This window comes from Haliotis rubra, unplaced genomic scaffold (genome assembly GCF_003918875.1).
Source record: "Haliotis rubra isolate DU_JTF1 unplaced genomic scaffold, ASM391887v1 Scf113, whole genome shotgun sequence".
NCBI lineage: Eukaryota > Metazoa > Mollusca > Gastropoda > Lepetellida > Haliotidae > Haliotis > Haliotis rubra.
This window is the reverse complement of record NW_025765037.1, coordinates 2,046,699-2,105,501: the sequence shown is the minus strand read 5'-3', so window position 1 is coordinate 2,105,501 and position 58,803 is coordinate 2,046,699. Positions and strand designations below refer to the sequence as shown.

The 58,803-nt window shown below is 40.7% G+C and overlaps 2 protein-coding genes across 2 annotated transcripts; both read right to left on the bottom strand.

Moving 5' to 3' along the window:
- Positions 1-10,931: 10,931 nt before the first annotated feature.
- Positions 10,932-25,689, bottom strand: LOC124291544 (band 7 protein AGAP004871-like). Its single transcript, XM_046728564.1, has 8 exons — positions 25,136-25,689; positions 24,531-24,637; positions 18,028-18,100; positions 16,798-16,880; positions 15,967-16,170; positions 14,458-14,513; positions 13,683-13,761; positions 10,932-13,097 (listed from the first exon to the last, which is right to left on the bottom strand). Exons 1-8 carry the CDS (start codon positions 25,317-25,319, stop codon positions 12,909-12,911), a joined length of 975 nt encoding a protein of 324 aa, XP_046584520.1. The 5' UTR covers positions 25,320-25,689; the 3' UTR covers positions 10,932-12,908.
- Positions 25,690-43,630: 17,941 nt separating this feature from the next.
- Positions 43,631-58,049, bottom strand: LOC124291539 (src kinase-associated phosphoprotein 2-A-like). Its single transcript, XM_046728553.1, has 7 exons — positions 57,903-58,049; positions 51,672-51,824; positions 50,357-50,440; positions 49,255-49,371; positions 46,269-46,363; positions 45,911-46,010; positions 43,631-45,341 (listed from the first exon to the last, which is right to left on the bottom strand). Exons 1-7 carry the CDS (start codon positions 57,940-57,942, stop codon positions 44,755-44,757), a joined length of 1,176 nt encoding a protein of 391 aa, XP_046584509.1. The 5' UTR covers positions 57,943-58,049; the 3' UTR covers positions 43,631-44,754.
- Positions 58,050-58,803: the final 754 nt, after the last annotated feature.

Genomic DNA, 58,803 nt, shown 5'->3' with positions numbered 1-58,803 from the left:
AGATATAATCATGAAGGCGTCGTTAAATGATTAACACACAGATTCAAGAGTACACTCGAATGTTTAGTGTTTTACTGTAATACAGTTCAACCATGTTAAGTCGGACGCAATGCGATGACCAGATTGTATTGCCCAATACCTCTGTGTGTGTGATAAGAGGGGTCGTATCAAAGTGAAAGATTCGATTTTGATATTGATTCACACTATACTGTTCAATGCGAAATCTCACTAACAACACAGTTACTAATGCTGCGTGTAGACCACTGGTTTCTTCATAGGCGATACTGCCAGTATCCGTCAGAAGGTGGATACTGCCAGTATATGTCAGAATGTGGATACTCCCAGTATCCGTCAGAATGTGGATATCCTGGATAACTTCGGCTGACTGACTGAGTTTGGTTTTACGCCGCTTTTAGCAATATTCCAGCAACATCACGGCGGGGGACACCAGAAATGGGCTTCACACATTGTGCCCATGTGGGGATTCGAACCCGGGTCTTCGGCGTGACGAGCCAACGCTTTAACCACTAGGCTACCCCACCGCCCCAAACATCTGAAGCCTTGTGCTGGGAAATCTTACCATCTCTGTCATTTGTTGTTGTTGGGGCAAGAGCTGGGTAGTCCTCCCTCAACTTCTTCAGCAACTCTGTCACCTTGTCCCTGTTACTTTTGTAACTTCTTCGACAACTTTTCATTTTTCAGAGCTTCCAGAAATTTGTCAAATTCTGCATCAAGAAAGAAATTAAACCACATTTATTATTATATCAAAAAATATAAGAACAGTCTCTGATCACTATATTTATGCAACAAACACCATTTGATTTTGAAAATATTTTTATCATTAAAGTTTAAGGTGTTTCAAGAGTGCAACAGATTATATAATATCATGCAGCATATAATAATATGATATCAGGTACTCGATGTCGTCGAACAAACATTATTGACTCAGAAGACCAATAACGAATTGTTCAGCAATGAGAAAATGCTTATCAATTATCGTTACTGATCAGCTAGAGGTTTCCTGAGATTTCTCACAGTGACTTTCACCGGTGATGATCAGATGTTGATAATTACATGCATATTCTCAATAAAACATAAAGATTATACTCGCTCTGCCCTTATATATTTTATTGCCGGCATTATCTGTTTACTTTGCGGTACCCATTCTGAGCCTTCAACAAATTGTTTACAACTTTCGTCTCAGTACAGGACATTCTTTCGTGAGTTAGTTACTTGGTGAGATCGAGTGAAAGATGGAGATTTTCCTCACCTGATAAACTATTGCGAATGCTCTCGTGAAACTGCGCCATCTTTTACAATATACGCTCTCCGAAAACTTCAAAACTACCAATAAAGGTTTGACAGCTCATATCCCTCAAAGTTCGTAATTCTCTTCCGGGTCCAGCTTTTGACTTCCTGCTTGAGATAAGGTCAGGGGTCATATCATATACGCCATTTCATTGGCTGGCTGACGAAACGTTTGGCTGTGCCGTTCTCCTCCCTTGCCATGCCGTCTTACGTATCACCCGGGATTTTATTCAAGCATATGCACTTGACATGTGCTCGAAATTATATATGTTTTAAATGGTGATTGAAAAATGACACCTATGAATCAAATGAAAGTGTTTGAGCTATGCTTCCTCCCCCAAAATGCAATTAAATCTAGCTGTATTTGGTAATTATCCCCCGCAACAACGAAGTTGTTTTTTGTTTTGTTGTTTTTTTGTGTGTTTTTTGGGGGGGAGGGATTGCTTCTCAAATAAAATCAACATCATCCCACCCATCACACCCAAGCAATTTGGTTAAAAAATGAATATATGAATCTTGGTAACTATGGGGTGGGGCCAGACAAAACAGTGCTTGGTCTTTATGAACAAAGTCACGCACCCAACGATGAGGGATAAGGAACCAAATCACATAATGTAAATCTAGATGACTTGTGCCGGAACGACACGAGTTGGTCACGAATGGGTCGAAATCAGATCTTTACTCCGAGTCCGACACTATACATTGTCACGAAAAGCTCTGTACTATCGGGGTTAAAGATCTTACTGACAATGTATCCAAGCCTGATCAATCGATCGCTGAAGTGGCAACGCAATACGATCAATCGATCGCTGAAGTGGCAACGCAATACGTACATGAGGCCTTGCATGCTTGGGACCAATTTTACCCCTCTTTCCCAAAGGGGAGGGTAGTGATATTGCCAGCTAATGTTGCGAAAACGAATTGGAATCGTCACTTTGTGTTGATTTGTTTTAAACTTAAAGGTCACATGCAACCAAAAAATCAAACATAATTAAAACACAATTATCACTTATTCATGACATATAATATACATTGCTGGTTATGAAAAAACATATAAACAAAATTATAAGCGTACAATCGCAAATCAAAAGTGCAAAATTGTGTACTTCGGTTTACTTCCCAAGAAACGAAGCAGCCGGGATACCGAACCCAGTCAGAGCGGGTGGGTGTGCACTCAAGTGTAACGGCTGGTTCATTTGCAGATGCCCTCACAGCTCATTGTGTGTGTATATATAGAGATGTTGGGTTTTGTAAATACATGCTCATTTTTTGTGTATAACATTTTGCAATCAACAGACATCATAACATGTCATGTGTTCAAAGTATCACACCTGCCTGTCTGTGTAATTACATAATGTGACAGAGACCGAACTCGGGCCATAAATCAATGCATTTTGTTTATGGTGTATAGCCTGATTGGTGTTAAGTTCAAATTGCATGTGGTCCGTGATAGCAGCTGTGTATTGAATATTGTCATTAGCAGACAGGCAGGCAGACACACAGGTGTCAATAACACAAGACATTGAGTTTTGTCTGTGACAACGACATATCTATATCACAGTTAGAAAGTCTGTCAAAGCTAAATAATGACACTGCTTTTAAGTATCTAACTGAGAAAGTGTCTCGGTATACGAAGAACGTGTGGTGAAATAGACAAATGAAATTATATAAACAGTTAATTTACTGTCATAACATATAAAAAGCTCGCGCCTGTGAGATATCAACAAAACATTAGAAAAATAGTTCACACCAAAGCCTCCACCGAGTATTCACCCGACAACCCGCTTCCAAGCTGTGCGAACCTATTTCACTTGCGCACGTGCTATGAGCGCAGCCCAGCTATTGAAACCCGTTTTCCCCCCAGAAAGTCGGGGAAAATTAGTGAAAACGTTTGAACTCGATTTCGCGCGGTTTTTCATCGCGTTATTTTTTAACTTTTATAAGTTGAATTTGCATTTTGACGAATCTGCAAAGTTGTGTTTTACGTTGCATGTGACCTTTAAAGGTCACACGGCATCGCAAACATAACTTTGCAGATTCTAATACCTCGGTATGGACTTACCGAAACAAAGCGTCAAAATGCAAATTCAACTATAAAGAAAAATAACGCGATAAAAAAACGCTGAAATCGGAGTTCAAACGTTTCACTAATTTTCCCAGACTCTTCTGGGGAATACGGGTTTCCACAGCTGGCTGCGCTCGCATGCGCAGTTAATAGGTTCGCGCAACTTGGAAGCGGGCTTATCCGGTGAATACTCGGTAGGCTTTGGTGTAACCATTTTATAATGTTTTGTTGATATCTCACAGGCGCGAACTTATATGTTATGACAGTAAATAAACTGTTTATATAATTTATCGTATCTATTCACCACGCGTCTTCTTACCGAATCACTTTCTCTCAGTTAGATACTTAAAGCAATGTCATTATTTAGCTTTTAATTTCTAACTGTGATATAGGATATGTCGCTGTCTGGAACAAACTCAGAGGTCTTGTTTTATTGACACCGTGTGTCTACTGCCTGTCTGCTAATGACAATAATCAATACACAACTTCTGACCATTTACCACATGCAATTTGAACTTAACACCAATCAGGCTATACACCATAAACAAAACGCATTGATTTATGGCCCAGGAGTTTGGTCTCTGTCACATTATCGTAATTACACAGACAGGCAGGTGTATACTTTAACATGACATGTTATGATGTCTGTTGATTACAAAATGTTATACACAAAAATGAATATTTACAAAACCCAACATCTATCATATATATACGCACACAATGAGCTATTAAAGGCGGCATCTGCTAATGAACCAGCCGTTACACTTGAGCACACCCACCTGCTCTGACTGGGTTCGGTATCCCAACTGCCTTGCTCGAGGGAGAGGTAAACCCAGCGCAAAATATTGCACTTTTGATTTGCGATTATACGCTTATAATTTTGTTTATTTGTTTTTTCATAATCAGCAATGCATATTATATGTCATGAAGAAGTGATAATTGTGTTTTAATAATGTTTGATTTTTTGGTTGCATGTGACCTTTAAGTAATTTGTTTTCTTGTTTTACCTTGAAATGTTGTTGATTACGTTCATAGTATTCTGAATATACAAAACATACATTCTGCGAGCTTAACGTATATCTAATGTACATGTATATTAAAATATATTACAAAATAACATGGCTAATGAGTTTTGAATTTTTTTTATATTTATTGCTTTAAAGGGGCCAACAAGCCAAATAATTCCTTTCAATTCAATTCTAAATTCTAAATATAAAGTAATATGTAGCAAAAAATTCAAAATGAGAATGTGAATTGTATTAAGCTTACTTGAAGCTCTACTACCAAACATACCTGCACTACCAAATCCAGGCATAAACACAAAAATCAATTTTAATTAAATCAGGAAATTGATAATGTTATGGTATGGACATTGGCATTAATTGGGTATCCTCCCAAAACTTCCACATCCCACAACTTCCACAGCTTATAACAACAACATTTCTGGTTGGTTGACTGCAGGCACTATAGCATACTGATAACCCCAGTCTGTAATGGTTTAACCCATTAACCAGCAGAGAACCACTAAACTTTGTTTTGTTACTCTTTTAACCATTACATATGAAGATTTGTGGTTAGTCTTATGCGGAACACCAAATTTATTCTTTAAAACTTGTGGTTAATTAATACCGAGCGATTAAAAGTGGCCAAAAGTCGCCTGCTTCCCTCTCGCCCGCCAACGAAACCACAGACAGGTTACGTAACTCTGTCGCCAGAGCACTGCAGTGACGTCATATGAGGAACGATTTTCAGTTAGTTGTATAGAAAGTGTGTAGCACGCTCATCATTTTGATGATTTCTCGACATCAACGACGACATGCCGAATCGTTGCTTTGTCGTCAATTGCTCCTAGGGGTCGGGTGATGGTGTCACCATGCACAGATTTCCACAGGACCCGCAGTTCGTGCTAAATGGGTTATGTTTGTGAGTGCGAAGCGAGCGTTGTGGAAGCCTGAAACGATATCTTACTTGTGTTCAGATCGCTTCACGGAAGTTAAAGAATCAAAACTACTTACTAGTTATAGTAAAATATGTATATGATTGATGACCATAAAGATTTTCCATAACACAACTTGTAACATAACGATTTCTTCCTCGGAAGTGAGGTTGTGGTCGAAGTAACAATAATATTGTAAAGTAGTATTATATTGACACCCACCTCGCTGCCAGGAGAGAAATTGTTATGTTATACGCTATGTCATGCAAAATCCTATTGGCCATCAATAAAATACATATTTTACTACCAGTAGAAAGTAGTTTTGATTTTGTAACTCGGTGAAAACAAACCTAAATAGCATTTATCCACAGACTGGCGGATGTTCCCGACAGAGTCGCCGCCATTTTTGAAAATCGTAAAGTCTGTTAGAATTAATGAGATTATAGTTTGTTTTCATCAAGTTAGAAAATCAAAACTACTTTCTACTCGTAGTTAAATATGTATTGGAATCATAACCAAAGGATTTTGCATGACACAACTTATAACATAACGATTTCTTCCACGGAAGCGAGGTGGGGGTCGAAGTCACAATACTGCGCGATAAATTTCTTGCTACATTCACATGGTTAATGTCCACTCACCAGTATGTAGATACTAGTCAATGTGCGTCTTTATATTTGGTCTTATAATCCTAATTAGTTTATTATCATACTTTTATGCATTTTTGAAACTAAATAAAAGCTGACGATCTGCTGATACTTATAGTGAATTTATAACAGAACTGTAATATCTAGACATTTTATAGTTTGCCAATGTGAATCATAATTCGCACACACACCCTAGTGTATGTTGTCTGTCTCATTACACTTCACGGCGAAAACAATGATTCTGTTGAATGCTACGACAAATGAATAAAAAACAAAATGCAAATATTAAAATTAAAACAGATTAAAGTTATAGGAACAATATCAGGCCATTACCTTGTTTGAGGAATGTATCCATCAATATCCACAAAACTGTTCCAAATGATGTGTCTTTTAACAGTTTAATATACGAAAAAAGTGATAAATCTTTTCAGGTATTGGTGTATAGTCTCATTGGTCACCCAAGATAGCACACCTGGCAACTAATTGCATAATGTCCGCCTTTCATTAAAAACAGTAATTTAGTTAGCCAATAATGGGCAATCAATCAATGTATTGCCGGTTAATCCTTTGAAAGAAGGACGTTGTTTTTACGCAGACACCGACACGGCAGAGTGTATTCAGTATAGATTAGTAAATCTACATACATAAACACTACCTTTTGACAAATCCGCTGTGTAAGATAAAGTAATTAATCAATCAGCGTGTTATCGGTTAATCCTTTGATCGATGTTTATAATGTTGAATATTTACTCCAGACACAAGAAATGCCAAATGGGAACCTTTGTCGGGTAATCTAAGTGTGTTACCACTAATTATACCTGTTATAAATTCATTAACTGACCATCAAGTGAATGATGACAAATAACATGTGTAGGTTTATACCACCTAACACGGGTTACAACAAGGGAGTATTAATTGCTGTATTGCATGTGAAAACTTATGGGCCGACACTGTTTTGAAGAATACAAACAGATTTTTACATGACATGATTAAATATCGAGGTAAAAAAACACAGAAATGGGATCAATTTGGATCAGTCATTATACAAATAGGGCCTAACGACACCAATCAATTGTGACAGAAGCGTCTATGAAAACAAGTTGTAACTCGGAAACTAGGCAAAGCAGGAGACAAAATTAAATGCCAGTAGATTGTGAGAACATATAGCTTTCATTTTTCCACAACAATTGTCACGATTTCAGGTTTATACAAGCCTGTAAACAAGATAATTTACCCCCTGAAATGTAGATGAATTCTGCATCGGCCCTCAAAGCTATTCCTCATATGACGTCACAGAGTCGCGCCGCTCTGATTGGTTGAAATTTCGTTCGCGGGTGAGAATTGTGCACTGTTGTCAAAAAAGGTCGATTTAAGTCAATTAAAGGTCGAAATGAGTAGTTTTAATGACGGGGTTTCATTTATAAGGATGCCAGTTAGTGATTTATGTATTTTTACTCCCTAGGGTTTATGTGACCTTTAAAGTAAACATATAAAACTGGTTACTATTAAAAATGTCACTACCGTTATTGTGTCACTACCATAACAATTAATGGGTTATATCCCCAAACTTCCACATCCCAATACTACCACACATTGTTTAAACAACAACTCCTCATCACCCCTTTTTAGGTAATAGGATAGCCCAGGAAGTGCACTGAACAATATGTAACTAGGAAAGATATGTATTTTTTGTTAATAACCCTGCCTTAATAAAATATATAATATATGTATTCACTGCTGATTAATGGGTTAAACCATTACAGACTGGGGTAATCAGTATGCTATAGCGTGTGCAATCAACCAGAAATTTTGTGGTTAAAGTTGTGGAAGTTTTGGGAGGATACCATCCCAAATGGTGGATCTTTGCTCATGATGTCAGTCACTGGATTGTCTGGTCCAGACTCGATTATTTACAGACCGCCGTCATATAGCTGGAATTATGCAGCGTTAAACAACAGACCAAAAGCAACTAAAGCATCAGGAAGTGGCACATTCTGTGTGCGAAGACGTTCACTTCCTCCGTGAACCCAACACGGTATTGTGGCATAAACCAAGGAGTATAATCTGACAAAATCCTGGCGCCGAAGACCACCTGGTGTTCACGCTTAATTTCAAATACCGATGGGATATATTTTCGATTATTTCAGTATTATCATTAAGAGTATGTTAGTTTAGTTTCAGTGAGTTTAATTTTACGCTGCACTCGTTAAGAGTATTTACATGATTTGGCATATAAACTGCATGTTCATTAAACTTACCCAGAATTGAGATTTCAGGTAGCATCTCTCTTTAGGAAAAAGTACTTCAGAGTAAATCTTTAAATATTCCATTGCTGAAAACGTACTTTTGAAGTAAACGGGTATTGTTTAGTGCCGATATCAGCCATATCATGAAGGACATCGGTTATGGGCATTGTATCCATTTGGAGAATCGAGCCCAGGTTTACGGCATGACGCCACCTTGGCTACCCACCACCTCTCGTAAGATCATCCTCTTGGCGTAAATTCTGTGTTTATTGTTATAAACGTTTTAACCATTCCTCGTTGTTGCCTCTGAAAATGAATGTTGAAGGGTGTGACGTGTCTGATTACCTATCGTTATCTATATCGACATGGGTTGGCTCATGCTATCAACCATTGATTTGACAGGCCAAGAATTGATTTTTTACATGTTTCAGGATTTCAGGAGCGTCATGACACACTTACTGTGTTTGATCAAGGTTACAACGTTCAAGGCCTCAGTAAAACTTTCAAGACGTTTTATGGTAGACATGTGGAGGAAATGTCCAAATTTGAAGCATCAGTGACAAAAATGATGTCCGATGCAATTCCCTAATTTGACTTATACCATGCCTTCCCGAATTATTTCAGGTGAACAAATGACTATATTTTGCATATGTTTATGACGGATGCCACCGGTGGGGCAGGATACGCTCGCCTTTTCGCGAACACCTGGTATCATCAATATTTCATAGTGATTCATAAACACATGCTCTGTCATGATGACAACCACTGGGTTGTCTGGTTCAGACCCGATTTGTTTACAAACAACATCGCACAGCTGTAATACTGCTGAAACAAATATCTGTTCATGATAAAGTACCAACTGTACAATCGACTCTGCTTTTGGCAGAGATTTCTTATGTATGTGGAAAGGGTTTTGTCGCTTACATGACATATACTGGCTGTATATATCATTAGTGACAGTGTAAAATTATTTTCTCCCCGCGTTCATGCTGGAAACATAGGTACTGTAAATCCCCATGATCCAGAGTAAGGTGGTCTGTAGCCTGGTTTGAAATGATAGGACTGGATCTGTTGTATATCGGTGTTCCTAATTTTTATCAGGGTAGTTTTATGTTAATATTGTGATAAACCTTAGGATTTTACTACCGTTTATTGAGACATTGTAAAATAAACACCTTATTCCATCGCTGCAAACTTTCAAGTCAATCACTGGTTTATGACAGCCAAAGTCCTGGAAACCGTTAGGGTGAGTATCATTGATTTAACATTAGTATCTGCAATACTAAGGCAGGGAACACCAGGAATGAGCCGTTCAGTTAAAAACTCATGCATGACCTTAACCACTGCATAGGCGGATCCAGAGGTGCAGGGGCGTGCGCACGCACAAGCGCGCGCACGCGCACACGCACCCACACACCTATTCCTGAAAGTTCATTTAAACATAGGCGAGACAATTTGGTCTCTACTTCTTGTAGATCACGGAAAGAGGCGAGTATTTTTGAATGAGTTTATGTTTATTGCTTCTTTAAGGCCAGATTATGCACACCTGTACCTGTAACAGCTCTAAATGGCTTAGTTTGTTTGTTTTCTTAAAAATAGAACGTTACTATAAATGTGAATGGGAAAATATTTGGTTTTGTGTAACCTACTATATACGCTTCTGTGCAGTATATACCGTAATGAAGAGTTATGTCCCTTTGTTGTCCCATTGCGCATATGCTAACTGTCCCTCCTTTGAAGATGTCTTGTTTATTACAGGGCACAGCCAGAACGTAATCCTTAAGCTTAATATGTTCAATAATATTATCATTAATCATGTATTTTCAGTGTGTCGGTAAAATGTGAAGTTTCATAGCACTGTAAAATCACAAAGAAATAAAATAAATAATATTTGAGATATAATCATGAAGGCGTCGTTAAATGATTAACACACAGATTCAAGAGTACCCGCGAATGTTTAGTGTTTTACTGTAATACAGTTCAACCATGTTAAGTCGGACGCAATGCGATGACCAGATTGTATTGCCCAATACCTCTGTGTGTGTGATAAGAGGGGTCGTATCAAAGTGAAAGATTCGATTTTGATATTAATTCACACTATACTGTTCAATGCGAAATCTCACTAACAACACAGTTACTAATGCTGCGTGTAGACCAGTGGTTTCTTCATAGGCGATACTGCCAGTGTCCGTCAGAAGGTGGATATCCTGGATAACTTCGGCTGCGTATATGACTGACTGACGGCGGGGGACACCAGAAATGGGCTTCACACATTGTGCCCATGTGGGGATTCGAACCCGGGTCTTCGGCGTGACGAGCCAACGCTTTAACCACTAGGCTACCCCACCGCCCGGCTGCGTATATGAACTTAAATGATTTCCACATATATACTCAACCAAAAAAGTAAGGACCACCCCAATATTCAATATTTAAGTATTATGTGGATCATAATATGAGCTATTAAATACTTTAATATTGAAAATTGAGGTGGTCCTTAACTTCCTTTTTTGAGTATACATTTATGGCCGCTAGGGGGCTACATTTGTGTCATTGTGCTGCTTGTCGTGTTCAGTCACGGATTCAGATTCGCGAGTAGTAGTCGGGTCTCGTCATTATCACGAGAACCGGAGTGCTAGGTCACGCCTGATAGTCAAACATACCCCTCGAAAGAGGCGTCACAAAAGCTTCTGCTGCTCACGGCGTGCGTCAACGGAGATATGACCGAGAGATAACATAGATAAATAGTTTATTTCTGTCTCTCGCAATATACATGTACTTACAATACATAAAAATACGAACTACTGATAAGAGAGTGATGGTAATCTGGCTCATGAAGGCATATGTACAATTTAAATACGATTGTGAGTTAGTATAGTGAGCAATCATTCAGCAATATCACACTAGAAATCGGCGTCGCATATTGTACCCATTTGGGGAATCAAACCCGGGTCTCGGCGTGGCGAGCGAACGCTTTAACCACCAGGCTACCCCGACGCTCCTTCTAATTTGATGATGAGTAAATACTATGTACACACAATTAAATAGCTAAACAAAGCAAAAGCTAAACGGGTTTGTAAAGCATAAGAAAACATTGAAACCAGCTTTGAAGTAATGCCACATAAATAAAAACTACCCTTTGTTAATTTTGAACTGTTGATTTGTATAGAAAAAACAGTCCAGTGAGAAGAGAAGCATATTCCTGAACTTATATTGAAAGATCAGATTAATCGCACCTATCTACCGTCTGTACTACGCCCTATCATAAATCAGTGCGTTGTCCTTGACCTTTCTTTGGGTCAACTGAAGGCGCTCAAGTCTCGGAATCGTTTTCGAAGGTCTCTCACCGATGACAATCCAAGCTCTGAAACTGCAATACTCCCTGCTCTTTCCGTGACACCCTAGTCTGTCGTAAAGACCCTGAAGCAAATATATCCAAGAAAGCCCACGCAAGTCTAGAAAATGTGGTAAGTCTAGATTTCCTCAGCTTCTGGAAAGTCTCAGGGCTCCTTTTCAATATTTTTTTTTACTATGAACTTTTTCTCAGTAAAATATGTTCATTTCAGAGACTAGTTGTTAGTCTAGTGACATCCCTGTGACCTGGTTTCTGAAGCACGTTTCTTTAAAATCGGCCTTGTTTTTGTCACTATCCAGGCAACACAAAAGAGTTTCATTCACAAAGTAGCATCTTGCATGGCATCCAAGGAAATATGTTCGTGAATATTTACTTCGAGATAACAGTGTTTTTTAACCTGTTTCTAATGCAATCTTCTCCTCATGGGGATCGTAATTTCAACATTTCTGTACCTCGGGGCGTTATGCTTGTTTAGTGGAACACATAGATAGGGCATATATATGGTGAAAGTAACAATGCAAGCTTATCTTGATTTTGGGGCATTCATATAAGCAGCAAAACTAGAAATACAAACGAAACAAGGACCCCAAAACATTCCCACTTTTCATTGATTAATATCCCATGGTATGCAAGACAAAACGAAATAACAAACGAGTGGAAAAGGTTAACATCTGATTTATATATCCTTTCAACACAACTGTGCGTGTACTGAAAGTGACAAAGAGACATTATTGTTGTTAATTTCATCATCATCATCATCAGCAGCAGCAGCAGCAGCAGCAGCTGTATCAATCACCATCATCATGTTGAAGGCGAAACGTGACTCGAACAACAAAGCAAGTATAATGAACAGATACGTTTCTTTGATACATGTGAAGGTTATGTAGAATCGTAGAATAAATGAGTTTAGTTTTACTCCGCTTTTAGCAATATTCCAGCAATATCACGGCGGGTGACACCAGAAATGGGGCTCTCAATTGTACCCAGAATCGCAGAGACAGCGTGTAAGGCAGAAAGAATCTGTATAAATAATTATATGTCAGCTTATATAATATACAATGCAATGTACAAAACTGGCCTCAATACTGATTATATCACCCATAGGTTATGCGTTGTTGATACAACAGTAATCAATAAGCGTAAAAAGGTCAACTATTTACACAATAACCATGAAACCAGCCATCAGGATCCACAGCAAACAACCAATGCATATATACAAGTTCAACAGGTATAAAAATGATTAACCCCCCATCCACCCACCCATTAATTTCTCAGACGTGCGTATGTGACACACAAGAAATCATCTTCTATTATGCTTGTTTGCTGCAACCTAAAATGGCGCTGGCTTCCCTAACTACTTCTTCATAAACGCTTGCATAAGGTCAATGGGCAGCGGGAAAATGATGGTGGAATTCTTCTCTGCCGAGATGGAATTTAGGGTCTGCAGATAACGCAACTGGAGAGCCGCGGGAGATTCGGTGATGATATCAGCGGCTTCTTTCAGAGCCCGAGAAGCCTTTTGTTCACCTTCAGCGGCAATGACCTGAAACACGGAAGGTCAAGGTCTGTTACAAAGACGTTCGCTTCAGCGTATATATTTCTTTCAGTATACAATTTTCGTTAAGAATGTTTTCTTTTGGCATAAAGGTATAACGATATAATTGTTTGTTATCTTGCACCTAGACGAAATACTTATACAACATGTTATTTTTGGGATTACACTTTCGGCGTTGATACCATGTTGTCTATGAGTGAGTGAGTGAGTTTAGTTTTACGCCGTTTTTAACAATATTCTAGCAATATCAAGGTGGTGGACACAAGAAACGGGCTTCACACATTGTATAGATGTAGGTAATAGAATCGGTCTTCAACGTGTGGAGCGAACGCTTTAACCACTAGACTACCCCGACACCCCTTCAAGCTTTGAAAGTTGGCTATAATACGTATCTCTTCTTAAAATCGCACAGCCCTGGATTAAAATGTTTTCATTGGCACGTTCCTTAAATGATAGGATGAATAAATCTTCACCAACATTATTTGAACAAAGAAAATTCTTTGTTCTGACCCGATGCATAATCACAGGAGAATCTCACAGGAGGCGAGCATATGCGATGAAAGAGTTACCTACCTTTGCCCGTGCATCACGTGTTGCTTCCGCCTCGGCAGCCATTGCTCTCTGGAGTTGGAGTGGCAGTCGCACGTCCTTACTGGAAAATGGAAAGAAGCGGTAAATACGAGTTACGGAGCCATCTTGGAATTAATTAGCTTTCTTTTGGAATATCGTCTGACAAATTCAGAAATATTCGTACACACATGAAACTGTTATCTGTAAGCATTTCTTATCGAAGAACATGAAGGGACACCTGAAATGGGCTTTGTACCCATGTTGGGAATCGAACCCGGGTCTTCAGCGTGACGAGCGAACGCTTAAACCACTAGGATACATAACCGCCCCTTTAAAATTCAGTCACATGACAAAACCACAAAACATTCTCACTGGGTGGCTGTCACTATAATTTTGCAGATGACACGAAAAGAAAACGCGACTATTTCTGAGTTAAAGTCACTTGAGCATATTCCGCAAGACGTCGGCTTGAGGAACACGGGGCTGTCACATTATTTCATCATCATCATTGCGTTTCGTAAATTATACAACTTGGCCCCGTGAAGATCCGGCTAAAGATTGGTTTTCAGCAATCCCTGTTTGCTTGAAACAGGTTCGCACCGGGGTTGATGCATTTCATCGTATTCCAATGGTCTAGAATCAATTTTCATTATATAAATCACTGGTCTGACTCGATAGTTTACAGACCTCCGTCACACACCTGGGATTACAGTAACAAATCATTATAGATAGTAAGCAGCACACAGTGTTTGTGTGGTATCTACTGCATGCTACTTACACTTCGACTCTCTCCACCTTCACACCCCATGGGTCTGTTGCTTCATCGAGGGAAGACTGTGGAAAGAACAGATGATAACAACTGAGAATGTCACACATCATGCTTATATGAGGTGAGGTGAGGTGTAATTGGGTTTTACGTCGTGCCTGAGAATATTTCGCTCATATGACGACGTGCATGCGTGTGTATGTGTATGTGCGGCTGCTTGTACTAGCCCAGCCCAGACTGAAGTTGGTTTTATAGTGCTAGCCCACTGAGATACCATGCCGCAGTGAAGCATGAATACCCCACTCAGACACATTATACTGACTCCGAGCTGACCAGTCCTTGTTGTACCCCTTAATGCCGAGCGCCAGGCAGTGACCAACAAGTACCATATTTTAACGTCTTTTGGTATGACGCGGTCGGGGATCGAACCCGCGACCTTCCGCTCTCCGGGCTGACGCTCTAACCACTACACCACGGAGGCGGTCTTCATGCTTATATGAAGTTAAAAGAGTGAGTGAATGTAGTTTTACGCCGCTTTTAGCAATATTCCAGCAACATCAAATCGCTCGTTCCAAAAACCAATTTTACAGTTACGACTGTCGTAAGTCTACGTTAAACAACGGGTGTCGGGCCAGGACCTCACGTCATATCATTATTTGCAGGCGTGAGTTGGTCTTCAAACCGCTTTTAGCAATATTCCAGCAACATCAAGGCAGGGAACATCAGAAATGGGCTTCACGCATTGTAGTTATGTGGGAAATGGAACCCGGGTCTTCAGCAATACAAGCGAAGGCTTTAACCATTAGGCTACCCCACCGCCCCTGAAGTTAAAAGATGGTACATCTTGTTTCCCTGCCTGTCAACCGGCTTTAAGGGGATATAACAACGATTGGTCAGCTGGGAGCCAGGAAACTGTGTAGGCTAGCCCTATAAAACTGGCATTAGCCCGAACACGCACAATATAACTACAATTATATTATACGCAAGTTAAACGCCATTTGACTTCACCTCAAACAATATCCACAGGTAATGGTACAAAACATCTGAGTATTTACAAATCAGTGTGAGTGAGTTAACATTTAACGTTACATCGCGATATTTCAGCCATATCGCGACACAAACCAGTAAACTGTTTCCATATTTTTGATCATACACAGTAACTTATATTGTTACTGTTACCGAATTACTGATGTATACCTCAACCAACACAGGTCTAAGATTTTCCTCCTCAAAATGTTTACACGGCTTAAAAACAAAACATAATTTGGACATGTCATGAAACACAGTTTGGGCAAACAGACAGGTAGGCTAAAGAGTGAGTGAGGGAGTTGAGTTTTACCCCGCTTTTAGCAATATTTCAGCAATAGCACTGCGGGGGACACCAGGAATGAGCTTCACACATTGTAACCATGTGGGGAATCGAACCCTGGTTTTCGTGACGAGCGAACGCTTTAACCACTGGGCTACCCCACCGTCCCCGGGAGGCAGAAAGACAGACTGACAAACATTAAATCATCTTACCTGCATGGTGTGACTGATACCCTCTCTCTCAGACAAAATCTCGCTCAGACTTTTGGTCCCAAGGACGTTCCTGAGTGTTGTGGCTGCTAACAGCCTCGTGGATCGGCTCGAGTCTTCAACGTTGGTGATGGAGGCGGTGGCGTTGCTGATACGGTAGTAGACCACAGCGTCTACCGCTACTGTCACAGAGTCACGCGTCAATACCTGAAATAGAGTGAGAGAGGTTTAACAAAGTCCATACTGAGAGAGACGTTTAACATTGTGGCTTGTCCAGCGGATAGAAGTCACAAGGTCCAGCGGATAGAAGTTCTGCCCACAGAGAGGGAGTTGGTGGGTCGATCCCCGACCGCGTCATACCAAAAGACGTTAAAATATGGTACTTGTTGGTCCCTTCCTGGCGCTCGGCATTAATGGGTACAACAAGGACTGGTCGGTATAATGTGTCTGAGTGGGGTATTCATGTTTCACTGCGGCATGGTATCTCAGTGGGCTAGCACTATAAAACCAGCTTAAGTCTGGGCTAGTACAAGCAGCCGCACATACACATACACACGCATGCACGTCGTCATATGAGCGAAATATTCTCAAGCACGACGTTAAACCCAATTTCACCTCACCTTATACCAAATTACGTTGAAAGACTGCCCTTACTTCGATCGCAAGGACACCTCGTTTCTATCATCCGACTACAATTTGGTGGTCTATAAACATGACCGACAGTATGTAATGGTGTAAGTCTAGCACTCTTACCCCTAGTCTAGACGTGAGTACATGTATTTACATAGCGCCGTTAAAATGAAATATTGCTGACAATGCCTGCATGACACTCACCTCTTGGGGCGGCACATCAAAAGACACGGTTCTCAGGTCCACTTTGGTGAAAGCATCCATGCACGGGACGATGAAGAACATACCTGACCAAGAGAATATCATCATCATCATCATCATCATCATCATCATCATCATCATCATTATCAAGTTATACGATCTGTTTCAAGGTACATACACACTCGTCAATGTAAATTCATATTTTCAAGATCTCAGAACCATTTGCAAGTACGAGTTTTAATTTTTCTATTTTATACGAAAATAAACCACATTTCGTTTTGAAAATAGTAAACGTATATACATAGTTATTCAGACTATTGGGAATGGTTGTATCACCTTTTCTCATGACAAGCAAAGATTCAGCGAGGAAGCATACCCATGCCTTATGAACTCGGGCTTGAAATATAATGGGGCAATAAAAAGCTTGTACTACGTTATCATCATCCATATCCATCTTCTTCCTTTGACCCGTGAAGATCCGGGATAGAATAGGTCTTCAGCAACCCATGTGCTTGCCATAAAAGGCGACTATGCTTGTGGTAAGAGGCGACTAACGGGATCGGGTGGTCAGTTTCGCTGACTTGGTTGACACATGTCATCGGTTCCCAATTGCGCAGATCGATGCTCATGCTGTTGATCACTGGATTGTCTGGTCCAGACTCGATTATTTACAGACCGCCGCCATATTGCTGGGATATTGCGGAGTGCGGCGTAAAACTAAACTCACTCACTCACTCTTCTTCCTTTATGGAATATACTTTAACATCCAGAAAAAGCCTGCCATTTTGTCAGTTTCATCTGACTGACTGACTGAGTTTGGTTTTACGCCGCTTTTAGCAATATTCCAGCGACATCACGGCGGGGGACACCAGAAATGGGCTTCACACATTGTACCCATGTTGGGATTCGAACCCGGGTCTTCGGCGTGACGAGCCAACGCTTTAACCACTCTACCCCACCGCCCCAGTTTCATCTGAACTAAATGCCCTCTCATATAACAAGTAGAGTGATGACCATTTTGTTTGACTTTGTAGATTTCTTGGGAAGCACTGGGTTCGTTACCGGGTGATCACAACGCAGGTTGTAAGCCAATACGCTGCTTATTTCAAACAAGACGATTGGTAAGTATCTTGCTCATCACGCGAAGGACCCAGGGTGATCATATCGTCGAAGGCGAACAAATCAAATAAACATATTCAAGGGTTAGTTTGAAGATAATATAATTGTGCTTACCTGGTCCCTTGGCACCTCCGGGTACCAGTCGACCCAGTCGAAATATAACAGCCCTCTCGTATTCTTGCACCACCTGCAACAGAAGTTTGGTTTAACTAAGTCACTCATTGCAAGACCCTGTTTTGTTCTGAGAAGGTTACTCAAGAAGTCACCCGTTCCACAGTTACGACTGTCGTAAGTCTACGTTGAGTAACGGGAGTTACGATAACCGTCGGGCTAGGACCTTGCGCCATATCAGAATACATTATGTGTACGCACCAGCAACAGTAACGGGAGTTACGATAACCGTCGGGCTAGGACCTTGCGCCATATCAGAATACATTATGTGTACGCTCCAGTTGGTTTTTACGCGCTTTAGCAACTTTCCAGCAATATCATGGCGGGGGACACCAGAAATAGGCTTCGCACATTGTACCCAGTGGGGAATCGAACCCGGGTCTTTGGTGTGACGAACGAACACTTTAACTACTAGGCTACCCGACGCCCCTAATTATTTCAAGTGATTCCATGGCATTTGATTGACTAAGGAAGATAATTTGTTTGCGTTTGTGTTTTCACGATCACTAAAGGACAACTGATTCTTGATCGATAACAGTAAGGGAGGGGCTATTGCTTCATTATTGCGCTAAACATCGTCACAGGTATCGATTTATCGAATGTTGTCCGCAGTTACGTCTTAATAATTAAATGAGCGGTAAGAAATATATGCGCATATGGACTTAGAAACGCCTGTAAGTAAAATCCCCATATGGATGGATGCAGTGTACACACACCAGTTATTGTTTTAGTTCGCAGTTATCCATAAAAGCAAAAAAATATTGAAATTAATTCTTACGTATTTGTGTACAGTCCATAAAAGGTACTACGTGTATATGGAACATGCTGGGTTTTAGCTGGTTATGTTCGTCGAAATGCTTATAACGAACTATGCTTATAACGAACTAAATTTTGTGGTCCCTTTGACATCGTCATAACCATAGTATTTCTTTGATTCTGTGTCTAAATCTAAGTGTGCCGTTCTGTCGCACCACCATGACATACACCACACTGAAATACTGTCCCCCAATTATTTATGCTTGCTTGGGTGTGATGGAGAATATGTTGATTACAGGACGCCGTAAACAAGCAGCGATATTTTCGACTGTGCCGATCTAATTCATTCATTCATTCATTTGGGCGGTTGGGTAGCCTTGTGGTCAAAGCGTTCGCTCGTCAAGCCAAAGACCCGGGTTCAGTTCCCCACATGAGTACAATGTGTGAAGCCCATTTCTGGTGTCCCCTGTCGTGATATTGCTAAAACCGGCGTAAAACTCACTCACTCAAAGTGAATTCATTCATTCATTCGCACTCACAAACTCATTCACCACTCAGACGCACACATACTCTTATATTGTATATTATCTTGTATATTTTATCATATGATGAACGGTGTTACCGGACCGGTAAACATGCCAATAAGGCCACATATTAAGTATTCTATACATCGCAAGATCAATACATTATTGCCTGAATGTGCTCATCAGGTTTCCAATTATGGGTGTTTGTGTGTTTCAGCAGACAAACATGGCTGTCAATCATTGGCACTGTGACCCATGGAGCGGATCACTCAAACACTGTATTCATCCGCGGTTCATAATAATGTGCCTTCACTGAGCCACAAAAATATGATTATTGTACGCATGACTTTACATGATGAAAATATTATTACCGATGTATATTTCCGGATCGGAAAAATATATATGTGGATTAAAGTATGCATTATGCTTGCACAACACAACTTTAATACCCAATATATCATATTGACATTACGACAACGAAGTTGCGTAGTTTAATCCATAAAATGAAAATATAAGACCTAAAGTATACAATAGCATATTTTAAGACTTAGTACAGTAAGAACAAAATCAGTTAATTTGGTGAGATTGAATGCCACGTCCGACCTTGATCGTACACATTGGTTAGATACATATTTGCATTTTTCTTAAAGTTTACACTGATCATCCTTTTCTGTGATATATTAGTAACATGATATCATAAAACACATATTTAGTTCAATATGTTGACTTCCATTAAACGATGACCAGATACGAAGCTATTGTTCTCTATAGGTTACCACTACAGAAGTAACCGACATCAATCGTAGGTAGCCTGTCGTTGTGTACAGTCGCTGTGTGTTTGGGGCGAGCTGCTTCAGAACACGTGGACACTTCAGAAGAGTTCTGATTGATCAGTCCTCTAATTAACACCAATCAATCAGTTCCTGAACTGTCATGATATCCCTGGCAAATTTACTCATGAAGTAGATGGCGGCTAATGACCGTCACCACTCCACAAAACACACACAGATAAATAACAAGATCGTCTTCAATGTCCTCAATCAGTGGATTGTTCAATGGAACTGAAAATGTCTTTGTCGTTTTCCGGAGTATAACGTTTCTTTGATTTGCAAAAATAGATATCATGCTTACGTAAATTTACGTTGATTAAATACCATATTTTTAAGGAAAGACTATGTTGCTATGGAAACCTTATATCACGAAGGGTAGTAGTCACGTGACAGTACTGTTAAGGTACATTCCGATGGGTAGTAGTCACGTGGTGTCAAGGTTATAGTAACCTCATACCGCAATATGTACTATTTACGTGATATTGATCCCTTTATACACACAGATGTAATTATGCATATATATTTGCACGTATTCTATTTTCTCTATTTGCACGCAATAACATCGATATCAATGACCACTTTATTAGTTTTAATTGGTTTAATAAATGTTTGTTTGACTCTGGGCCTAGATTTTCGAAACTCTCTTAGCGCTAAGATAGTAGTAAGTTAATGTTAATGTATGGCAAACTGGCGCCAGAGTCCTGTGAATTATACAATGAAGCCTTGGTAATAAACTAGGAGCCTGTCGCCTTTAAAAAATGATGCATATACAGAAAAAAATATGTAAAACGTATTGGGCCACGAGAACACCAGAGTATCCCAGCTGAATCACGATGTGGGACCTTTCTCTTCAGACTGAACTTGGTCGCTACCCCGTAACCCCGCAACAGAATCGCATATGTAAACATTGCAATCTAGCTGCCACTGAAGATGGATGACATGTTTTAATTGTCTGTCCAGACTATTCTGATTTAAGGCATGCTGTTTTCTATAAAATCAGTCAGTTTGAACCCTTTCTATGCTATATGGACCCAATCGAAAGTTATTTTACCTGATGATAAATGACCTTTTCTCACTACATCTAACCGACTCATACTTCACTATGTACAAACGTTGACCCCTTTCCTGTTAGACCCGTGAAGATCCGGGTTAGAATGGGTCTTCAGCAACCCATACATGTCGTATGAGGAGACTAACGGGATCGGGTGATCAGGTTCGCTGACCTGGTTGACACATGCCACCGTATCCCAGTTGCGAAGATCGATGCTCATGCTGTTGATCACTTGATTATTTTATCTAAATCTGTGTCTGGTAATCATAAACTTATGAGGCTGGGCCTAGATTTTCGAACCTCTCTTAGAGCTAAGATAGTCGTAAGTTAATCTTAATGTATGCAGGGCTCCAGATAAGTTTTCAACATCAGGAGTACGTACTCCTTATTTGTTTAATATAGGAGTACTGGAAAACCTTAAGTGTACATGTAAAGTACTGAATGGAAATTAATGGAGTATCAGTAATTTGTGTTTCGTTTCATGTATGCACCAGAACATTGATTCTTGTGTAAACAGGTCAATGAACAATAAAACAATACTTTTTCCGATAAATACGTTTGTAAATGATTCTAAGACTGTACACCATTGCTGTGGTGCGTATTTGCTACGTTTTCTAAATTATTTCCTACCGTATCGTGCATATTTTATTATCCGTACATACGCCGATACGGCCCTTATCTGGAGCCCTGACTGTATGTCACTAACGACTATCTTAACGCTAAGAGAGCTTCGAAAATCTAGGCCCAGGACTTTCCATACGTTACATATCCCGTTTCCCATCCCACTGTAATTGCAAAGTGTGACACATTAATAAAACAACTTTCTTCTTCGTCTTTTCCTTCTTTTATATTTACTTAGGGACAATTGATATGGGATACCTAAACACTCCATCGCCATGCCTGTATCGGCAACTAAAGATCACATTATGACCCATGCTCTCACGTGACCGGCAGAGTTATTCTGCTTGTAATTGCCCGCAGGTTCATTCAGATCGACATTCATATAACTATTGATTAATTCTGTATACCAAACAAAGATATATTCACACTATACGCCTGTAAACGGAAATCAATATTTACTATCCCGTCGTCCATCATCAATAATCCACATTGGTTGCCAACCAGAGAAATCAATTGCATTTGTAACTTCAGTGGTCAGCACCCACCGGTGTAATGTACACGAACTACCCGTGAAGATCGGGTTAGCATTGATCTTAATGCACCCATGCTTGTCGAAGGGACTGTATCGGGATCAATTTCCGATTCGCTGACTCCTTGATGCATGTCATCGTATCCCTATTGCATGAGTGAGTTTAGTTTTACGCCGCACTCAGCAATATTCCAGCTATATGGCGTCGGTCTGCAAATAATCGAATCTGGACCAGACAATCTAGTGATCATCCGTATCCCTATTGAGCAGATTGGTGTTCATGATATCGGTACCTGGGCCTCGATTTTCGAAGCTCTCTTAGCGCTAAGATAGTCGTAAGTGCCATACATTAACATTAATTTACGACTATCTTAGGACTAAGAGAGCTTCGAAAATCTAGACCATGGATGGCGAGATTACATAATCTTCAGATGGAAGTCGTATAGATGGAGTATTGCTCAGTGAGGCGTTAAACAATAAACGTAAAAAAGGAATTGCAGTGAATGAATCCGGACGTCCTTCCATGATCATCCAAACAAGGTAGTTGTGCTCACGTAATTGCAGGTGACGCTGCTGATGCAGGTGATGCCCAGCTGCTTTCAATACAACCTTCACAAGGCCTCTACATCGCATGGTGGAACATACGATTTCAAACTGTTTCAAAAATATTTAAACCAAAAGGTAGGAGATCCTGAAAATATTTTGGCATAGTTTATACGGAATTTGTCTTTAAGAAATGTAACCAAAAATATCAACTTTTTTGGGCGAGTATAGTTCATATTAGTTTTCATAATTTGTTTGTTGTTATACTCCACACTCAGGAATCTTCCAGCTATGTGGCGGCGGTCTGTAAATAATCGAGTCTGAACCATGCAATCCAGTGATCAACAGCATAAGCATCGATCTACGCAATTGGGATTCGATGACAAACGCTCGTACATCAACCAAGTAAGCGAGCCTGACCACCCGATCTGGTTACTCGCCTTTTGCAAGATACGGGTTGATGAAGATCCATTCACACCCGAATCTTTACTGGTCTATTTCATATAAGCAATCATTATAGTGGTGTTTTTTGTATGTTGTGCTGACACATCTTGATGACAACAAGTGGCATGCTATACTGTTGTAGAGTTAACTCAATTTTCGCCCATCCCGACATTTGCGTTTTCTTAAATATTGTCCGGTTAAACAAATGTCCGGATACCTGAATCATTGTCAACTGTCCAGAGTAACCTCCCCGTTTAGAGTAACCTCCCTTCAATCACAACGGATGCAAAGGAAAAAAACACCTACACCTCATGCGAGGGCAATCTGATAACCTAAGTGACATGCCACATCATGAGGTAGTGGTGTTTATCCACGGGAACAAAGTCGCAACGGTCTGATATATAACACAACGATCCGATGAGCAAAGTTAAAGGTACCTACGATAATGCTACAACACTATCATATCTCTCAAACGTTTTTCTAAGAGGGGAGGTAGGGTAGCGTTCGCTCGTCACGCCGAAGACCCGGGTTTGATTCCCCACATTGATAGAATGTGTGAAGCCCATTTCAGGTGTCACCCACCGTGATATTGCTGGAATATTCCTAAAAGCGGCGAAAAACTGATATTATTTTTTTAGTACTTTACATTACATTATTGGTATATCAGTGTTTAGTAATTTCTACACACTGACTGACTGACTGAGTTTAGTTTTACGCCGCTTTGAGCAATTTTCCAGCAATATCACGGCGGGGGACACCAGAAATGGGCTTAACACATTGTGCCCATGTGGGGAATCGAACCCGGGCCTTCGGCGTGACGAGCCAACGCTTTAACCACTAGGCTACCCCACCGCCCCAATTTCTACACAGATCACTCGATGCACTCCTGTGTGAATGGTCCGTGATCACTTGATTGTGTGGTTTGTTTACAGACTGTGGAACTAGGCCCTGGGCTAATGGTGGCGCCTTGCACTACAATGACGTTAACGAGTGATCATACTTTCAGCATTATTCATGGTATATCATGGCGGGACCACACATTATATCCCACGTATGGATTCGAACCCGGATCTTCCGCGTGACGACGAACGCATTTACTATTTGACTACCCCACAATGATGTTGGCCTTGTACAGCCGCTATTCTCACCTTAATGGCTAGACACAGGCAGAAGGGAAAGGTGATGAGCATGACGAAGAGGGAGAGGCCATACAGGACATATCCACAGCAACCGATCCCAGTGTCCTCATTACTGTCTGAAACAAATAAGAATAATGTTTGGAAGCTGTTCTGATGTGCAGTTACAAATCAATCTCTCTCTCTCTCTCTCTCTGTGTTTACAAACGCTGGACAGTTTACTGTCCCTAATAGTCTACTGAATACGCTCAACAACACCCTAACCTCGATCCGCTGATCAACAACGTACACAAGGACAAGTGCATGACAAGTCGTACACGACCTGTATCCACACACCATTTCACCTATTCACTTAATTGGAACACGCATCTAGGTCAGCTAGTTAGATTCATGCCCATCACACACCGTGAACTGACACAAGCATATACGTCCCTAGATAGATGCCCCTAGAAACAGGGAGTCAATACAGGTTGATCTACTCTTAATGAACTCCATGAAAACAGCAGTCCAGGCCACAAAACGTTATAGCACAAAAACAACAGAACGACACCTCAATAGTACAAGGTGTATCACTCGTTTGGATGAAGCGAGAATACGTTCTACCACATAGTATTTACCTGCGTCAATCGAGAACGGCTCTACTTTAGCACTGCCGTGTCCACTCATATTGCTGGTGCTAGGATGAACGACTTGTGGAGTTTGAAGTGATGACTGAGGGTTGTTGTCTAAGTCCCGATAGTACTCGTCTATCGCCTGGTCCTTTCGCGTGTCGTCTGCCTCTCCGCCCTCGCCTTGATACATCACGCTACTCCCTTGAAAACTTCCGGTGTGAGACCTGGACTCTGTTGCTAGTCTCGTGCTCCGTCTCCATAACAAACAAACACTTCGATTAGGAATTCACGCAGTTGGTATTGGGTATTCACTATGGTCACTGTATAGATGTTTAGCGTTGACTTGTATGTTATTACCCAGTGGCTATTTATTTCATGTAACGGTTGGGGACAAGTTCTCATTTATGTCAGTCCAGGGCGATCGTTTTTCTATGTTATTTTGTAACAGGGGTGCACGCTCTTTTCTTCTTGCGTAATTTTCAGGCACCCTTACACAAGGTCACAAGGAGGGTGAGGTAGCAGGTGGTCCGATCCAATTTCGCAATCATTCTTACCCGCTTGTCCAGTTCTACAGCTGTATTCAAATGCCACCCGCTCTAGTTAGCACAGCTTTACCCCAGGACGCAAAGTCATGGTACTAAAACAACAACATTTACGGTTCAGTGAACAGATTATCTACTACCTGTTACCTACACATTATAATGGAATAGTCCAAATAAAAATACAGGAACAAACTGAAGCTATATTATTTATTTTGAAAGATGGATGAAAAGACATTAATTTGAACTGTTTGTTTTCATAAACATTTCTAGTCTAACGGGAGTCGGCATCATCATATTGAAAACATTAGCTTATTTATTAGAAATTGCGACACTGTTGTATCATATAAATCAAATAAAGACAAATGTGAACCTAAATATTATTCATATGGAATAAAGAAGTTATATGTTTTGCACACAATATTAAGATATATGACGAGTGCACTTTAAAATTACGATTTATTTAGAATAAATATTTAAAATATGACGCATCATGTCAATGTGGCCATGGATGTGAGAATGTTTTCATTACTTCCTTGAATGTCCATTGTATACTACTCAAAGACATAAACTGTTACAATCTTAAGAAAGTATTGTTTAAATTAGAACACTGATTGGTATTAATCGTATCTTACATGGCAATGCAGGTGTCTCATTTACTGCAAATCAGAATGTTTTCAAATATGTACATATCTATATCTCTCCAACAAAACGTTTTCTCAATTAACTTCTGTTGTACATATGCTATTATTGGGAGGGGGCTTTTCTATCAATAAACACAATCAAACCTCTCAGTGACAAATCTGTTTTTGTATTCGATAGTAATTGAGAGTAAAATCAATTTTGAGAAGAGATATCAATTATCATTTAATCACAACAAAGTTATATTTACCCACAATCAAACTTCTCAGTAACAAGCCTGTTTCAGGCTCACCCTGCTCTACTCACTAGACAGTGGACTGTTCCATTATACCCGTAGGTGTTACTCTAATTATCCTTCTAGTTCAGTGTCTGCCAATTGGGTGTCTGTCAAATGGGTGTCTGTCAAATGGGAGATAACCTTGGAAAGTAAACGAAAACAACAGTGAATGGTATTACACTCGCCTATTTCGGCTTATCTCATTAACAACGGGTTATAGCCTAATGTTTGTATAACATTTTTCACGTGGCACCTCATTAACAATAGACAGTTATTAAACAAACCGTAATTGTCTTATGTAATTAACCTTATTATCATGGGGTCACGTGACACATCCTTTAAAAACTCAGCCTGTCCAGTCAAATTCCTATTTATAAATTTACCTAAGGCCAGACCAGTTTCATTTCTTGTTTTACGGATTTTTATCCCCAGAAAACCTAAAGGCAGGAGGGAAAAAATAAAAATACAAATAAATAAATAGTAAAAGTATTTTACTTTTGGCAATTTATGAAGTGTGGCAATTTATGAAGTGTAAATGGGGCAAAACACAATCTAAAAACATTTCTTGTAAATTTACATGTTTGACCAATAAAACATTAGGATTATATTTTGAGCGGGGAAAATTAACTTGTATTGTTTTTCTTTTTCTTGAAAAATACGACAGGCGGATCCGTAAAACAAGAAATAAAATTGGTCTGGCCAAATGTGTTTTTACAAACGAATTGTAATAAACGACACATTGTTGTTTGGGCCTAACACGAGAAGACTTTGACCAGTGGTGTTTCCTGACTATTGATAATATTGAAAGAGGTTAGTGTAGAAATATTTTATTCAACGAATTGAACATGGATTGGTAAGCAAGCCGTAATGGCTTATTTGAATACCTTTCCATTACATTGATACATGAATACAATAAATATTAAATAATATACAGTATGATAGGAAAGCAAGCAACCTGCGTATTGAACATCATTAATCATTTATCAAACCTATGCGAATTTATTATAAAAGTATGGACAAGTTTTAGTATGAAATAATTTATAAGTTTATTTTGAAAGAGGTTCGTAATTTCATGTTATGAACCCCATAATAAATACCGGAACATCTTTCTGAAAAATCATTGAATTCGGTCTTTCAGTTTGAGATAAGATTTCTTATATACAAACGCTCTTAATTGTGTCAAACAATAACACAGGGCATTTTTATATATGATTAGGAAGTAGCACACTTTACGTGAATACCTATTATGGAAATAATATCTACATGAATATTGTCATGCATAATATTTGTCATTATTGAATATATACGTGAATTAGATGTGCGGGCATGCATAGTTATGCATGTCATCACGCCAGTGAGAGCACAACTGCGTTGCATATCATGAGTGAGTGAGTGAGTTTAGTTTTACGCCGCACTCAGCAATATTCCCGCTATAAGGCGGCGGTATGTAAATATTCAAGTCTGGACCAGACAATCCAGTGATCAACAACATGAGCATCGATCTGCGCAATTGGGAACCCATGACGTGTGTCAACCAAGTCCTCGAGCCTGACCACCCGATGCCGTTAGTCGCCTCTGTAGCATCAAAAACAACTATTAGAAACAGACACAGTGTGGGTGAGTTTAGTTTTACGCCGCTTTTAGCAATATTCCAGCAATATCACGGCGGGGGACACCAGAAATGGGCTTCAAACTTGTACTCATGTGGCGAATCGGACCCAGGTCTTCGGCGTTAACCGCTCGCCCCCTATACAGAAAATGGGAAATATTATAATGCAAATAGTACCGTGTGTGAAAACAACTGATTTTTTTAATTTGCTTATACAAAGACCTACAATCATTAATATAATTTCACTTTAATGATTAGACAGATCTGAAATAGCATTTAAAAGTGAGTGAGTTTAGTTTTACGCCGCACTCAGCAATATTACAGCTATATGGCGGCGGTCTGTAAATAATCGAGTCTGGACCAGACAACCCAGTGATCAACAACATGAGCATCGATCTGCGCAATTGGGAACCGATGACGTGTGTCAACCAAGTCAGCGAGCCTGACCACCCGATCCCGTTAGTCGCCTCTTACGACAAGCATGGGTTACTGAAGATCAATTCCAACCCGGATCTTCACGGGTGTTGCATATCATGAATGTGATGACAGAGAATATAAAAATATCTGGTTCAACGGCAAACATATATATATGATTTAGGTGACAACCTTTGAAGTATATTTGAGAATTGATCTAAGTAGTGGTATGAGTGGTTCCTGAATGACTATTATTCACTGTTGTTCACTGTTTAGTTCAGTTATAATAACCAATGAAAGATCGCACTTGCTATTATGTATACAAACCTAATATTTGAGTGAGTAAGGTTTTACGCCGCTTTGAACAATATCCCAGCAAAATCGCAACGGGGGACAGCTGAAATGGGCTTCACACAGCCTAGTAATTGAAACGCTTGTATCCCCAAAACATGTTATATAGGTTTATTGTATGATTATTTATCCGTGGTACATTAAACCTGTAAACACTGGAACTTCTCTTCTTTGGCTGATCACTACTCACGAATTTTCTCCTTTTATTTCAAGGTCAAGATAGCATCTTCTCTTGTTTTCCAATAAGTAATTTAGTAATAATACACTCGACTTCACTTAAAATAGACATGAACAGATTGCGTGCGAATTTGTCATTAATGCCAATTTTGCATACTGAGTGGTCGAAAGTCACGAACAACACCCTTACACAAAACAAAAACAACAACAGCAGCAGCAGCAACGACACTTTATTAAGTTGTGTTAAACACGTGATCACAACAGGTACGCACACGGTACCGGTGTACAACCCCTGGTCGTTCAGGCCTAAGAGGGCGGCGGGGTAGCCTAATGGTTAAAGCGTTGGCTCGTCACGCCGAAGGCCCGGGTTCGAATCCCCACATGGGCACAATGTGTGAAGCCCATTTCTGATATCCCCCGCCGTGATGTTGCTGGAATATTGCTAAAAGCGGCGTAAAACCAAACTCAGTCAGTCAGTCAGTCAGACCTAAGAGGCTACAATTGTATGAAAATACAATTTCCAAGATATTAATGGAAATGCGTACAAGCCAGTAAATGTAACATTGCCGTAATAACTACCGAAAGCAAAAATATCAGTTGACTCGGGCCTTGCAGCGGAGGTATGCTGTTTTGTTCGGCATGGGGTTCTCCACAACGTCTATCAGGTCACGGTGGAACATGAGAGTGTTTGGGGAGGTTGGTCATGCGGAACACCGGTCGGTATCCACCAGCGGTCTGACTCGGACCGATCGCTTGTCACATGGCCGTTTGAGCTACATATTACTGAGTTGTCAATACGGGATATATAGAGATTATTAACCGAATGTGTTTCCGTATCATTAATATCATATATTAGGAATAGAAAATTGTATTATGCCAACCTTTGGCGAGCATAAAACATATTTTTTATTCCTAGTTATATATATATGATATTAAGGATACGGAAACGCACGAGGTTAATAATGTCTTTATCATATAATGTCATTCTTAAAATTACTCTAAAGAAGAAGCACATGGTATTCTATATATGAAGAGAATCGAGCATTCGCGTAAGAATACTTAGCGGTACACCAAGGTGATGGTCGTCCATGACGGCGGTATATGGTTGTGACTAGTCGCTAACGTAGTGCCAACGTAACTCATGCCTAAAATACGATCTTTCTGTCTAAAAAGAACAACAAAATCAGGCAGGGTTTTCTTGGTAGTGTATCTATTTTCATTTCATCACCTCATCAGTATCAGTTTCTGATACCTGACGGAATTGATTCGTCGTCTTCTTTGTTGTGACCGATAGATCGAATTCCTTGGTTGGTATCTTTCTTAGACGATAGCCTGTTACTCGTGCCTCATAATCCGTACTTTCAATTTGAACGAAGTTCTCCTTTCCATGTTTTCCAAAGTCAATTACTGCTGCAGTATTCTTACGGAATCACCAATTTTGACAGCCAGAACCCCTCTGTCATCAATTCTTACAGAATCACCAATTTTGATAATGGGGCCGGCCATGTTTGTTTACAAACTCGTCCACTCAATGTAAACTCGCGACGACGTCATCAATAACATGTTAAACGTTTTACTACTAGACGTATTTGTACATATTTATTATTTTTCTTATAGCGTTAGAAAAGCACAGTGGGGCTGAGGTATTGGATATCTTAAGGGGTGGGTAACAAATGTAATACCACACCCGTTCAGACAATCGCTTTCGGTTGGCAAGATACCCCAGGATGTTCACTCATTTTGTGTGGGCGGTGGAGTAGCCTAGTGGTTAAAGCGTTTGCTCGTCACACCGAAGACCCGGGTTCGATTCCCCATGTGGTACCATTTCTGGTGTCCTCCGCCGTGATATTGCTGGAATATTGCTAAGAGCGGCGTAAAACTAAACTCACACACACACACGTTTTTTCGTATCTGACGAGAACCCATATAGGAGACGTGTTTAACATTCTTAACAGCATCTGAGTGCAGAGGACCGTTGCTGAGGATGCTAATGAAGAAAGTAAATGTTTCTGGAAAAGAATAATTCGAGATGGAGTGGGTAGTTAGAAGTGCTAGTCCGTACATTGGAGAATTAGTGCCGGATGGTTGTGTTTCTACTTCTTATTCAGATGTAAAAGTGAATATACAGGTCAGAATAGTCTTTAGCAATTGGGACCAATGCTTGTAAGAGGCGATTAAACGGGAACGGGTGGTCAGGCACAGATTGATGCTCAAGATGTCAATCACTGGATTGCCATGTGTAGACTCGGATATTTACAGACCACGCCATACAACTGTAATATTGCTGAGTGTTGCCTTAAACAACAAACAGACATACCATTTAGATGCCCTGGATAATGCAATTTACTGAGAGTAAAATGCCCAGTCAGTGACTGTTTATCTATACCTAAGTTGAACCTCCACTACTATATTTCTTGATGACATAATAAACGATGTAGCAGTACCTATCAGATCCTAGACATGTGGTCTGGGGGTATGTCAGTCCAAGAAGAAGAACAAATGGAAATGAAACAATTTCTCAGCCTACCTACATGTATCTACTTTATAAAGCGCACGATTCAGTCGAGAAATATTTTATGGCACAGAGTAAATGAAATTTGGGTTAGAGTTGAAAGTGTGGAAAACGTTTCATTCTACATGTATTTATCAGACACTATCGTGTTGTGTACAAGTTAGTAGTTTGCAACAGACTGGTTTTCGGTCATGCATGGTGTTAAGCAAGGATGCCTCTTCATTCCCGTATTATTTAACCTATTTGTAAAAATGGTTTTATTCGTAAGGCTTTAAATATTGGAGTAAGATATTAACCTATTTGTGAAAATTTTATGAAAAAGGTAAAAAAAAAAATTTAGCCCTGAGACTTTCTTCATTTCGCTGAGGAAATCTACAGGCATTTTCTAGAGTGGATTGTTTGAGGGTCTGTAAGATAATAGGGAAGTGGACTACACGTTCATGGTCTAGTTCCTTTGGTGGAAACTGATGGATCTCTAAATCCTGCATGACTACTTTAGTTGTGAGAGTTTGGTTTTACGCCGCCTTTACCAATATCCCAGCAATATCACGGTGGGGGACACCAGAAATGGGCTTCCCAAATGTGGGGAATCGAACCCGGGTCTTCGGCGTGACGAGCGAACGCTTTCCCACTGGGCTACCCCATCGCCATGTTGTGCGTGTGAATAATAATATGCAGATTAATGGGGATAATTCTTTACTATTCAGGCGGTGTACCTTGATCGTGTTAAGTATTTGCTTGTGGTAATATTTTGCAAAAATATACATGTATGTAATAAATATTCATCTCGAAACATTAATGTAGCATTTATACTACAGTATCGCATAAAGGGCTGTTGGGCAGTTAGCAATCAGACAACAGGTGTTTTACTTGCAAACATTAAGGTAATGTATTGACTGCCCTACAGTGTTTTTGTGATGTTAATTGAATCTTGAGAGCTTCTATTAGCGATAGGAACAAGTGACATGTGGTATCATATTTGGACAATAATCGTTTTAAGAGTACTGTTCTGCAACAGCTGTCAGAAGTATACTATCAATGTATTTCTGAAATCTAATACTTAGTGTTCTGTACTGATGAACAGTTCGATCAAATTTACCTGAGCCATATCGACAACACTTTTCACACTTGACGTGTTAACATGCTGACATTATTATTGTTGTTTCTATCCAAAACAACAACACCGGTGACCGACTCGGTGGTGTAGTGGTTAGAGCGTCCGCCCGGAGAGCGGCAGGTCGCGAGTTCGATCCCCGGCCGCGTCAAACCAAAGGACGTTAAACTATGGTACTTGTTGGTTTGCCTGGCGCTAGGCATCAATCCGCCTGGAGGCTTGAGGAATGTGTATGAGTCGGGTAGTTGTATGCATTAACTAGCTAGCACTGTAAATACAGTTTAAAAACACACAGACACAAGCATGCACGTCGTCATATGAGCGAAATATTCTCATGTCTGAGTGGGGTATTCATACTTAACTGCATGCATTAACTAGCTAGCACATACAAACACAGACACAAGCATGCACGTCGTCGAACTGTTCAACCCCATTCCAGCTCACCCACCTCACAACACCGGAACCAACAACTGATGCGACAACCAATACACATGTTCACAATCAAACGTATTTCTTCTCAATGGTGTATGTTAATGACATTTTCATGTTGATCTAGATCAGGACTTATGCTCGAGAATGGCTGTCTGTTTGGGCGTCCGTGTGTCTGTGTGGAAATAGGACAGACTACCAAGATCTATGATGAAACTGATGGTGTCACTTGACACGGACAAAATACTTCCTCGTGGAGATAGGAATATTATTAGGTTATTTACAGTATTCTTTTAACCACAAACGTGTTAATAATCCTAAAGACAGATGAAGATTATTTAGATTTAAGGAAGACCTTATAAGATTCCTGCAGCGATTATAATCCATGAGCAAAAAACTATTGATTATAAAACAACCCGAAGCAAGGATGAAAAATTATTATTTAATGCCCAATAATTTTGTTATACTCTGAAGTAAAGTGTAAAGTTGTACCTTTCTTAAATCCGACCATTCACCAATGTCGATAACTCTCAAACTACCAGATTTACGCTGGAAAGGATTTTTAAAATCTAATAATTCTCAGTTAAAGGGCATGGGTTACATCAAAACGATCACAAACGTCATTATGGAAAGAAATTAACCATACAATAAATGGTTTTAACTGGTGAGGATGAATTCATAATTAGCGATCAGATGTATTGGGAAATATTAGTAGTACCTAAAAATTGGAGACTGATATCTCCAACATCGATATTAATCCGATCCAAAATAATGAACTGGACATGAGTATTATTAATGAAGATCAAAAGGGTTTCAATCAAGACTTGTCTCTAACGTGACTGAATATACATCACTGATATATCGCCGTTGTTACTTATCGACTTCGAAAATTTGATACTGGTGAATGGGAATTATAGATAAGATATTCACCTTTCTTTCCACCTGAGGTCATTTATTCGTAAATGAATAAGAACATATTACAATGGAACTAAATCTTGTGTCTTCATAACAGTTTTGATCGCTACTTCTTTAGTGTATCCAGAGGCTGTGGCGAGGGCGACTCTTTATCCCCTTACTCGTTCATACAATGTACCGAAATATAAGTACATGCGATTAGATATGAAAGAATATAGGTATAAATAGTCACAATATTGCGTTATGGTCCAGTAGATTAAGCGGTTTATCTGTGTTTGTGGACAAAGGCGGCTATAGTCCGTTCTAGCTAGAAGCTCCGGGTTAGAATTTCCATGCTTTTTGGAAAAGACGACTAGCGGGACCGGGTGGTAATGCTTGCTAATATGGTTGATACGTCATCGTATCCCACTTGTGTAGATCGATGCTTATGATGCCAGACTCGATTATAATTAGTTACAAACCGCTGTCATCTACCTGGAATATTGCTGAGTGCAGCGTTAAACAACAAACAACAACATCATCAATTAATATGCGTGATCCGCACATCTAAGATGTTTTCGAGATAAGTGGCTACAATTCACAAATAATTAGGAGTTTTACAAATCACACGAGTGACCATACCTACATTACGGAATACCTGGTCGTTAGAAACCGGTTTGTTCTGGGTATAAGTTCTGGTTTACGAACAGAAGAAATAACTCTCGGGGGATACAGTAACGTTGGGTGCCCATTGACATCCACACCATCGACAACATCCTTGCCGGAACAGTTTATTCTCCCTAGTACAAAGGAGTGCATATACATATATATGTAACAAGATGGCAGATGGTAAATCCTATAATCATATGACCATTTACTTTTTTACTGCTTTCATTATTTCATGCATAAAAATTAGTACAAAAATTCAGTTTCTTTTGCAGAGACAACATTTACCATTGTACACATGATAATAAGTTAATGGTTAGCGAGTTAACAGCATCATGAATAGTAATGAATTGAAAATAACGTTTCTGGCCAGTTTCTGTTGATTACTGGTCGTGCCATAAGGCAAGAATTGTTGTATTGTAAGAGACTAAACAAACAAACAAGCAAACATATAAAGGGCCACAGACGGCAAACTAGTCTGTCGTACAGACCCTGAAGCAAATATATCCAAGAAAGCCCACACAAGTCTAGAAAATGTGGCAAGTATCTGAAAATGAAGAAAGTCTCAGGGCTCCTTTTCATTACATATTTGTTTTATTTTATTATGAACTTTTTTCAGTAAAATATGTTCATTTCAGAGACTAGTTGTTAGTCTAACGGTAAACATGATGGCTGGTACTCTATTTCAGACGTGGGCCCACGTCACCTGGTCCTTGTCAGCTTTACAGATTAAAGATAGAATGAACGGAATTGCATAGAATAGATAGAATGACGATAACGTGGTAACATGAGACTACGAAATAAGTAACGTGATTTAGACAACGAGAAAAGAAACTGGCGGAAAATGTCCACTAAACGTGTTGTCTCCGTCACACACGTGTTGGTCTGTAAGACCATTGATGTCGGAGAAGGATATGTGTATGAAATAAGCCGGTAGTCATGTGTATTTTTTGTTTTGTTATTTCAGGCTTGCATGACTTGGTGCAATTGCAATATGGACTTTAGTGACAAATGTCTTGTTCATGAGATCACTACGTCCCACTGCGCTTGATCTCACACAATAGCTGAGGCCTGGCTATGGCCCCTGACTAAATACAGGTGCGGTGGTACATAGGACTGGCTGTTATTTTGAGGGAGGTAAATATTACCACTTGCTTGACGACAACATTAGAATCTATGTCGAAACGTCGCCTATAAAGAATAAGGAAGTAGTATATCCATAAAAATAGTCCTCATTCTTCTTGAGGTGAACAGGATGAATTATGATCATGCACCCGTGCTTGCGTGCATTAATCTTGACATCTGCCGGTTTCAAAGCGCTAGGTCACCCTGACTTTGGAGAGAACCACTCTCGAGCGACCCTGTCCTTGGAGACAACCACGCTCAGGCGACCCTGTCCTTGGAGAGAACCACTCTAATGTGACAAGCAACCCTGTCCTTGGAGAGAACCACTCTCAAGTGAACCCTTCTAATGTGACCCTGTCCTTGAGAGAACCACTCTAGTGTGACCCCCTGTCCTCCTTGGAGAGAACCACTCTTAGTGTGACCCTGTCCTTGGAGAGAACCACTCTAGTGTGACCCTGTCCTTGGAGAGACCCTGTCCTTTGGAAAGAACTACTCCTAGTGTGACCCTGTCCTTGAGAGAACCACTCTAGACCCTGTCCTTGACCCTCTAGTGTGACCCTGTCCTTGGAGAGAACCACTCTGTGACCCTGTCCTTGAGACCCTGTCCTTGGAGAGAACCACTCTAGTGTGACCCTCCTGAGTGTGACCCTGTCCTTGGAGAGAACCACTCTAGTGTGGAGAGAACCACTCTGTGACCCTGTCCTTGGAGAGAACCCTGTCCTTGGAGAGAACTCTAGTGTGACCCTGTCCTTGGAAAGAACCACTCTAGTGTGTGTGACCCTGTCCTTGGTAGAGAACCTTGGAAAGAACCACTCTAGTGTGACCCTGTCCTTGGAGAACCACTCTAGTGTGACCCTGTCCTTGGAGAGAACCACTCTAGTGTGACCCTGTCCTTGGAGAGAACCACTCTAGTGTGACCCTGTCCACTCTAGTGTGACCCTGTCCTTGGAGAGAACCACTCTAGTGTGACCCTGTCCTTGGAGAGAACCACTCTAGTGTGACCCTGTCCTTGGAGAGAACCGCTCTCGAGCGACCCTGTCCTTGGAGAGAACCACTCTAGTGTGACCCTGTCCTTGGAGAGAACCACTCTAGTGTGACCCTGTCCTTGGAGAGAACCACTCTAGTGTGACCCTGTCCTTGGAGAGAACCACTCTGCTCGAGCAACCCTGTCCTTGGAGAGTGTCCCTGAGAACCACCTAGTGTGACCCCTTGGAGAAGAACCCTGTGACCTGGAGAGAACCACAACCCTGTCCTTGAGAGAACCACTCTAGTGTGACCCTGTCCTTGGAGAGAACCCTAGTGTGACCCTCTGGAGACCCTGGGAGAGTGACCCCTTGGGGAGAACCACTCTAGTGTGACCCTGTCCCTTGGAGAGAACCACTCTAGTGACTAGTGTGACCCTGTCCTTGAGAGAACCACTCTCCCGAGTGACCCCTGTCCTTGGAGAGAACCACTCTAGTGTGACCCTGTCCTTGAGAGAGAGAACCACTCTAGCTAATGTGACCCTGTCCTTGTGAGAGAATTCTAGCGTGACCCTGTCCTTGGAGAGAACCACTCTAGTGGAGAGATCCACTCTAATGTGACCCTGTCCTTGGAGAGAACCACTCTAGTGTGACCCTGTCCTTGGAGAGAACTATTCTAGCGTGACCCTGTCCTTGGAGAGAACCACTCTAGTGTGACCTGAACCAAGGACTGACGCACTTTAGAATAAAAACAGTCCCACCAGAATAAAATCAGTCCCTTGTGATTGTATCTGGAAATGAAAGAGCTCAAAAGGGATACAAAATCTCACAACAATTATCAGCTGGGATGTTATCACTGGTGTTGGTGTATGGGGTATGTGTGTGAGTGTTTTCCACACATATTGACAAATCATATTTGCCTCTAGTGAAATACATGGCTTTTTAAGTATTAATTCTCAAGGACGCGCTTATGTTTTGCAATTACCTAACGGAAAACACGCACGCACGCACGCACGCACACACGCACGCACGCAAACACTCACACACACACACATACATACATACATACGGAAGGTCGTATAGTATTCTCTATTTATGCTACTTGGATTAGGAAGCTGATATCAATTCTTTCTCGATCCTTTATTTTGGTCCAACAGGAGCTGTTCCCCAATCAGTTTTTCTTATGTACCAATGCATGTAAAATGGCAATTTGATTGAGCTGGAATAAAAAGAAACATACCATAAGACCTAAATAGTAGGGCCGTGTTTGTGTTTGTGTTTAGGATCTGGCTTACGAAGGTGTTCTAATACAGTAAAATACAATAATCTGAGATGGTCAAACGGGATTAACGCAGTTTTTGCATTAAGCCACGATCTCACAAAGAAAATCAGAACGGATAACACCAATAGTGGACTCGAACCCTTCTCTTCGCACTGACAAGAAACGTTTGGACAACTACAACCATGCTGCATTACATGTATTGCAGAGTTGTGTCCCTTTAGAGAAAACAACATTTTGTCTTCAAAGCATACTTGTTCTATTAAATGTTGATGAAAGCTGCGTAAAATCTTCCACTCCAATCCCGTAGCTGGACACTTTTGATTTAATCATAGTGATAATGAATTATGCGTAACTTCACACCACATCTAATCAGGTAAAGTGGGTAAAGCCGACAATTGCCCATGGTAGACATCTATGGCTAAGTCAACATGACCAGTTTTCTGTTTATCTTTCAATGATGCATGTCCGAAATTATTCACTGATTGTGTGAGTGTGAATGTTATCATGTTAGTGGTGGGAGGAAGTTCAGCTTGGTGACACAGCCGGAAAAACACAGTGATATAAACGTGATGTCGGAAATGTAATACGCCTTTCTATACCATATATGTCACACCTTTGTAAACACATATTTATGTACCACATATGTGACATCTGCGTCGCAATATGTATTTGTGCACCATATATGTCATACCTATGTCACAGATTGTATTTGTATACCATGATATATAGCACACCTATGTCACAATATGTATTTGTGTACCATATATGTCACACCTATGCGACGATACGTTGTACAACACATATGTCCCACGTCACAATGTATCTCATATAAGACACGGATATGATACAATACGTTGTATACCATATTTGTTACACCTGTGTCACAATGCATATTTGTGTATCGTATATGTCACATCTATGTCACAATGCGTATTTGTATACCATATATGTCACGCCTTTGGGACAATACGTTGTATATCATATATGCAAACATGTCACAATGCGTGTTTCTATCCCACATATACCACACCTATGGGACAATAGGTTGTATACCATATATGCCACACCTGTGTCACAATGCATATTTGTGTAAAATATATGTCAAACCGTTGGACAAGGCGTTGTATACCATATGTCTGTCATACTTATGGTAATACGTATTTGTATACTATATGTAACAGCAACGACACACATCTGTGACAAAGTATGTATGACCCGTGAAGGTTAACAGTATACCATGCTTCTGGTAGAGGCGTGTAACGGGATATGGCGGTAAGATTCAGGTACGAGTTGTACACGCCATCGGTAACTAAACTGTGGAGATCGATGATGTCAATCACTGAATTGTCTGTCTCGACTCGATTATGCACATACCGCCGTCTCTCTCGCTTATGTCCTCTCCCCTTCTCTCTCTCTCCCTTATGTCCTCTCCCCTTCTCTCTCTCTCCCTTATGTCCTCTCCCCTTCTCTATCTCTCCTTATGTCCCTCTCCCCTTCTCTCTCTCTCTCCTTCTCCCCTTCTCTCTCTCTCCCTTTATGTCCTCTCTTCTCTCTCTCTCCCTCATGTCCCTCTCCCTTCTCTCTCTCCTCCTATGTCCTCTCCCTTCTCTCCTCTCCCCTCTCCCTTGTCCTCTCTCTTCTCTCTCCCTTTCTCCTCTCTCTCTCCCTTATGTCCTCTCCCCTTCTCTCTCTCCCTTATGTCCCTCTCCCCTTCTCTCTCTCTCCTTTATGTCCTCTCTTCTCTCCCTCTCTCTCTCTCTCCCTTATGTCCCTCTCCCTTCTCTATCTCTCCCCTTCTCTCTCTCCCTCCCTTCTGTCCCTCTCACCTTCTCCCCCCTTCTCTCTCTGTCCCCTTATGTCCTCTCCCCTTCTCTCTCTCTCTCGCTAATGTTATACTAGTATACTTCACTCAGCTGAACGCTGGCAGTGATTGATATTAACCTTGTAAGAACAGATAGGGAAGGCAAATAATATAACATGTACATTTATTTGTTATTAGTAAATACATTTAGTTTGTTTGCTGGTGGTCGCGTGTTTATGTTGAGTTGCGAAAGTTAAATTCACATCAGATAATTATATATTCACTTCCTTGTAAACTGTCTACAGGTCTCTGGCTTGTCAACAATTATTCAGTTGTATACACACAACCCGGAAGTAGGTTTCATGTGTTGACTCTCACTGTGATGCCCCTTTCACTCGCTCTAACACAACTATGATAACTTTGGACGGCCACTCCCAAAAAGTAATACATCACTACGACTATAAGTTTGGCATGAAATGCATGTGGACCCGGTTTTTGTAAATATCTCTTCATCCAATGACCCAATCGATCTCAAACTGTGCAAGTGGATGTTTTGTCAGACAACCTAATCACATTGTAAATCACCGATTTTATGCATTTGTATTAAAGAATCTGTCTATGTAACTGTCAACAAAATAAACAGCAGAACGCAGACGACTTGCAGAGGGAGGGAGCCAATGACCTGTAACAGCGGCAGTGTTGGGTCATAAAGGTAAATGCACGTGCAGTTCATGATAGTTACCTGTGCACTGCACAGTGATAGACCGTTTGGATCATTCACAGTGACTACTTCTAGCTGTCATCATGAAAGCTTAGTCAGATGATGCTAAACGTTTAATGAGAAATGTGTTGAATTTTTTTAAAAGAGAGCAAACGTAGCAAACCGATTTATAAGGTGTCGGATTACATGAAACGTAAAACTTTTGCTCTTGGCATGAAAAAGAACATCGTGCTAACAATTGTGACAAATAAACCAACAAACAAAACCTTGTACAAAAGGTATGCATCCAAAATTAGATTCTTTTGACATCAGGGTCATCAGAGATGTCATTCGCCGGCTATTTGCTAGAAATGAACACCTCTTCATACCTGTCACGTGCATAGCTGACTCTACATTGACGAACGTTGACCTTTATGACCCAACACTGCCGCTGTTACAGGTCTGCAAGACGTCTGCGTTCTGCTGTTTATTTTGTTGACAGTTACATAGACAGATTCTTTAATACAAATGCATAAAATCGGTGATTTACAATGTGATTAGGTTGTCTGACAAAACATCCACTTGCACAGTTTGAGATCGATTGGGTCATTGGATGAAGAGATATTTACAAAAACTGGGTCCACATGCATTTCATGCCAAACTATATGTGGTGGTGTGTGTGTATGTGTGTGTGTGAGAGAGAGAGAGAGAGAGAGAGAGAGAGAGAGAGAGTGTGTGTGTGTGTGTGTGTGTGTGTGTGTGTGTTATACATACACCCGTACCGTACCGACTCATACACATACTCTTAGGTAACTCAAGGATTAAACGCCTTAAACTGTACATAGATTATATTAAACTGGAGAATACAATACACTGTACTATCTCCTGATTCCATGCGCTGCTCCAAGGATCACGCCTTTAACGGTACATAGATTATATTAAACTGATAAAGAGTAATTGTAGTATAATATCCTACACTTTCATAGTTCCTGATTCCATACCCTGCTCCAAGGACCACGCACGCCTTTAACGGTACATAGATTATATTAAACTGAAAACGAGTAATTGTAATATAATATACTACACTTTCATAGTTCCTGATTCCATACCCTGCTCCAAGGATCACGCCTTTAACGGTACATAGATTATATTAAACTGAAAACGAGTAATTGTAATATAATATACTACACTTTCATAGTTCCTGATTCCATACCCTGCTCCAAGGATCACGCCTTTAACGGTACATAGATTATATTAAACTGAAAACGAGTAATTGTAATATAATATACTACACTTTCATAGTTCCTGATTCCATACCCTGCTCCAAGGATCACGCCTTTAACGGTACATAGATTATATTAAACTGAAAACGAGTAATTGTAATATAATATACTACACTTTCATAGTTCCTGATTCCATACCCTGCTCCAAGGATCACGCCTTTAACGGTACATAGATTATATTAAACTGAAAACGAGTAATTGTAATATAATATACTACACTTTCATAGTTCCTGATTCCATACCCTGCTCCAAGGATTGCGCCTTTACCGGTACATAGATTATATTAAACTGATAAGGAGAAATTATAATACACTATACTATACTGTCATAGCTCTTGATTCCGACCCGTGAAGGTCCGGGTTAGAATGAACCTTCAGTAACCAATGCTTGTGGTAAGAGACGACTAACGGGATCGGGTGGTCAGGCTCGCTGGCTTGGTTGACACACGTCATCGGTTCCCAATTGCGCAAATCGATGCTCATGCTGTTGATCACTGGGTTGTCTGGTCCAGACTCGATTATTTACAGACCGCCGCCATATAGCTGGAATATTGCTGAGTGCGGCGTAAAACTAAACTCACTCACTCATGATTCCGTTTCCTGCTTCAAGGATAACGCCTTTAACAGTGAACCTGTTTAGATTCTGGAGTTGTTGTGTTAGGGGATGTATGCAATTTCATGTGTTTAGACCGTAGGTGTGTTTAGAGACAAAACATTCCACTGAATGTGGATTCCACTGAGGTTGTTTCATCTAAACATGTCCTCTGTATGTTTAGAATCTGAACACATTTTACAGGGTACTCTCTTTTTCACAGTACAGTCGTCGACATGTATTGTAACATAAGTGAGTGAGTGAGTGAGTTTAGTTTTACGCCGCACTCAGCAATATTCCAGCTATATGGCGGCGGTCTGTAAATAATCGAGTCTGGACCAGACAACCCAGTGATCAGCAGCATGAGCATCGATCTGCGCAATTGGGAACCGATGACATGTGTCAACCATGTCAGCGAGCCTGACCACCCGATCCCGTTAGTCGCCTCTTACGACAAGCATAGTCGCCTTTTGTGGCAAGCATGGGTTGCTGAAGACCTATTCTACCCCGGATCTTCACAGGTGTGGAACATCAGTAAATAGGCGCCTGGATGAAACAAATGTGATCAGCTCTCTTTCCGGACGTATATCTACGCGTTAACTGTTTTCAAGTTGATCCCCGTTACAGGTTTACCCCACTAGTACACCAACCTCAACGTGTCAATCGGAGTAAAGCATCTAATTGAAATTGTATTTAATTTATTCATTTTTATTTTATTCATCATTTGGACCGTTGTCTCTGTAATATGATATGATCACATGACATGATGAGATATGATATGCTATGCGATATGATATATGATATGATATGATATATGATTGGTATGATATGATATATGATAGGATATGATATGAGATATAATATATGTTATGCTATGCTATGCTATGCTATGCTATGCTATGCTATGATGAATAGAAATCTAACGTAAACAATCGACTGCATTGCATGTCTTTTTTATCAGTTCTATGTTTAAATACTATCATTCCTGTATATGATATATAGTGAGGTAAGTATTATCTTCCCGATGTAAATACATTATTTCCATATCAGTGAAGGATAACGTGTGTACGACATTCCCCGACACGGAATATAACACCGTTATAAACACCATATAATACAACAGACAACACAGATTATATATCACCAATTTTATTTACAACTGACAATCTATGAAATATGAATATTAAAATTCATTAACATTTTGCCATGTTCACGTAAATGTCACCATTTGAAGTTGTCACAAAAACACATATTAAAACCAAGTCTTTACATAGAATGTATGAACTGGCTGAGTGACTGAGTGATTTCTATCTATATTATAATATAGAGCATTCTCTACTAATTTCATCTAAAGCTAACCTGTCAGCTCTGGCACCCCCAAGAACCAGTTTGTTCATTGGGCAATTGTCAAAATCACATAGAATAACGAGATATTGTCTATGGTCAGGCAAAATGGCAGTCAAAATTCACTTCCAATTCTCTTATAATTAGTGGATAATGTAGGATTAATGTTAACATGGCGAAAAGACATCTCGATTCCTCCACCAAACTTCCTTTAAATAATACAAAAGTCTCCCACTTGGAGCGAATTACCTATGAATAACCTAAACATGGAGCGAATTACCTATGTGACGAACTGTCCATAACGGAACTATCCAAGGGGAGTTGTCATGTAGAGAAATGTCCTGATGTTAGGAATTGTCCCGTAGGGAAACGTGAGGACTCCCAGGAAAGTGGGTTAGTAGCATGTTTACACAAGGCTGGAACCCTCCTCTATATCTAATTTGATAATTGTCTTGTCTCATCGAACCAACTTTAATGGTTCCAACACCAGATCCAGACCAACCCATGACGCAAACATTTTCCACCCTAAACCTCTTCCCCTTACACATTGACGACCCCGTGGGTATAACGTCGACCCAGGATTTATTACCCTCATCAACAGTTGACTGAAAACTCTACAGTTTAGAGGGTTTTTCAAAGATAACGTCTTCACCGAATATCTATAAATGTAACGAGGAAGTCTAGCCCTACAAACCAGATATTAAATAACGTACTGGCGTATAAACATCACGCTTACTACTGTTCAGAGGAGCAATGGTAGGGGTTCAGACACCGTGTGTCACCCTGTGTATATATGCCTCCTCTCTACAATGCAATGTGCACCCGGAAGTTTTCATTTTTCAGGATCCGTATCGGACCACAATGATCATAGCCTTAAGAGCTGTTTTCACGACCACATAGTGTCCGGCTGTATTCATTGCGTCACTTCCTTTTGTGCTTTCCCGGAAATGACGTCAGTATAATACAAATCGTCATCGTCCTGCACAGGTGGTTTTGTATCAGCAGCTTTTTTAAAAGTACTGTCAACATCGTCATAGGCTTCCTCATCGTCGAATTCTTCATCGGATCCCCTGCCGTACTCAATCGGGTCGGCATAATTCTCGTCGTCGTCGGAATCATGGTCTTCGTACAAGCCATTGTCAGCTGCAGGTTTGTTCTTGGCGTTTTGTTTCGGTAATGGCGGAGGCCGCATCGGGGCGCGATCTGTTATAGATTTCTTGGGTGCCTTTTTCTTTGGTGCCGTGTTCTCTGTTGCAGGCTTCTTTGGTGCCGTTTTCTTTGGCACAGGAGGGGGCTTTGGACTTTCTGGTTGGGTTCCATTTCTTTTAGAAGCTGGTAAAACCTCCTCATAATTTTGTCCACCGTCGCTATCGTCATCGCTGTCACTCTCGTGTTTGTGGTTGTTGTTTTGCTCTTTTTCGACGGGCACGGCAATGTAATATTCGTCATCGTCGCTGTCGTCTTTCAAAAAATCATTCTCTTCCTTGGGGGATGATACGGCTGCAACCAAACGATGACATGGTCATTGTACTATTAAATGTCACGTTTTCTAAGCATACTGTCGGTGGTCGAAATACAATTCTATTTTTTTAAAGATTTCTGTAATGGACTAATGGAAAAGTCAGGGGGTTACTTCGCTTCCAATGTTGAACTAATTTAGAGTGGTTCAATGATGCAGGACGGACTTGTTCGGATGAAAAGAACGGCCTATAAAAGTTTAGGTTTTAGGTTTTGTTGGGTGATCTATGTCCAGGACACTAAGATATCGTAACGAATCTTGCCTGGCGTCACTACTAGGATACATAATGTGTATTCCAATCTTTACAATTCACAGTTTATTTACTACATGCCAAGCTGATTGTTAGCATGACAGAACATTGGGCATTCATTTTGAAACTTTTTCAAATTCTGAAATGTTTAACAGTAGGTTGCCTTCTGAGAAAAATAGACCTATACATTGTATAAAAGTATTCAAACCTATTTATTTTAAAGTTTTCAGAATTAATTATTTCAAATTTACAAAATGTTCATCGAAAGCAGCAGGCCGTTGCTTTACGAAAGCATCGTACCTTTCGATTTGGATGTATTTTTCTTGTTTTCAGAGGTTGTGTTACACTTCTCAACGGCATCTTTCCATTCTTTAAAATCCTGCGTATTTTCTGCCAAAAACTAAAACAAAACATATACATGTGTAAAACATTAGTATCGACTCTTTTATAAACATTTAAATTAACATTGAAAGTAAATTAAAATTTAGACATTACAGATTTATGTTTGCAGCACTACCATCGTTCAGGAAACACATCCGTACATTTTCCCGGAGACCATAGCTAGTTGCTGAAGCTTAGCCCGGACGTGATCACGGCGGGACTTTTAAAGATTTCTTCTTGACCAGTAATACCAGGAAGCTAGGTATTATGTATTTACCTGGTAGGAGCGCTTTCCAAGACACCCCAACTCGAAACTGAGATCCTTCTTGAAACTTTCTTCAGGAAGGTAGGCCGCCTTTCTGAACTTGTAGCCTGTATTAAAGTATGTATTATATATATTAAAATGTTGAAGACTACAAGATTCTTTCATATTACTCCAGTTAATCTGTCATGGTATGATTATAGATCGTTTCCAGTGTTTTTTTATCTACTCATATACAATTTTTTAGGAAATGAACGAGATTATTGGACCTATAAAACAACTGAGATCGCCATCACGCCTTCTTTGCCTCTCTTCCTCAAGTGTTTTTGTTGATAAATTGGATTACTTCCTATGAAGACGTTTATGAAGGGGGTGGGAGCGGGGGGTGGCTGTTATTTATGATACGTTCACCTTGATGGAAAACGTATCGTGCTGTCTCATGGGGCAAGGTGGGCGATCTGTCTAAGGCGCCGCGCTAGTAAGCGAAAGGTGCCAGGATCGATCCCCACTTGTGACCGGGTGTGAAAACCTTGGCGCTAACATTACTTGCAGGCTCTTTCAGTGTTGTCACAACCCCTAGTGTTTCACTTAAAAGAACCCACTAATGCGATGGTAGGTGACCAGGTGGACACACGAACGCGTGCAGACACCTACGCGTGCGAGTATAGTAACGTGCAGTATCATTGGACAAAATACTGTAGCTATGTGTAACAGTTAACCCAGCTTCAAAATGGGTACTTTGTGAGGATGAGGCTGTGCAATAACTCGCTGCGCCAGACAGGCTGCATGCGTTGAATACTCCCCAGGGAGTTGTTTAAAAAGTGAGTGAGTGAGTTACAATTTATCGTCACATGGCAATATTTCAGCCATATCATGACGAGAACAATTAATTTTATACGCAGTAATTAATGGTAAATTGTAAAAACCTGTCAACGAAGGACAATAAAATAACTAGATTATCACAGATTCGAATTTACAACTAGTAATCAAATCTAAAACAGTTTAACTATAGATGACAATACAAGGTAAAAACAGGCTATATATTGCCAACAACTGAAGGTAGATCACCTTACTAGGGACCATGGGGACTTACAGTACATTTGCTTCCTGCATGGACCCTAGCTGGATTTACACCATCCCTTCAGCTATTAGCAATTTTAGATAATCTAGCCACAAATTAAACGAACACATATTCTACGATTAAAAAAGGGGAGAGTTTAAATTTACTTTGAATGTTTTGGGAGTTAGGTATCCTCTCAGGGGGACAATCATTTTACAGTACTTTAACCCCCCTTGAGGATACAGCCACTAACAATCTGAGTTATTAATTTAAACTTCCAATCATAAAATACTTATCTATTTACAAATCTGTTAACAAATCTAATTCTTTTAAAAATGCAATAATTAAATGAGAACTTATATTACTAAAAAGATCCTTCATAGTTGGTTAAAAAGAATGCCAGAAAAAAGACATTCGTTGACCAAGGGAACACTCCAGCGCCTTGAGCATGTACTTGTTGCGTGGATATGTGTGCTATACATATATCCTATAATACGTGCATTAACCATGTCAGCGGTGAGGTGAGGTGAGGTGAAATTGGGTTTAACGTCGTGCTTGAGAATATGTCGCTCATATGACGACGTGCATGCGTGTGTATGTGTATGTGCGGCTGCTTGTACTAGCCCAGACTGAAGCTGGTTTTATAGTGCTAGCCCACTGAGATATCATGCCGCAGTGAAGCATGAATACCCCACTCAGACACATTATACTGACTCCGAGCCGACCAGTCCTTGTTGTACCCATTAATGCCGAGCGCCAGGCAGGGACCAACAAGTACCATATTTTAACGTCTTTTGGTATGACGCGGCCGGGGATCGAACCCGCGACCTTCCGCTCTCCGGGCGGACGCTCTAACCACTACACCACGGAGGCGGTCCCATGTCAGCGAGTCCGGCCCCATTGGATTGCTGATGACCAGTATGTGTGTATGTGTAACCCCAGTGTGTAACCCCTGCGTTTGACACACAATGTTTTAGCAATGTTTTACTCTGCTTTTAGTAATATTATAACAACATCACTTTCGGACACACCAAAAATGGACACAATTAACTCATCTTTGGAATCGAACCCGGGTCTTCGGCGTGACGAGCGAACCCTTTAACCACTAGGCTAACCTAAGGAGCCCTCACCAATATATGTAATATGTATAACACTGCAGTGTATAAATAAGAAATATCACGACTGATGTGCCGCCTGTCAAAAACAGCCAAACATACTACTCTTTATTCAGATGTACCCGTGAAGATCCGGGTTAGAATTGATCTTCAGTAACCCATGCTTGTGTAAGTGGCGAGTAACGGGATCGGGTGGTCAGGCTCGCTGGCTTGGTTGCTACATGTTATCGTATCTCAGCTGTGTAGATCGATGCTCATGATGTCACTCACTGGATTGTCTCGTCCAGCCATATAGTTGGAATATTGCTGAGTGCGGCGTTAAAAATAATACTAGTGGTTGATAGTATGATCAACGGTTCTGACCCTCCAGCGATGATAATATGATCAGATCAAAATGAGCAGAGATTGGTCACACGTGGAATTTCTACCTACAGGCCACTGCAACACAACGTTTCTGGGCTTTTCCTTGCCCATTCGTCAGGTGACTGACTGAGTTTAGTTTTACGCCGCTTTTAGCAATATTCCAGCAACATCACGGCGGGGGACACCAGAAATGGGCTTCACACATTGTGCCCATGTGGGGAATCGAACCCGGGTCTTCGGCGTGACGAGCCAACGCTTTAACCACTAGGCTACCCCCACCGCCCTCGTCAGGTGAATGGCGAAGGGGCAAGGAATAACCCAGAAACGTTGTGTATACAATGAGGAAGAAGTTGACATCCATAATATTTTGTCTTATACTTAATACCAACTTCTATACACTTCTCAAGAACCTCAAGCTTTATACCTTTCGCGAACACCTCTCCATTTTTGCCTAATACTGTACCTGCTAGGCTAAAGGCTCCTGCTTGTTTTTTGTCTGCGAAGTTGACAAAGTAGTAGAAGATGTTGTGTTGGATGACGCAGTATCGCCTTTGGTAACTGCCACGGTGGAACAAGGTCTCTGGAAGTGATTATTTATCATATATACAGCTTGTTCACGGCGAAAGTATAATGTTTTGCTCGGAAAAACTGATGTATTCAGACTCCCTCTTTTGTTCCACTCTCTATTTCGTTCTCTTCTCACCCTTTCTTTCTCTCTGAGAAGAGCTGACTATAGAATAGGGGGGGGGGACATGATACAACATCAGATACTGCACTCTAGTGTACCCTCAAACAGACGTAAGAGCACCCATTCTCTCTCTCCCTCTCTCTGTAATGTGTATGACGGATTGCTTGTTTTAAAATTTTGTGCTACGACTTTTTCTGTTTGTGAATAATAGTGTATTGAATGACAGTGTATTTTAAGAAACTCATTTAAAATTGTACGTAAAATGTGTATGTATGCAGACTTGGTCTGGTCGCTATGTGGTAATATATTGCCGATGCGACGTAAAATTCAACTCAACTAACTCTCTTGAAAAAAGTGCTGATTGACAGTTAAACAAAGCAATGAGCATATACGTATACAGTGCTCTTGCTCTCTCTCTGTCTCTCTTTCTCTCTCTCCATCATATACCTTGAAACTAGTGCTGATTGACAGTTAAACAAAGCAATAAACATGTTCATGGACAGTTCTGTCTCGCTCTGTCTCTGTCTCTCGCATGCTCTCTCTCTCTCTCTCTCTCTCCCCCTTCTCTCTCTCTCTTTCTCCCCTTCTCTCCCCCCCTCTCTCTCTCTCTCCTTCTGTCCCTCTCCCCTTTTCTCTCCCTTATGTCCCTCTCCCCGTCTCTCTCTCTCTTTCTCCCCTTCTCTCTCTCCCTTATGTCCCTCTCCCCTTCTCTCTCTCTCTCCTTATGTCTCTCCCCTTCTCTCCCTCTCCCAATCTCCCTCCCTCTCTCTCTCTCTCTCTGACCCCTCTCTCTCTCTCTCTCTCTCTCTCTCTCTCTCTCACACACATCTACTGCACACTTTACTCTGAACCAACCTCACTCCTATAAGACACTAACCTTTCTTTCTTCTCTTGTCCAGAAAACCCGCTTTGGTGATGTCTTTGAGGGCCCTTGCAGGAACTTCAGGAATTAGTTCATCAACTGAAAAGAGGACACACAGTTACTCACGTAAGTCATTTCCCATATTCACGAGTTCATCTCTAGAACAAGTGCTGGCTACACCAATGTTGATATATGTCATATAACATCTTACACATCGTGTCTTCTCGATTCATTTAGGTGGCAAAGTACTGTGGTGAATGTTTGGCAACAGAACTGAAAACGAATATCATTTAATATTTGTGTGTGAACTATTTTCTGGTCTCTAATTTACTTTCCAAATATTTCACATAATGTGAGATGAGTATGTTTTAAACTTCATTCTGACATGACGGGGCGATGGGGTAGCCTTGTGGTTAAAGCGTTCGCTCGTCACACCAACGACCCGGGTTCGATTCCCCACATGGGTACAATGTTCATGAAGCCCATTTCTAGTGGTTAAAGCGTTCGCTCGTCACACCAACGACCCGGGTTCGATTCCCCACATGGGTACAATGTTCATGAAACCTATGATATCATACTACTGAGCCTACTACGTTGACGGATCCACTGGAGTGAGTGAGTGAGTTTGGTTTTACACCGCTTTTAGTAATATTCCAGCAATATCACGGCGGGGGACACCAGAAATAGGCTTCACACATTGTACCCATGTGGGGAATCGAACCGGAGTTTTCGGTGTGACGAACGAGCACGTTAACCACCAGGCTATCTCCCCGACAACTGGACTACAGAGGGGTTATCACGAAATAAAATTATTAAATTATTAAATTGTTAACACGCTCTCGACCTCTACATGCAAGGTTACTGAGAAAGTGTATTTACATTTTAGCAATCTACATCGGCTACAATGATCCAAATATCTGGAGATAAATATACTACAAGAGATTCCATGATATTTGATTGGCTGACCAAGCACTATGCGTTTGCGTTTATATTCCTAATAATTAGGCCACGCCCACGCCACTGATTGGGTAATAGTAAAGTGGGCGGGGTTTAGGTCGAACATTTTAGTGGTAATGATTCGATAAGCAGTATAATAAGCTATTATCATCGACCTATACATCTTTCCATTATACGTAAAAAACACTGAAGCCAATTTTAACATTTCAAAACATTTCGTACCATATTCATACATTTTAAAAATATATTTAAATTTAAATTCCAAAAAGCACCTACAAAAGCTATTCAAAACGCAGGTCACATGAGAACTCCCAAGCAAAGAAATGGTTAGAATCTTAAATAAATCTATATGTTTCCGTTCAGATCTACTCACCGTCAGTTCGGGTAAGATCGTCAGATTTCGGAAGTAGGTCTGGATAGTCTTGTCGGAGTCTGTAGACCTGGTCTAGTAGTTTCTCTTTATGAAGCAAGACTTTCCGTGACACCTTTTCGTTTCGTAGGGTCTCGTTGAAAAACGCATCGATCTCTGTAAAGATATTGTTAAGAGTAGTGCAAATGACTGACGAACAATGATCTCATATGCTGGGGCATGTTTCTCAATGCGAACATCGGGGAGCGGGTTATACGACAAAAAAATGGATGAATGGTGAGAATCGAACCCGGACCCTAGGCGATTCTAACGAACGAAAGGGAGTGGGGTTATACGGCAATATTCCAGTCAAAAACTTATAGTCCAGTGGAATCTAACCCGTACCTTCGGCGGGTCGAGCGATCGTTAGGGAGTTGGGGTTTATACCGCCAGCAATATTCCAGTCAAAAATGATATTCCAGTGGAATCGAACCCGCACCTTCGGCGGGTCGAGCGAACGTTAGGGACTTGGGGTTTATACCGCCAGCAATATTCCAGTCAAAAATTATATTCCTGTGGAATCGAACCCGTACCTTCGGTGGGTCGAGCGAACGTTAGGGAGTTGCGGTTATACCACCAGCAACACTCCAGTCAAAAATGATATTCATGTGTAATCGAACCCGTACCTTCGGTGGGTCGAGCGAACGTTAGGGAGTTGGGGTTTATACCACCAGCAATATTCCAGTCAAAAGTGATATTCCAGTTGAATCGAACCCGTACCTTCGGCGGGTCGAGCGAACGTTAGGGAGTTGGGGTTTATACCGCCAGCAATATTCCAGTCAAAAATTATATTCCTGTGGAATCGAACCCGTACCTTAAGCGGGTCGAGCGAACGTTAGGGAGTTGGGGTTTATACCGCCAGCAATATTCCAGTCAAAAATGATGTTCCTGTGGAATCGAACCCGTACCTTCGGCTGGTCGAGCGAACACATTAACCACTTCCCGTATTACCCTACATGTATGCTGGTCAGCTCGCTCACGCACTTACATATACCACGAACTTACATGTACTCTAGCACTCTATATATAGAACCGGTAATATTTGTATCTTTTGGTGACACACAAACATGATTTACATAACATGTTAAGTGTATGTTCTGCGATAACAGTTTTATTGTTCACGGCGAGATTGTACACATTGTACACAGACTTCCCTGTTGTAGCAAATATTTTATACCTGATTACAAGTCATACATGACACTCGAGACACAGGTGGGTCTGGCTGAAACACGCCAACAACCCATTGTCGGGGCAGCTAAATACATGTCGTATACAGCGTGTGTCTGGTGACACGGGCACAGGGGGAATCATAAACACGCATCCGCCAGCAAACAAGCTACACTTATTTACTAATTACAATTTATATGTATATTTTATACCGTTTGCCTTTCCTATCTGCTTTTACAAGATTAATATCAATCACTGTCAGCCTTCAACTTGAGTGAAGTATATAACATTAGCGAAAGAGAGAGAGTAAGAGACAGAGAGAGAGAGAAAGAGAGAGAGCGTGAGAGAGAGACAGACAGAGAAAGAGAGAGAGACAGAGAGAGAGACAGAGAGAGAGAGAGAGAGAGAGAGAGAGAGAGAGAGAGAGAGAGAGAGAGAGAGACAGAGAGAGAGACAGAGAAAGAGAGAGAGCGTGAGAGAGAGACAGACAGAGAAAGAGAGAGAGACAGAGAGAGACAGAGAAAGAGAGAGCGTGAGAGAGAGACAGACACAGAGAGACACAGAGAGACAGAGAGAGAGTGAAAGACAAACGAGAGAGAACGCGAGCGAGAGACAGAGAGAGACAGAGAGAGAGAGAGAGAGAGAGAGACAGACACAGAGAGAGACACAGAGAGAGACAGAGAGAGAGTGAAAGACAAACGAGAGAGAACGCGAGCGAGAGACAGAGAGAGAGAGACAGACAGACAGAGAAGGAAGAGAGAGAACTGTACACGTACATGTTCATTGCTTTGTTTAACTGTCAATCAACACTATTTTCAAGGTACATGATGGCGTTCTGTACATACAGTGTGTTCATCGTTGCGTGTTTAAAGCCTCGCTTATCAATATTCCAGCTTTTTGACGGCGGTATGTTCATAATCGAGTAGAGACGGACAATCCTGTGCTTTACATCATGACAACCGATGTACACAGTTTATATACCGATAGCATGTATCAACCAAGTCTTACTCATACGGCATATCCCGTTAGAGAGAGACCATACCATACAAAAACATACCGTAACAAAACAATCTTTAACAACTTTAACCATTCATACATCGCCAGCGAGTCTGAACGTGCGTGATTTATAGGCGCGATAAACATGTTATTTATCAGGGAGAGCAAACTCAAATACAGCGCAGACAGCTTACTGGAATGTGTTTATGGTGCCCGCTTAATACTAGTATACAAACAAACAAACAACTCCCACTCGCACGCCTTCCGCTACTTTCTCTTGTCATAAGGGGTAGCCTAGTGATTCGCGCGTTTGTTTGTCGATTCCCCACATGGGTACAATGAATGGAGTCCATTTCTGGCGTCCCCCCCCCCCCCGAAATATTACTGGAATATTGCTAACAGCGGCGTAAAACAAAACTTTCGCTCTTGTGATACACATTCAAACCGCTTAATTTATTGTGATCGTTACAAGCCACATGCTCAGCTTCGCTTATCCTGCAATCATGCCGTGGGCACTTACTTCTCGGTATTATACACTGTAAGCACGAACCACGACGGTTAAACGTGGACTACTTTCTTTATATCTATATTTTACTTCTTGTTTGATAAAACACATCTAGACTCGAAAGATACAGGATTCATTTACCTATACCCAATTTTATTGATACATTCAATTTATTAACATAATCCATAAATATACTACCCATCAAATGTTTAAACTCACTTAAATCACTCACTATATGTATTGTATGTATGTATGTATGTATGTATGTATGTATGTATGTATGTATGTATGTATGTGTGTGTGTGTGTGTGTGTGTGTGTGTGTGTGTATATGTATGGAGTCTCTCTCGTGTGTCTCTCTCTCTCGCTCTCTCTGTCTCTCGCTCTCCCTCTATATATCCACATGGGTACAATGTGTGAAGCCCATTTCTGGTGTCCCCCGCCGTGATATTGCTGGAATATTGCTAAAAAGCGGCGTAAAACCATACTCACTCACTCACTCACTCTATATATATGGTTACATCGAATATGAATTTCTCCACTAACTTGGCGGGAACCAACTGCAAACCTTATGCAGATGAATTGCACGAGGATCATGCATCAAATTGCTGAAATACATGTGCATATCGTGCATGGGAACAGCTGCGTCTTCACGGGTGTTAAGTTTTGTTAAGAATTCGCCAATTTTCAATACGTTTCGTCATTTATTGAACTCATGACAATATCCTTTTCAAGGGTACGAATTTGTTTTACAATACACAAGTTCATGTGTAAACGGTACCTTTAAACAGTATGGAATATTTGGCAAAATCTAGTTTGACTAATGTAAGTGGCTACATTTACACTCGTGAGTCTAAACTTTTGATGGGCAGTATATATACAATGGGTGATTTGTATCTAATATATATTTATAATGGTTCAGTGACCTAAAAACCGAACAAGCGTTATCAGTTTAGAGTGAGTGAGTGAGTTTAAGTTTACGCCGCTTTTAGTAGTATTCCAGCAATATCACGGCGGGGGACACCCGAAATGGGCTTCATACATTGTGCCCATATGGGGAATCGAACCCGGGTCTTCGGCGTGACGAGCGAACGCTCTAACCACTAGGCTACCCCACCGCCCCTATCAGTTTAAAAGATAACACGTAAAGATGTGGGTTTGAACTAATCTCAAGCCATTAATGTTTTCTTTGATAACCGGGTCAGGTGAGAAAACTGTTGGTCATTGTGTTCCCCTATCTTTTCCCCTAGAGCACTGCACATGGGGACCGGCTGACTGGGATACACAGCTTCTTTCTTCCCTCGACAAATATATATACTACTTAAAGTACAAGGATATTTACCACAGTACAGTGAGTTTAATTTAACGCCGCACTCAGCAATATTTCAGCTATATGCGGCGGTCTGTACATAGTCGAGTCTGGACCAGACAATCCAGTGATCAACAGCATGAGCATCGATCTACGCAATTGGGATACGATGACATGTGTCAACCAAGTCAGCGAGCCTGACCACCTGATCTCGTTAGTCGACTCTTACGACAAACATGGGTTACTGAAGATAAATTCACCCGGATCTTCACGGGTCCACAGTGCAGTGAGTCAGACATTTATTTATACTTCAAATGACAGCATTTGGTCTTCAGCAACCCATGCTTGCCGTAAAAGTCGACTAACGGGATCGGGTGGTCGGGCCGGCCGACTTGGTTGTCACGTTATCGTATCCTAGTTGTGTCATGAAGTCGATTATTACAGACAGATGTCATATAGCTTGAATATTGCAGAGTGCAGCATTTAACAACAATAAAAACTGAGATAGTTTAAAATATTTTCGAGAGGCTATTTCATCAGAGCGTTCGGTGTAAGTATACTACAAGCACGGAGTGAAAAAACACGATACAATATTTAAATGCTAAATTTTACCGTCACTCGACTTCCCATTCTAACCGGGATTGCTATCACTACGGAATTAAGCACTTTCCATTTTTTTACGTTTCTGTAAATGCTATTATTTAAAAGGCTACTTTCACTTTATAAGTATAAGCACACATATATACATCTTCGTTAATTAATCATCAAGATATTTCGTGATTCTATTTTTAATATCAAGGATGCACTATGTATTAGGAGGTGCTCGCTGTCAAGTCACTGTCATATCGAGACTTCCAGTGTATGCATCCGACAGGGGGCGCTGTTCCGGGTCATCACTACTGTTCCGGAAGTATGTAACAAGTCCAAACGCAGTCATGACACACCACCGTGACATGAGATTAAGAACATCGACGTTTTTGCTTTTGTTATTCGTCCTTGTCATCCCTAAACCTTTTCAAAACGCACGTCTATACATGTTAATAGCAAATATTATTTGCCACGACATCGATAGAAAACATCACTGAATGCTTGTTTGTTGTTTAACGCCGTAAATAATCGAGTCTGGACCACACAATCCAGTGACCAATATCATGAGCAGATATCTACGCAACTGGGATAAATTGACATGGGTCAGCGAGCCTGATCACCCGATCCCGTTAGTCGCCTCTTACGACTAGGATGTTAGGCAAGAAATATTACACATCACGTAATTGTTTGTTTGTTTGTTTGTATGCCGTTTGACGGAAATTTACGCTGCTTTCAGCAATAATTCAGCTGAAGGGCGGTTGTCTGTAAATAATCGAGACTGGACCACACAATCCAGTGACCAACATGATAAGCATCGACCTACACAATGACATGCATTAACCAAGTCTGCGAGCCTGACCAACGTCACGTATATTAGTAACAACTGGTGCAAGTCATGAGTCCATGTGTCATTTCCACTACACATTAAACATCAACTCGTCGTGAGTAAGCTTATTTAATACAATCCCAAACACAATATGCTTGACTTAACACGTGGCTGAGTGGATCAGAACAACCTGGTTGTTTGCCTGTCATTGAATCTCAGTCGGTGCTCATACCGTCAATCACTAGGTGTGTTACAGACCACCGTCATAGACTTGTAATATTGCCAAATGTGCTGTAAAACAAACAAACATTACTTATCTTTAAGCCATGTTACGAAAATGTCAGGAGGACCGCCACCACTACACATATGTATACAGTATATATTCAGTAGCAAAGCGCCTATATGACTGACAATGAACCGCACAAACGTTCATTGAAATTAATAATGTCGTTATTACTTCAGTGTCTCTCAGTTCACAGGTGGGATTACAAACATGTAAATTAACACATTAAATTCATTCCTTAGTTTCGGGAGGTTTGTATCAGCCTTTTGATACGAAATTTACTGATACAAGCGCACAACAGTAAGCTTATCTTCAGGACATATTCCCACGACAGTACATACGGGTACAGCCAGTCAACCGTTGTATGAACAAGCCGATAGTACTCCAGCCTTTATAGGTGTTATTGACGCTGGTTTCATAATAGTTTACAAAACAACATTCGAGCTCCGTGTCGTCATGCTTTCATGTCATATAAGCAGTTGAATACGAGCCATCACAAGTTTAAAGAAAAGATTCACCAACCTGATAGAACATCTCTGACCGAGGCGTTCAAGTTAGCCATGATTAAGATAACCTGTCAAGCCACGAGCTGGGACCACGGATGTCTCTAATGTGTGCATAACACTCTCTAATGCTATTTACTTCCTGGTTCATTCAAGCAAGTTTCGTGACAATCCGTAAACGTCCGGAGTGAGGCGAATTCCAAAGGGATTTGTGTGGTCTAAATTCATTGGATAATAGTAATGCTATAAGCCAATGAAAATGTACGTTGCTTCTATTATATTTTGTATAACATAAGAACACCTATTGCTGAAGTGATATCAAAACCTTGCAGCACAGATGTGCAGCCGAACGGAAACCAGGTAAATATTTCTTTTTCGAAAGGTGATCTCATACATAGACGGGCAACAATGACATGGATCACAGATGTTGATAACAGAAGTATGTTATCATGCGTTTGACATTGCTGAAACAACAAACCCTGTATGGCCTGTTCGAGTGTTGTTTGTCTGTTTGTTTGTTGTTTAACGCCGCATTCAGGAATATTCCAGCTTTCTAACGACGGTCTGTAAATGTTCCAGTTTGGACCAGACATAAAACGACAATCCAGTGATCAACATCATGAGCATCGATCTCCGTAATTGGGATACTGCGACAACCGATGCTTGTCGTAAGAGGGATCGGGTGGTCAGACTCGCTTACTTGGTTGACACATGTCAACTGCGTAAATAGATGTTCATGGTGTTGATCACTGGATTGTCTGGTCCAGACATGAATAATTGGTGAGTGCGGCGATAAACAACAAACAAACAAAAAACAATTTAGTGAGATTTACCCATTTCAGCCTTAAGACAAACACGTACGCACATAAGATAGGTGTACTTTATCCTCTATGTACAAGCATGAGATTGTTCCATTGTAC

Excerpts from the sequence above, each read along its gene's own strand:
- LOC124291539 (XM_046728553.1), bottom strand. The coding sequence starts at position 57,942 with ATGGCTAACTTGAACGCCTCGGTCAGAGATGTTCTATCAG. Across the intron at positions 51,825-57,902 it reads GGTCAGAGATGTTCTATCAG|AGATCGATGCGTTTTTCAAC; the intron begins GTTGGTGAATCT and ends ATATCTTTACAG. Across the intron at positions 46,011-46,268 it reads TTGGAAAGCGCTCCTACCAG|TTTTTGGCAGAAAATACGCA; the intron begins GTAAATACATAA and ends GTTTTGTTTTAG.
- LOC124291544 (XM_046728564.1), bottom strand. The coding sequence starts at position 25,319 with ATGTATCAAGGCGAGGGCGGAGAGGCAGACGACACGCGAAAGGACCAG. Across the intron at positions 18,101-24,530 it reads GCCTGTGTCTAGCCATTAAG|GTGGTGCAAGAATACGAGAG; the intron begins GTGAGAATAGCG and ends CTTCTGTTGCAG. Across the intron at positions 14,514-15,966 it reads GTATCAGTCACACCATGCAG|TCTTCCCTCGATGAAGCAAC; the intron begins GTAAGATGATTT and ends TTCTTTCCACAG.